We start from the raw sequence: 72,089 nt of genomic DNA, 5'->3' as shown, positions 1-72,089 counted from the left end.
CTAGCAATGGCTGCATCAAATATATCAGGGCAGGTTTACTAATAGTAACAACAGTGGACCATGCTTGCATAATGTGTGAACTGAAGCCTGTGCCCATCAAACTCAGCCTCACAGTGTCCCATTAAATTCATTCTCACTGTCCCACATCAAATGCAGCCTCACTGTCCCATCAAATGCAGCCTCATTGTGTCCCATCAAATGCAGCCTCACTGTGACCCATCAAATGCAGCCTCACTGTGACCCTCAAATGCAGCCCCATGGTGTCCCATCAAATGCAGCCTCACTGTCTCATCAAATTCAGCCTCACTTTGTCCCATCAAATGTAGCCTCACTATGCCCCATCAAATGCAGCCTCACTGTCCCATCAAATGTAGCTGTGTCCCATCAAATGCAGCCTCACTGTCCCATCATATGCAGCCTCACTGTCCCATCAAATGCAGCCTCAGTGTCCCATCAAATGCAGCCTCACTGTGTCCCATCAAATGCAGCTTCAATGTTCCATCAAATGCAGCCTCACTGACTGTTTAATCAAATGCAGCCTTACTGTGTCCGATCAAATGCAGCCTCATTGTGTCCCATCAAATGCAGCCCCATTGTGTCCCATCAAATGCAGCCTCACAGTGTCCTATCAAATTCAGCCTCACTGTCCCATCAAATGCAGCGTCACTGTTTACTATCAAATGCAGCCTCACTGTGTCCAATCAAATGCAGCCTCACTGTTCCATCAAATGCAGCCTCACTGTCCCATCAAATGCAGCCTCAGTGTCCCATCAAATGCAGCCTGTGTCCCATAAAATGCAGCCTCACTGTCTTATCAAATGCCGCCTCAATGTCCCATCAAATACAGACTCACTGTCCCATCAAATGCAGCCTCACTGTCCCATCAAATGCAGCCTGTGTCCCATCAAATGCAGCCTTGCTGTCCTATCAAATGCAGCCTCACTGTGTCCCATCAAATTCAGCCTTACTGTGTTCCATCAAATGCAGCCTGTGTCCCATCAAATGCAGCCTCACTGTGTCCCATCAAAAGCAGCCTCACTGTCCCATCAAATGCAGCCTGTGTCCCATTAAATGCAGCCTCACTGTCCCATCAAATGCAGCCTCTTTGTCCCATCAAATGCAGCTTGTGTCTTATCAAATGCCCCCTCACTGTCAAATCAAATGCAGCCGCCCTGTCCCATCAAATGCAGCCTCTCGGTGTCCCATCAAATGCAGCCTGTGTCCCATCAAATGCAGCCTGTGTCCCATCAAATGCAGCCTCACTGTCCCATCAAATGCAGCCTCATTGTCCCATCAAATGCAGCCTGTGTCTTATCAAATGCAGCCTCATTGTCCCATCAAATGCAGCCTCCCTGTCCCATCAAACCCCCCCGTTCTCCACAGGAGGTCCAGACCGGAACTTACCTTGCTGTGGTGTTCTTTCCTCCTGCTGTGTCTCCTTCAGTGGCACTGGTAGCGGCAGTGGAGGAGTCCGCTCCTCATACTTCCTCCACTCAGGCACAATCAGAGAGAGAAAACCGGAAGTGTCATCTAACTCAGCTGGGTGGAAGCTGTTTGGCTCATTGGACTACACCTCAAGGCGGGGCAAAAGCCCGCAAATGAACTGCTTTGTCTGCAATCTCGTGATTGTATAGAGGTGGCACTTCCCATAGTGCACTGTGTCCAGCGCCCAAACACAGTGCACTTAAGGAACATTTTTCAATTGTTTTTGTGACTGCCTCTCTATGGACGGGTCGCCACTGATTTTACAGGATTTATATAGCGCTCACATTTTGTGCAGCACTTTATAAAAGCTAGGACAATCAGTACAGTTCAAATATAATTCAATACAGGAGGAATCAGAGGCCCCTGTTCGTTAGGGCTTATACTCTAAAAGGGAATGCCAAGTGATATAAAAGGCAACAACTGTGGGGCATGAGCAGAGGGAGAAAATTAAAGTACAGTTGTTAGGTGGAGACAGGGTAGGCTTTTCTGAAGAGAAAAGTTTTTAGAGATCACATAAAAGTGGATAGAGCAGGAGACAGTTGGACAGATTGAAGTAGGGAATTCCAAAGGATGGGAAAGGCTTGGGAGAAGTCTGGGAGGTGAGCATGGGAGGAGACTACAAGGGAACTAAATACCAGAAACTCTTGAAAGGAACAAAGAGAACAATTTGATTGTTATTTTGAGACTAGGTTAGTGATGTAGCTGGGGGCTGAGTTGTGGATGGCTTTTTAAGTTATTGTTAGTATTTTGAATTCAATTCATTGGGTGGGTGGGTGGCAGCCAATTGAGGGATTCAGGGGACAGGTGGTTAGGTGGGCATTAAAAATAAGTTTAACAACCTCGTCTATAGTACCAGGGTTGAATAAGGGGAGTGTTGATTGTACCTGTTTACATGGGATTTTAAGTGGGGGGGGGGGGGATTTCTGTAGAGTGTGGATTTCATCACACATTGAAGTCTTATTTGTTAAGTGATTGACGATCTCCTGGGTAGTGATTGAGTTAGTGGGTGGAAGCAGTGGAGGATGACGTTAAAGGTAGGGAAGAGTTGACGGGTACTGGATGAACAAGTGTTCATGAGTGTGATAAAATAGGTCTACTTAGCAGTGTGAAGGCAATAATTTTATTTTTTGGGGGCAGATTTATATTGCTTAAAAACTTTGTGAGACTTAGTCTTATGCCATAGACAAGAGCACGGCTACATTTTTTGAGACTTCTGGTGTCATCTATTTGCCAGGGATGTAGGGGTCAGGGCCTGATTCTGTGTGTAGTGAGGGGGGCAAGTTCATCCAGGGTGGAGGACAGGGATCTATTGTAGACAGAAGTGGCTAGATTCGGGTGAGATTTTGTCACAGAGGTGGTTCATAGCAGAACATAGAAGAGGAGAGTTGAAGTGGCTGAGGTTTCCACTAGTAATTGTTAGACGGTTGGAAGGAAAGGTGGTAGAAGACAGGAAGAGAGCAAAACTAATAAGTTGGTGAACAAAGAGAGGAAAAGGATTGTTGGAGAGGTTGCACAGGGCGCATAGGTAGGGAAATACAAGGTTGAGGGTGTTGCCATCAGAGTGAGTAAAAGAATGTAGCCATTGCTTCAGGTCAAATAAGGAGGTTAGACTAAAAAATTTAGCAGTAGCAGGAGTGTTAGTATTAACAGAGATGTTGAAGTCATGGAGAATGATTGAATTTCAGAAGAGTGAAAGTAAGGTAGCCAGGCAGAGAAGTCATCAAATGAAAGTTGATACTGGTCCAGGAGGTCAGTAGATCACAGCAATTCTTAAAGAAATTGGAGAAATCAGACATATACAGTGAGCATTAAATGATGAGAGGGACAGAGAGGGAGGAGAATGAAGAACCTGAAAAGTGCTCTGTGGGGGTAGCAGGATTCCCACGCCACCTCCCTTGCATGCATTAGGTCTAGGGGAGTGAGTCCAGAGAAGGCCACCTTGGGAGAGGGAAGCAGGGGAAGCAGCGTTAGATTAACAAAGCCATATTTCAGTGACAGCAAGTAGATAAAAGGAGTTAGTGGCAAAGAGGTAATGAACAGAGGTGAGTTTGTTGCAGACAGAGTGGGCATTCCAGAGGGCACAGGAGAAGGGGAGGCTGTTTTTGGGAAGAAGAGAAATGGAAACTAAATTGTGTAGATTGTGGCTGCTGTCACAGGGTACAGGGTGATGGGTGTGTTGGATATAGCTAAATAAAGGAGGCACAGGGTTTTGGGATATATCTCCATAGGTTAGGAGAAGCAGAAGGATGAGGGAGGTAATATGAGAGTGTGATTTATATGAGGGGATATGCCTCAGCATCCGGGGGGGGGGGGGGGGGGGGTAATTGGCATGTATTAATCAGGGAATCTTGGCTGACATCACAATGTGAACAATGGGATGAGGATTGAGTAAAAAAATAAAAATTCTACTTACTTTGGTTAGTGATGGGTTTATCCAATGGTACTGTGTTATGCAATTTGTTGTATATTATTTGTCAGTCAGACAGTATCCTTTCCCACTCTGATATAAACAATAATAGATACATATATATACACATATACACCTACATATCAATGGATGGGGGGGGGGGGGGGTCTCCTAACACAGCAACGGAAAAACAAGCAAACAGCACAAGACAAAAAAAGACAGAAAAAGTCAGAAAAGACAATTGACACACAAATATAACATATATTGCAAAACCCATTCATGTATGATGTGGCTCCCATCTGTGAAAGACATATAGCACACTATGAAGTTGGTAGGACAGGCAACCAGAAACAGACAATGGGGATGGGCGGCACAAATTTAGGTAAAAAACCTCAAGTGCTATATAGACTATACATGTGAAAAAGAGATGTGCTTATATGTATCTATTGTTGTTTATATCAGAGTGGGAGAGGATACTGTCGTCTATTGGTTAATTGTTTTATAGTATAAGGACACGGGGTGTCACAAGACTATATGTGTTTTATGATAATGTTTTTATATATCTTTTATATTTAGTCTTTATAGAACAACACTTTGTCTTGTTAGAGCGCATATACATTTTTGGTTATTTGTTGCTTTTGTTTATATGTGTGTAGCACTAACCCCAGAAGGAGCTGCTGGTTATTTTTGGGCTTACCGTCACCTTCCGATTCTTCTTGTGGCACGTCTAGGGGATGTCCCGTGGTAGATGACCCAGTAACTTGAGACTGACAATAGATCCAGTTAAATGGATTTTATTTGCGAACTTCAACCATTGAAAGGTCTTTAACTTGGGATCAGAGGGTTAGAAAAGGAAAGGTCAGGTACTCTCAATGTCAAAGTCAAAAACAATGTCAAAATCAAAAACATCACTGCCTTCAGCAGCAGCCCTGGTGCCCATCTTCATCTGGGAAAACTTCAAGCTTCATGAAATGTCGACCCACAATTCACCTCAACTTCTGGAAAGACCTCTGTAACCTTAAGTCTTTGAATATCTCTTTTAAGATTTCCTTGGCCTTTCAACTACTGACTAATGAACAAGCTGAAAGGATAAATCAATCCTTAGAACAATACCCTTATGCCTCAGTTTTTGACCATCATAATGATTATAGTGTCTTCCTGCTTTGGGCAAGGTTTGCTCACAATAACCATGTCAATGCTAGCACTGAGCATTCCCTGTTCTTCATTGTCTATGGCAATTATTCATGTCTTTCTTCACAAATACCTTGCTCCAGGGAGATTCCAGCACTTTGTTCCATGCAGAAGTTCATGAATCAAATTTGGTCCCAAGTTTCAAACTGACTCCAATACTTTACCCTCCAACAAAAGAAATGTGCAGGTCTGCACTGTTGAAGAGAACTACCTCTCCAACCTAGGGATATGGTTCGACTTGCAATCAAAAACTTCCCCATCAAGATTGTCTCCATGGTATACACATTGCATTATATTGGACCATATGTAATCATTGCAAAGATCAAACTTCATCTGCCTCGGCATTTTAATCCACCAAATTCTAATTATTGCCATGTATCTTTTCTCAAACCTCTGACTCTGATTAGATTATCCCTCTGGTCCTGGAGAAATTCTCTCAGTCCACAGCTCTAGCTACTCCCTCTACTGATCCATCTCAAGAATATGTGGTTCACCAAACCATGGATTTCAAGATTTTTCAAAACTCCAATACCTAATTGATAGGAAGGGCTTGGGGCCTGAAGTAATATCATACAACCCCCGGAAAAAAAAATGGAAAATGTTCATTCAATTATTTAATTGTCTAAAAAAAAAAAAACTCATTACATACATGCCTCAAAACTATTTTCTTTAAACATTCCAACCTTCTGGCTTTAAGAAACAGTCAAAAGAATAAAAAAAGAAAGAAAACTGTAGTCAGTTGCAACTGTCTTTGCAGATCAAGCAGATCTACAAAAATAGAAAAAAACAAGGTTACAGTGGGCTAAAGAAACGCAATCATGGACTGTGGATGACTGGATGAAAGTGATATTCAGTGATGAATCACGAATCTGCATTGGGGCAGGGTGATGATGCTGGAACTTTTATTTGGTGCCGTTCCAATAAAATGTATGAAGATGACTGCCTGAAGAAAACATGCACATTCCCACAATCATTGATGATATGGGGTTGCATATCAGGTAAAGGTATGGGGGAGATGACGGTAAATTGTCAATAAATTGGGATTTTAGACACTTTTCTTATTCCATCAATTGAAAAGATGTTTGGTGATGACGACATCAATTTTTTAGGATGTAATCTGATGCAGATGTTTATTTTAGAACTGCAAAGTACATGGTGATTCCATAATATTTTCCTCAGAATTGAGTGATTCCATTTTTTTTTTTTTTGCTTGATTTGCAAAAACAGTTGCAAGTGACTACAGTTTTCTTTCTTTTTTTTTTAACTGTTTCTTAAAGCCAGAAGGTTGCAATGGCAAATGAAAAGAGTTTTGAGGCATGCCTGTAATTATTTTTGTTTACACAATTAAACAATTAAATTAACATTTTCCATGAGTGGTGATTTCATACTATTTGCCAGGCGTTTTAGGTTCTTGACCTTGATGTTTGGTTTAAAATATTTCTGCATCCTACTGAAACAGGGACCAAAAGGGAGGGGGGGGATGATATTGTCACACTCACCTCTGGCACCATGGCCGCTGGCAATTTCTTTTTTTTTTATTCATATTTCATTTACGAAAATTGTTTTAAACCAAAAAACACATATATTATAGAAAAACATGAACATACATTCAGAGCAAACCAAATCCATTAAACAAAAATACCAAAGTAAACTACATTTTAATTATAAAAAGAACATGTTCTTATCTATCCCATCCATCTGGTCCAATCATTTTTTTTACTCTAACATTCCCAAACCTGTAACATCTTCCATATTCTCACCAATTCAGTAGCAAATGAGGTACCTCAAATGATTTTGACAAAATCTTTTGATATCTTTAAAACAGCATTATTTTGTTAAACAAAATTATGGCTATATCTGAGCTATATGTCAGCATTTCTGGATAATCTAATGCCTAAAGCGGGAAAAGGGAATTTGCATGACTCCACCCACCTACCCAAATGAGCCTCTAGTTTTTGGGTTTGTGGCTAGAAGTGAAGACATGTAAATACCTTCTGTTTTAAAAATACAATGCTGTTTCTCACAGTACTTTGGAGATGGGCTTTTCAGTTCTTTTTATTTTATGTTTTATTTTTTTTATTTTTTTTATTTAAATCTGTCATCTCAAATTGCACAAACAAAACCGAACAGCATTTACTTTTTTTTATGTTGTTGCCTAAATTCTCTCCTCTGTACACTCAAAGCAGTGACCTAAGAACACCACAATATCCAACATACGTAAACCTCAGTGAATAGGAGAAGGGTAGTATACCGACTGGAATCATGGTGCCTTCTTCGTTCCCGAATGAAATGGTCCCACAAAAAAAAGCACAGGATACAAGACAACATAGGGCCATCTGTTCATCATGGAGTGAGCTACACACCCTAGCATTATCTATAAGCACAAATTAACCTCGCTGGCGGTGATCCCGAGTCTGGCTCGGGTTGGGATTTTACTATCATAAGCAGTAACCCCGAGCCAGACTCGGGATCGCATCGCTGGATGCAGGGGAGGACACAGGGAGAGTTACTTACCTTGTCCCCTGGATCCAGCTATGTCCTCCGCGCTGTGTGATCGAGCTGTCCTCCGCTCAATTCACACAGTGCCGAATGCCGCCGAGCTCCGTTCCCTGCGACGTTACGGCGCACGGGAGCGGAGATCAGCACCAAATTGAAAAAAGTAATAGTACAAAAAACACACACAGTACTGTAATCTTACAGAAAATACACACCCCCCTTTGTCCCTAGTGGTCTGTGCAGTGCCCTGCATGCACTTTTATATTATAAATACTGTTTTTTCTGCCTGGAATTTGGAGATTGTCCATAGCAACCAGAAAATGTCCCTTTTTCAGTGTTTTAGGATTTGATTACATTATTGAATAATTTTTATTATTCTTTATTATATTATAAACATTATCATACCCGGGATGTCTGCTAGACTATGGTTTGAACATATTTAAGAGAGTTATTCCTAAGAATTACAGGACTACAATATAAAACGCCAAATTTCCATGCAAAATAATTGTACCGCTTTCAGCACCTAAAACCAGAACGAATCATACCGCCGGGGAGGTTAATATTCCCTTATGCGACTTTTTTCTATTTATGCAATGTTGTTTTGTATGTTGCTAAAATTAATAGTTTTATGAGCTGCACAACAAAACTGGAATAGAACATAGAGATTAGTGTTCTTTTGTCATCAGCAGTCTTGCATGTGGAAATATAAACTTTTTTTTTCTTCAGAATATACAAGTAGATTAGATAAGACAGTACGTAAGCTGCTTACAAACATCAATTTTGAGAGATTCAATATTAAGTTTTCTAACACTACAGACTGCAAATCAGAGATTCTTCACATAGACTGTTAGCTTTGTTAACCCCTTTGCTGCCAGTGTTTCTACACAATAAATTTTAGAATGTATTGCAGGTCCTGTGAGGGGTTCAGAGGATTGCGTTAACCTCTGCAATAGCCAAGGTTTCCAAACCTAGCCTAGACATATGCCCATCCCCAGTTACTGGAGAGGTTACAAACAGTCCCCCATAAAAGAAAGGAAAAAACACAAGCACAAAAAAAAAAATAGAACGCCCACATAAAGCATTGAAGTACTACCCTGTTTCCCCTAAAATAAGACCTAGCATGAGTGTCGGTGATGGCTGAAATATAAGCCCTACCCCCCAAATAAACCCCATCCTCTTTCCCCAAAAATAAGCCCTATCCTGAGAATAATACATTCAAGGACTTTAACTAGGGCTTATTTGGGGGGTAGGGCTTATATTGCAGCCATCGTCGACAATCACGCTAGGTCTTATTTTAGGGGAAACAGGGTATGCCCATCAAAATAATCATCATCCTTTTGGAGAATATGGAATGTGAACAAAATAATTTAAAGTAGTATGAAGGAGGATGGTGTAATTTCTTTAAATATCTCAGGTTGAGAGGTTGCAGCTTTTTTTTTACATGCTGTATCCAAATCCAGGTTGGGGCTGTGCATGTGTAGGTGGTGCAGTATAGCACTAACCAAATGGCACTCGGGGAGGTACCAGGACACTGGGTTCTGTGGTCAGCATTAGATTCAGAGGCATCCAGCTTGTCAACCTTGGTACTTAGTACTCCCTCATGACTTGAATGATGTAGGGCATAATGTTGTGCCTCCATGCTACAATACTTCTGAATTCAATCAGTTCATGTTTTTTCAAGCTTTGAGCAAGAGAAATAGTTGTCATATGCATCTATAGATGTACAGAGTGCCTGGTAGTCCTCTTCTGTAATGAAAAGGTTGTTCAGAGACTCATTCACGGATTTGTTTAATTACAATGATGAGCCATGCTACAGATGCATGGAAAGAAGGCCAGTTTAAAGACATCATAATTAAGGTGGCCAACGTGGAGCTCTATTACAGAGCGATACAGTACTACTTAGAATTCAAACCATTGCTTCTCAATGACCTCTTGATGGTGCTGTCCCCAAGGTTGGACTACACCCGTGCAGTCAACTACTTCTCCAAAGTAAAACAGCTCCCTTTTTAGTTCTTTTTATAACTCCTCACCTAAACCTAAATAGTTATACTGAGTCCAGCAAGCCCATACTTTGCATTGATGAGGGTTAAGAGGTCTGAAACAGCTCGATGCACGTTATGAATACTGGCTTTTTAAAATTATGGCTAAATCTGTGCTATGCACCAATGAGAAGATGATGTTGTATCACCCAGTATTTTCAAGGTATTTTAGTTCCTATTGTATTGCCACACTGCAATATTAATGACTGTACTATTTCCCAATTACTTCCATAAAAAATGTAGTGGGGCGATATGAATTCTTACCAATTATACCCAGTTCCCGACTGGCGCACGCTGATGTACGTTGGTAGAATGGCACGGCTGGGCAAATGGGCGTACCTGTATGTCTCTTTGAATTTGCCACCATGCCATCGTGCGTGCTGCTGGCGACGCACGCGCACACTGGCCGGGAGCTCCATGAGTCGGGTCGCAGGTCCCGTTGACTCAATGTCAGCAGGGATACCCGCAATCGTCTCAAGGAGAGGAAGAACGGAGAGATGCTAATGTAAACAAGCATATCCCTGTTCTGCCTAGTGACAGTGTCACTGATCATAGCTCCCTGTGATCGGTCGTTTGTAAACTATTTGGGGATGATAAGGAACATATCCAAGAATTTGCTGATGAAAACAGTATCATTAGCAGTAATCAGCACTGGTTTACAAAAGGTCGTTCTTGCCAAACCAACCTATTAACATTGTATGAGGAAGGAAGCTACCATCTAGACAAAGGTAGGCCGGGGGATGTGGTGTATCTGGATTTTGCAAAAGCATTTGATACAGTTCCCCACAAAAGTTGAATCTACAAGCTGAGGTCTGTAGGCACGTTCTTGGATAGAAAAGGGGCCAAAGGGTTGTGATAAGTATTTACATTATAAGTTTACTTAGAATGGTCTAGAGTGGTTAGTGGGGTACCCTAAGGCTCTGTCCTGGGACCAATTCTGTTTAATTTACTTATAAATGATATAGAGGGTGGGATAAATAGCTTGATCTCAGTGTTTGCTGAGGACACAAAAATACGCAGGGCAATAACAACACAACAGGATATAGAAACTCTGCAAGAGGACCTGAATAAATTAATGTAGTGGGCTTATGTTCTGGAGGGTAGTATCTAAGATAGGTTGACCCTCTGAAAAAAATATCTGTCACAATTTATGTAAAACAATAAACACAAAAAATGTAAAATCATTTCACAGTGAGAACAATAGATGATCAAGCTCAGTATTAAAAAAACAGAAGAAGAGAAGAGAATAAACAAACACCAACACTTAATTCTTCACACAGGACATAAGGAGTAAAAAAAGGAAACCTTGAATTTGTGATTTCTAATATCTGCAAGAGGTAACCTATCTCTACTCTTACCGGTAAAATTTTCCGACAAAATGCTTCTATCGGACATACTCCGATCATGTGTAGCCTACTCCGACGGACAAAGTGCCACGCATGCTCAGATCAAATTCCTAGACCAAAGCTATTGGCTACTAGCCTGAACATAGTCCCGTCGTAACAAAATAACGTCATCACGTTATGTACAATCGAATCTTCCGACAACTTAGTCCGACCGTGTGTATGCAACATCACTTCCGGACCTCTTCCGGAATTAATCCGTCGGAATTACTCAAATCCGACGGATTTGGTTGTCGGAATCTCCAACCGTGTGTACAAGGGCTTAGACTGGAGCTATATTACATATAAAGTTTTGTGTATGCAGGTATTTAGATGCAGTTTAAACACAGACCATGTATAATACACTAGAGAAGGAAATATACTATGGAAGGATAAAAAGCAGAAGAGTTCAGATGATTTATATCTCACACAGAAAACTGTTGGTGGAAAGCAAAGAAAAAGGGAAAAAACTCCCAAATTTCATTAAGAACGTGTTTATAGACAAAATTGAGACATGTATCAAAGAAGAGATGAGACAGAGATAATTCATATTTATGCAAGTACGTGAATGCATTTACATTACATTGTTCATTAAAATGTAATAAAAGAGTCAATAAAAAAAACAAAAACAAATAAAATCAGACAAATGGGTAAAATAATAAAACACAAAAAGGAGAAAACTGGACATGAGCAACCCTGAAAATACCCTCAATTGCGATAAGAGCAATACAGCTAGTCACCTAACTGTCCCAGTGTTTGATTGGACAATAAAGGACCAGGATTGCATTCATAAGCTCACCCTCCAGCTCTTTCCTCCTATCAGTAGGTTCTTTGTCAGCCCATGTAAATACTGTACACTCGATTGGCCCCTAGTACTGCCCCCTCCCTCTCCTAGTCTGAGTTCTACTGAAGGGGTAATTACAGGTGACTGACACCTAACCAATTTTCAAGTCAATGAAATAAACATTTTAGTGAATTAACTGCTATAATTTGATAGTAGCTCAAAGTTTTGAAGCCAAACATTTAGCATGAAAGTCATATAATTAAATTTTTCAGAAGAACGGGTATGCAATGCAATTTTTTTCTCAGGACAGGTTTACTATAACAAGACAAAATGCATTTTCTTTGTGGACTACCCATAACACATTTGAAATAAATCCATATGCGAATGTTACAAAGTTAATGTACTGGAAAGCATACATTGTGTCTCAAGGAGATTTCCAATGAACTAGTTCATTTTGCTGATAAATGTGTTCTGCTCATTCAGCAGAGATCCAAGTAAAAAAATAAAAATAAAAATTTGGAAACAGATATTAACCCTTTAAGAGCAGATGTCTGTCCACCACTTCTAAACACATCTGGGCTGGTGAAATCACACATACACTTTTCACCACTTAAATATACGTCGTTTTTTTGAAGAGGGATACCTCGGTAATGACAGCAGCTGCAGCCTCAACCACGATACCCCTCTTTACAGGAGGCGGTCCTGTGTACTATAATGGTGGTCACCACATCGGGTTCACCGCAAGATCACAGTTATCGGCGGCGGGAGAGGTGTCACCCCCCTCACACCGCTCTCCCACGCCCTCTGCCGCTTACCGGAGCCGAGGCAATCGGGTCCTACCGATGGCTGGGTATGGAGACGAGTGAGGCTAAGATGGCCCCTACTTGTCTCTATACCATAGGAGGGCGGAAGCGACGTAAAAACGTCACTTCCGCCCATACCTCTTAAAGGTCAAAAAATGCAGGCTGTTGGAAGACCACAGCCTCGGGACATATATGTCATCTGCTGCTACTCCCGATCTCTCAGAGTCCTGGACCATATTGTGCTCTCTATTAAATTGACTCCTCAGGTTACTAATTTGGACAGTCATACAATCTGTCCTGGGGTACAAAGCCTTCATCAATTCCAACTGTTTCTCCATCATTGCCTTCCTCTTTATTTTGATATGACCTTGTGCTCCCTATTAAATTCAACATTTTTGTTTTGACAAGTACTTGGCTATGTGTTTTACTTCAAAAAGGACAGTTTGTTTGTTAGTAGGCAGGTACATTTCAAAAATACAATTTCAAATTAACAAGGGACACCAATATAGTTTTATCTTTGAGGTTAAAAAATACAAGATAATAACGGTGTTGTGGCAACTTGACACACAAAATGAAAAAAAATATATTCTAGAGATCACTAGAAAAAAAACAAAAAAAAATTCTGGCAATGACTAGAAAAAAAACCACAAAATAACTATATTATTCTGGAGATCACTAGAAAAAAAAATTATTCTGGAGATTACTAGAAAACAAAAGAAATACGTTTGTCAGAACTCTGTGAATATCAGCAGCAAAGCAACTTCATTGCTATACCATTATAAAGAAGAAGAGAATGAGCTGCATTGAGAAAGTTCATAATTTGCCATGTCTCGAATATGATATCTCCATTACGAGCACCAGTTTTTCAAAACCGAGTGCTTCTGGCTTGTCTTTGATTCCGAGCATGTGTGTTTGTACTTTGAACTTTTGTCCGATGGACTTGTGTACACACAATCGGAAAGTCTGACAACACACATTTGTTGGTGGAAAATTTAAGAACCTGCTAGCCAACATGTATTGGCAGAAAGTCCGACAACAAATGTCCGATGGACCATACACATGGTCGGACTTACCGCCAACAAGCTCACATCCAACATTTCTCGTCGGAAAATCCGATCATGTGTACGCGGCATAAATCTGAAAAACTTGGGTATTTGGCGTTTATATGCATTTTTGAGATGTAAGCTTTTTTTAAAGCAATATTTTTGGATACTGCCATTTTTCGACAGTAAATTCCTACATTTCCCTGTGTGATTTGCTCCTCTTGCTTTCATTGTCTAACCTGTACTGTGTGAAAACAGGAACATTTCCCAATGTCCTTTGCTGCCTCGTTGTCTCAGCTGACTGAACTGTGTGGAAACGGGAAAAGCAGGGGAGTGCATGTTTGTGGCCCCTGCAGAGGCAAAGTGGAATTGTTTCTATAATGTGTTTAGCTCATGTATGTAGTTAGCATGGACAACTGCATATCTGTTCCACCTGCACACGGAAAGTAAAGTTTTTCCAACTAAACAAACGTTTGTCCTGTTGCCAGAAACCTGGAATAAAATATATAATCATCAAAACTTTATGCCATTACAACATAAGTATACCTATGAAAAAATAAAAATAAAAAAAAAGTAAAAAAGCAAAGTGCTACAACAAACGTGGTAAATATTTAAACATTATATTTACAAAAAATATAATTTAGCATATGTTTAAGAATATTAATATTCAATGAGATAAGGAGAATTACATACCTAATTGTTACAAGGAGACGTTCCTGTGGTGAAATGCTCATCCTCATCTGGGTGTCCATGTTACCTAGGCTTGGTGGGGCACCGTGTACATGTTGGCAAAATATCCAGAGGATACAAGACAGGGTATCAAAGGATGGGTTCAGAATCATCATCAATGGCTGCTTCTCTCCTCCAGCTGTCTTTGTCTACTCACTATCCTTAAGCTTTATCAGTTTGATGCATTAAAGGATCCATAATGGAAGCAGCAAGAAAAAGAAAGATAGCTCCTGAACTGTGGGGTAAATGTATGCAGAGACCAAAGTGGACTGTATACGCTTGCCTTCCACACGGGGAAAGGACACTGAAAAAAAACAAATGTATTTTTTTACCTCCAACGTTAAGCATATGTGGATAGTTGATTGCAAGTCCATAAACTAAACACGGATTGACTTGGATTTAGTGGCTCTGGTTCAACAGTGCCTCTCTCTCCTTGTCCCACAGAAAGTTATGAAGGACACAACAGGCCAGTACCTGTTTGATGGCATTTATCAACATTTAGCTGTATGCAGACAGCAGTCCACTTTGCAGTGCAGACACCGGAGGCACATTGAACAACACGGCAGGCACAAACGAGCTGATAATTGAGGATTTTTTGCTTTTGGCTGAGACCGTAGCCACTTTATAGACTCTGCTTAGATTCTGCCAGTACAAAGACCTCACCTGTGTAATAGAAATTTGTAAGCTCTGTATATAATTGTATTCTTTTTTATATGTATTGCACAATGCCCTCACTGTGCACATTGTGCTAATAATGTTTTCAGTACATGTTTTGCATTATTTTGAGTCCTGATTAGAATTAGCCTGCCTATGTAACGCCCCTTGTTACCATAAACGTACAATTGTAATATTAATGTGATACCTACGTAATCATGTGTATAAAAACCTTCAAATGCATCATAATAAAGGAGAACAGTTATTTGGAAAGATGCTGAGCGTATCTTTTGTGTCTGTTCCCTACTGCAGTAGTTATTATTAATTTGGAACCACTAATCAATATGAGGATAGGAGTTGCCTGTCTATAAAATATATATTTCAACTGCTACTATGATCAAGGATAGACTGGGTTCTGTTGTGCAATGTAGTGATGTCCAAAGTCCAACTCTTAAAAGATATTGGCATCACCATGCTGTCGTATGCTCTGACATTCACAGCTATGGAGCATAAGTTGGCATCCGCCAATGGCAGGACACCCACAAAGAAATATCTCTTACAGGTGAAGTATAGAGTTCCGGACTGAGGAGGCTTCTTTACCCTGACATGCTTGCTGTCAAGGGTACCAATGCAATTGGGGAGCTGGGTCTTCTCCTAAAACTCATTTGCTATAGCTTCTCAGATGTCTTTAGTAGGATCAGGCATGACTCCTTCCTTAAACTCCTCCCATAATGCCAAGCAGGTTTTTCTGGTTACCTTGGTCACTGTGGAGATGCCCAGTACAAAAAAGTAGTGTAAGGACACAAATATTTGTCCGGTAGCAAGAAATATATATATAAATAAATTAATCCAAAAAAAAAAGGGTAAATGTCGAAATTATCGACCTTTCAAATAAAGTATACATTTAAACAAAAAAAGGGGTGAAAATCAAATCAACTTTATAAATATAAACTATATAAATAAATAGATAAAAATTATATATCTGTAAATTTTTCATAATAACAAAAATGTAACATACTTGATTGTCACAACCAACCATTCCTATAGTGACACACTCGTTCTCATCTGAATGTCTATTCTTGCCAGCTTTGGTCTGAGCCTCTCCAGCAGGACATCAAATGCAGGAACAGACATCCGCATGAAGTTGTAAATATTTTCTGAATGCATGTGTATTTTGGCATACAAATTGGAAAAGTACCCCAAAGAGAGATGTTGGAATATAATGAGATGCATCCAGAAACAATGATGATGGCTGTTTCTTTCCTCCTCCAGCTCTCTCCTTCCTCTCAGCCACCATAACACAATCAGTAGGATGACCTCATTGATTCTCAGAACAGGATCCATTACAGCAATCAAATACTCACAGATTATCTCAGATGCTCTCTCTCCAACCATAATGACACTGAGAAATGATGATTATAATATGTATTTATGCACTGTGGGAAATTGGGAGTGAAAAATAGAAGAGGGGAGTATTAAAAAAAAACGCTTCTAAACAGTAACGTGCATTAACGCTTGTGTAAAACACGACCAAAAGCATGTTTTTATGATGCTTTCTCCATGCCGCAGGGCTGGCATTGCAGCTCGTTATTTTAAATGCCCTGTGTGCATGAGACCTAACAGTAAATAGATGGCAATGTAAAATGCTATATACATTGTTTGTTTGTGATTGTAAAGTCTAATTTTTTTCTATTAAAATAACAAACATGTTATACTTACCTACTCTGTGTAGTGGTTTTGTACAGGGCAGCCCAGATCCTGCTCTTCTCGGGTCCCTGTGTGTAGCTCCTGGCCCCCTCCTCCTGCTGAGTGCCGCACAGCAAGCAACTTGCTATGGGGGCACCCGAGCCTAGCTGCAGCTCTGTGTATTCATTTAGACATGGAGTTGCCATTCGGCCTCACCCCCTCTCTCTTCTGATTGGCTAACTGAGTTTGATTGACAGCAGTGGGATTCAAATAGCGTAGCTGCTGTGTCTCAGCCAATCAGGAGAGAGACTCCCGGACGGTCAAGGCACTTGTGGGCATTGCTGAATAGAGAGGGGGCTCAGGTAATTATTAGGAGGGGCTGAGGGGGGCTGCTGCACACAGAAGGCTTTTTTATCTTAATGCATAGAATGCATTAGGATAAAAAAAAAACTTTTGCCTTTACTACCGCCTTAAAAAAACCTTTTAGAGGTCACAGACAGCAAATATACTATGCAGATGCATATCAGACACCCTCTAATGCTAACAATAGCAAACTACCTTATCCAAACTTGTTCTAGTACTCACACAAACATACACACAAATGCAAAAGTCTTAAAAGCTCTATTGTTCTGGAATTAATATAGTGCAAACAGTTATCTAATCATATGATCACTTCTCGAAAACATACACTGCCAAGTCAGCCAGATATATTTATCTTCTCTCATTTGACTTCAGAGAAAGATGAGACCTAAGCCTAAGGCATTAGTGGCTTAGGCAGCAGATCCGAAGCAGACATAGCTATAGACACCGAAGGGTTGGTTTAACCTCTCTCTCCTATGTTGAAGTTGCTATTCCTTTTGACATAAATAGACAACTAAAAATAACAATAGAGGCTGCAACAAAAGAAAGACCTAACAAAAGCAATGTTTTGAGACATTTGATATAGAATGCTATATAGGGAAATACCCAGACTTCACTGGTTTTGATGCTGTTAGCAATCTAGAAAGAGTAGCCTTTTCTGCTAAAACATTAAAGAGGAAGTAAAGCCTGATGGTTTACTTCCTCTTTGTTTCCCTGCAAAGGCAAACCATAATGGACTACTATGCATCGCATAGTAGCCCATTATGTTTCACTTACCTGTCACAGGAGCCAGCGATGTCCCAGATTTCCGATCTTCCTTCAGGGGTCAATTTCCTGGCCAGAACCGTATGACATCACTCCCGCACATGCGTGCAGGAGCCGTCAGTCACTGCATGTCCTTTAATGAAAACGGCACGCCGTGACCCTACTAAGCCCTTGTACACACGGTCGGACATTCCAATGGAAAATGTCCGATCGGACAGTGTTGTCGGATAATCCGACCGTGTGTGGGCTCCATCGGACTGTTTCCATCGGAATATCCGACCGACAAAGTTTTAGAGCAGGGCTATAAAATTTTCCGACAACATGATCCAATCGGACTTTGAACGTTTGTAGAGAATTCCGATTGGACAAAGTGCCACGCATGCTCAGATCAAATTCCTAGACCAAAGCTATTGGCTACTAGCCTGAACATAGTCCCATCATAACGAAATAACGTCATCACGTTCTGAACGATCGGATTTTCCGACAACTTTGTCTGACTGTGTGTATGCAACACCAGTTTCGGACAAAATCCGTCGGACAAAATCCAACTGATTTTGTTGTCGGAATGTCCGACCGTGTGTACAAGGGCTAAAGTGTGCATACGCCAAATACATCGGTGCATGCGCAGAAGGAATCCTCGTATGGGGAATTGTAAATACCTCCTAAACCATGTAGGTTTAGGAGATTTTTACAGCATCTATGGGTAAGCCTTACCTGTAAGAGAAAGTGTGTTGTAAGGGTTTATAACCACTTTAAAAGATGTAATCATATAATTTACACACATTAAGCAATATATACCTGCAAAATGCTATCACCCTAAACTAAAAAGTAAAAATTTGCTTTAATTTTCATGTCTCAGTATTTTCAACCACTTCCGGACTGGCTCAAGACGATATACGTCGGCACTTTGAAGACGGGTATCATTGTTATGGCAGCAGCTAGCTACCATAACCCCGATATCCTCTTCTTCATTGAGAAGTCCGGTTTCAGATAAAAGTGATCTCAGGGGCAGATTTGCTGTGAGATCACTTTTATCAGAGGCAGGAGAGGGGACACCCTCCCGCCGCTCTCCGGTGCCCTCCTTCGCTTACTGGAGCCACCGGCAGCGGCGGAGGTGATCAGATCCTTCTCCCTGTTAGGTATGGAGATGAGTGAGGGGAAGATGGCCCCCACCCATCTCCATATCATTGCAGGGTGGAAGTAAGGTCAAAACGTCACTTCTGCCCATAGAGAGATTTTTAAGGGTAAAAGTTTGTCGCCATTCCACAAGCGGGCACAATTTTGAGGCGTGACATGTTGGGTATCAATTTACTCGGTGTAAAATTATCTTTCACAATATAAAAAAATTGGGCTAACTTTACTGTTGTCTTATTTTTTAATGCAAAAAAGTGTATTCTCGGCAATCATCTGGGACACGTCACAGATCCCAGATGATTCCTCAGCCAGTCACAGCGTGCAACGCAGCTTGCGCATGTGCAGTGCGTGCCCGGCTGTGAAGCCACAGCCGGGTGCCCACAATAGTAATGCCGGTGCTGCAAAGAGGGGGGGGGGAAATGAGTGGGGCTTCGTTCCCCCACATCGCTGGACCCTGAGACAGATAAGTGTCTGATTATTAAAAGTCAGCAGCTGCAGTATTTGTAGCTGCTGACTTTAATTTTTTTTTTTTGTAGGAACTCCACTTTTAGTGGTTAAGAGCAAGTATAATGTATTGTCTCATTGATTTGTTCTCACCTGTAGTATATTAAACATTTACTTACAGTAAATGCAGAATGTTGACAGTCAGTTTGCATGGGATTCAAAGACATTACAGTAAGGCTTTGTGGTTAATAAGTAATCCAAAATCTTCCATCTTCCACATCCACCTACATAAACACACTCAAATTGATGGCACTGTTGTAATCTTTTCAGTTAGAAAAAATAACATACAGAATTGTACTACAATATTTTTTTTCAAACCAGCTAAAAGGAAAATTTGTGGTAGTTTGATGTGATTTGACAATAATTGAATCTTGAAGAAACTGGAGTTAGGGCATCCTACTACTTGCTGATTCCACAATACTAATTTTGTAAATTATGTCTATAATACTTTAATAAAGGTAATTGAAACAAAATGTAACATGCTTCAGAGTGCACTAATACTTCCCATAAACATCAAATCAAAAGTCAAAAAATCGCTACATCTACAGGCATCTACAATCCAAGATTAACTTATCTTGCCTTGTAAAGAATAAATTGCTGTAAATATATTTTTTTTAAGCCACTCTGATCTGATCTCCAGTGGGAAAGCTCTGTAGAGGGCACAGTCTACAATGGCTGTTAAATGAATGGGAAGTGATGTCACCCATAGAGTTACTATGGGGCTTCCATTGTTGGCTGCCCCCTCTGCACCGCCTCCAAAGCGAAGCCGCAGCTGAGAGCTTTGCATTTGACTGGACCAGAGTGGCTTCAAAAAAGGTATGTATAGCGATTTCTTCTTTAGAAGGCTAGATAGGTTAGTCTTAGATCGTGGATGCCTGTAGATGTAGCGATTTTAGTGATAGTGGTGGACTGTTCTTCATGGCATGATGTAGTGTTTTTTCCCTGGGCATGAGTGTATTTCAAAAGCAGTATTTTTGTATAATAGTTTAACCAGTTCCCGACCGGCGCACGCCGATGTACGCAGATGTATGTCGGCAGAATGGCACGGGCAGGCAAATATGGGCGTACAGGTATGTCCGTTTTTATATGCCACCCTGAGTCTGGTTGCGGGTCCTGCGGACTTGATCGCCGCGGGGATACCCGCGATCATCTCACAGGGCGGCTGAAAGGGGAGATGCCGTTGTAAACAGCGTCTCCCCGTTCTGCCTAGCAACAAGTGATGCTGATCTCTGCTCCATGTGATTGGAGCAGAGATCAGTGTTCACTAACACAAAGCCCAGCCCCCCCACAGTTAGTAACACGCCCCTAGGAATACTTAACCCCTACACTGCCCCCCTTGGTTAACCCCTTCACTGCCAGTGTAATTTACACAGGAATCACTGCATTTGTATAGCACTGATTGCTGTATAAATGACAATGGTCCCAAAAATGTGTCAAAAATGTCCGATGTGTCCGCATTAATGTCGCAGTCACAATAAAAATCGCTGAACGCTGCCATTACTAGTAAAAAAAAAAATATAAAAAAAATGCCATAAAACTATCCCCTATTTTGTAAACGCTATAACTTTTGCGCAAACCAATCAATTATCGCTTATTGCGATTTTTTTTACCAAAAATATGTAGAAGAATATGTATCGGCCTAAACAGAGGGAAATTTATATATATATATATATATATATATATATATATATATATATATATATATATATTATATGGGGGATATTTATTATAACAAAAAGTAAAAAATAATTCGTTTTTTTCAAAATTTCTATTTTTGTTTATAGTGCAAAAAATAAAAACCGCAGGGGTGATCAAATACCACCAAAAGAAAGCTCTATTTGTGGGAAAAAAAGGACGTCAATTTTGTTTGGGAGCCACGTCGCACGGCCGCGCAATTGTCAGTTAAAGCGACACCGTGCAGAATCGCAAAAAGTGGTGTGGTCTTAAGCCAGCAAAATGGTCCGGTCTGAAAGTGGTTAATCAGCTAATTTCTGAATAAAAGTCATATTTTTTGCTATTTGGTAATGCTAGGGTTAATTCCAGGGATCCATGTGTTTTAGATTATTGAGGAAAAGGTATGTCTTGTTTGCTTGCTCTGTTGCTTAATGTTTGTCTCATACTCCTGAAGAGGGTGCATTGGTGTGCTTTAAATTGTGTTTTATTAAAGATAATTATGTTACATTAGATCACCAAAGCTTTCTACAAGCAATTTCTCTTTTTTTTGTGATTTTAAGCACTAAGTGCTGTGATTGCTTTACCCAGTGATTCTCTGTAGCAAGCCTTTCCTTGTCAGCTCCGTGTTTCATTTGCCAAGTGGATGCACTTAGGGAAAATCTTTTTCTAATACTACTCCAAATGGATATATCTTCTGAAGTACTTAATAAAATTTTCTGGATTGAGGGATCATTGTTTTTAAACAGCTTGAATACCCTAGTGCACAACATTAGAAGACTTGTCTTATGACAGTGTCACTTTAAAACAACATTTAAACATATAAATGGACAAATAAATGAAAAAAGTATTGCGAGAATTGATTAAACATTTTCACTAACAAAAAAACATACACATACATACTGTAACATAATATTTGTCCTGCTATTTAAAAAATATGGGTACCAAATAGAATTTCTTGTCACCAGCATGTTGATTGTATTATGATTTGTTAATTAATTATTCCTGGCTTTTACAAGACATTTTGCACATTTGTGTGCTTGCAATTTAATGGGCAATTACTGAGATGATTCTGCAGCATATCCATTTTACTTTGATTAGAAACTACCATCTGATTTATAAATGAACAATCTTTGTTTTACTGCCTTCTGGTCATTCATAAGTGGAATTATGTGCCGAATAATTCAAACCAACTAATCCTCTTTAATGAAATGGTTTTGCCTCATGATTAACTGTATGCTTCTTAAGAATTTTCACACGGGTTATTTGTTTTCCATCTAATAGGACTCTTCAGAAACATGATTGTTGTTAGATACAACCTCTCTTGGCTACACTTTTGTACAGTACTTTTAAAGTGGTTGTAAACTCTTTACAACCACCTTATACTACAGGCAAGCCTATAATTTGGCTTACCTGTAGCTACTCTGGATATCTCCTAAACCGTCACGCCCCTGTATTTGCCTGTGCTGACATCATCGACGCTTGCGCACTTAAGCACACTGAAGCAACTGCATGTACGTTACTTCAGTTGTACTGTGCCGCTCCGGCCAATCACAGCGTTGGAGGTACGATACCCTGAAGTAACCCCCCTGGAGATATGTCGACCACTAGAGCGGTGAACGAGGACCAGTGCAGGGGCTTCGATCTCAGGTAAGTAATTCATAATGAGTTAGTATGCTATGCATACTAGCTCATTATGCCTTTGTCTTGCTGTTTTTTTTTATTTTTTATTTACAACCACTTTAAGATGTATTACAGATGTGTCAACTAGGTGAAAACAAGATTTGTACTAGGTTTAACCACTTGAGCTCTGAAAGATTTTACCCTTTTTATGACCAGAGCATTTTTTTCTATTTAGCACTGAGCTACTTTCACTGGCAGTTGCGCGGTCATGCAATACTGTACGCAAATTACATTTTTAGCATTTTGTTTTCATACAAAATAGTTTAGGCTTAATTTTGGTGGTATTTGATCAACACTTGGTTTTTCATTTTTTTTTTTTTTACGATATAAATGAAACAAAAGACAGAACGTTTTGAAAAAAAAAATCTGCTACTTTCCGTTATAAAACATATCCAATAAAATTAAGCTTTGTCATAAATTTAGGCCAAAAGTATTCTTCCATAGGTCTTTGGTAAAAAAAAAAAATCCCAATAAGTGTATTTTAATTGGTTTATGTGAAAGTTATAGTGTCTACAAATTATGGTACATATATTTAAAAATTGATCAATTCTGATTGATTCAGTACTGACGGCCTATCTCATTTCCTGAGGACATAAAATGCTATGACAGTGCAAATTACTTTTTGGAAATTAGACAGTCTGAGGCATTTAGAAAAAGGTATGGCGAGTTTTTTGGAGTTGTATTTTTTTGTCATGATTCTTTTGAAATTGAATAACATTTGTTTTTTTTCACAATTTCATTTTTATATACTGTTACTAGTGCAGCACAGTGTTGCGGTGGTGATCAGGGACACTGACTGGTGACAGTATGTAAAAGAAAGAAAAAAAAGAAATTAGGTTGAAATGCATTGGGGGTGAGGTTTGTGCTGACATCATTACACCAGCTGAAGCTAGCAGTGGTGGTTGTTGTGTTTACATGTAATTTATCCTATGTAAGTAGATGCACAAATACTTAGTACAATAAAACTGGAGTATGGAATCCCTGTTTATCCCTTACATGGCTTAACGACGCATAGTTTGGTTACATCACAGTATAAAAGGGAGAGACAAGGCATGTATTATTTTGAAATAAACATTATACTACTTTATATTATCCGAGAGAAAAAAACTACAAGTATTATTCAGTGGATGAGCAGTATTGTATGTATTCAGTTTGGTTAGGTTTAAATATATATGAGAGAGAAAAGGCAGGTTTTTAACTAGGTACAGACTGCCCGCCACAGTTGTACTGTGACAAGTTGGCTCCCCTGCGTGAATCGCCATCATTGTACGTCAGGCGAGTTCGTGTCAATTTGTGTACAGTGGCGTGTGCCCATTCACGAGCGGAGGAGCCAACTAGCAGGTCTGGCGGACTCGATGTTCGCTGGTCACCCGCGATCGCTCCAGAGACAGGCAGAACAGGGATCTGTCAGTGTAAACAAACAGATCCCTGTACTTTCAGGGGAGGAGAGAGAGATCATCTGTTCCTAGTGATTAGGAACAATGATCTGTCTCCTCCTGCAGTCAGCCCAGCCCCCATAGAGTTAGCTACACCTCCCAGGAAACACATTTCACTCCTTCATCACCCCCTAGTGTTAACCCCTTCCCTGCCAGTGACATTTATACAGTAATCAGTGGCTAAATTTAGCTCTAAATGCTGAATAAATGGCAATGGTCCCAAAAAAGTGTCAAAAGTGTCTAATCTTTTTGCCACAATGTCACAGATCACTGCCATTACTAGTAAAAAATTATAAAAATGCCATAAATATATCTCCTATTCTGTAGACGCTTTAATCTTTGTGCAAACCAATCAATATACGCTTATTGCGATTTTTTTACCAAAAAAAGTTATTATATTTATCATAGCAAAAAGTAAAAAATATTGTTTTTCTTTTCAAAATTGTTTCTCTTTTTTGTTTATAGCGGCAACAAATAAAAAATGATTACCATCAAAAGAAAGCTCTATTTGTGGGGAAAAAAAAGGACATACATTTTGTTTGGGAACAGTGCAATTGTCAGTTAAAGTGACGCAGTGCTGAATCGCAAAATATAGCCAGGTCATTAAGGGGGCAAATCTTCCAGTCCTTAAGTGGTTAAATAAACATTAGCGTTCATTATTTGAGGGAAAATAGTGGCAAATATTTCCAGTGGCTGGACAGTAATTAGGCAGCTTGTTTAAGCTGCAATATGGGAGGGAGAGATAAGGCAGTTTTTATCTTCAAATCAACAATAGCATATATTATCTGATACTGAACAAAAACCAAACAGGGGTTAAATGGGCAGAAATTCAGACCTTTGTCCGAATGACTAAATAATTAAAGTTAGGCTGGCCATAGATGATTTTTTTTTCCTTTTGTGATCAGCCAGAATGGATGCATGCAGAAACCTTCCCCACTGCGCTACTGTATTCTGACAGTGTGACGGACCAGCTGACCTAAGTTCAAAGGTCATGCAGTGCATTATGGTCACAAACAATTTGGTTTGGCAAAACTCACTATATATTTGCTGGGATCATAAATGATGGATTTATCTCAAGTTCGTTTGAACAGTGAACTCAAACCGCATCTCGATATATATTATCTCTTGGCAATCATAACGAGTTGCGCTTAAGGACACTACCTACTCAGGTTGCAGCTACAGTGCTCTTAAAATTGTAATATTCAGGACCTGTACACTTCTTCTAAATTTTGTGTAGTAATTACATCTTTAAAAAAAAAATCCTGATTGTTATATAAAATGAAGTGTGCTGGACTTTATTGTTTGTACTATTTACTAGTGATGGCATTCTAAATAAATTTACAAATACCACCCAATTCTTTCCACGAGAACTGCATGAAATATAGACATTCATGTGCCCCAATTATAGATTATTAGAACTGCAGGTTGTCACAAAAGTGCCCACGAAAAGATTAAAAAAAGCATTAAATTACATCATATTATATTTTTTTATATGTTATATATATTTATATATATATTTCATATATTATATTTTTATATATTTTTTTCTTACATCTTAATAGAATTATTATTATTGATGTTTTATTATTATAAATGTTATTCATACAATGAATACATTTACTGTATTATAGTCACGGTGTTAAAACAATATACTGTTTATTTATTTTTTGGCTTGTTAAAAATTCATTCTATTCAGGAATTCAGTGTTTTGTCTCTCTAATAGACTTATTGAAAAGTCTGATTGTGTATTGATTCTTACACTTGTACAATATTAATTGGCCAAAGGGGCCATTTATTTTCCCACAGCTTACATTTACATTTTGATAAATTTGGTAAATTGCATAGGTTTTAAATTATACCCCAGAGTACAATTAAATGTTTGCTCTAAGAAATTTAGACTTCAGGCAAATTCTGCAATATGCTAGAGCATTTTCAATGAAGTCACGTGAGACCACAGCAACAAAAATGCGAAATTCATAACCTTAAGTAGCAAAATTAGAGATATTGGTAACTAGTGCTGATCTTAAAAAAATGAGGAAGGTGCATGCTCGGTAGATTGGACTGTAACATGTTTGGAAACAAAAAACTGCAGCAACAAATAGGATGTTAAATTAGTTTCAAGAGATTGCAGTGGTGCATGAAATTATTTCTTGCTGCAGAGATTCTTCCCTTGTGGAAATGCAGAGATTAAATGGCAGCAAGAGATCATGTGGGATTGCTAAAAGACATTTATATTTTAGAAACTTCAAGGCACATGCAGCATATGTTTTCAGTCCACAAATGAATGAAAGCTTTCCTTGGCTTGTTTTATTAAAAGTTGTATTAATTGATAGTCTGTAAATGTTCTTGTCATTTGCAAAGCTTTACTGAGCAAATATGCAATCTACGATTAAATTAGTAAAAGATATTTAGCAGACTATGCCTTTTGACATAAATAGCAAGCTGTGCTTAGAAGTGTACAATGTGCACAATATGCCTCAAAAATTTTATTATATGATACTAACTATTAAAATGTTGCTGAATTTAAAAGAAAATGTATAAAAGAAGATATAAAAACGGTTTCTGGTGGTCGGCATATGTTATTTTACCAATCTTTTTGGGGCATGAGCTATAAGATTAAGAGTATAGGATTTTTTGCAAAACAGAAAACATGCAAATATATATATATGAGTAAAACTCTTTGTGCGCATCTTCAAAAACTGACAGGGTTCTGATGAATGTAATGTCCATTTGAGGTTAATTCCCAGGCAAATAGCTAACTAGACAGTTAAAATGTGCATTTTTATTGTTTTTCCTAACAAAAGATTTGTCATTATCTACAGCCAGTCTTTTGATTTAAACACATCTGTCACACTGCACAGCCAGGAAGTTCACTCTACTGCTTACTGAATCAGCTTTATTGCTTCTTGATTTAGCTTTATTGCTTCATTGATCACTTCCAGAGGTGATGATACCTATTGCTTTTCAATAAACAGGCTAGAGACAGAAAATTTACATTGAAAGCCACATTGCTGCACAGGGAAATAAATGTGTCACCTGAAGCTGAATCATGTTAAAAAATGAATTGTAAACAGGCCTCCTACTATATTTAGTAATTGTCTACCCACTAAAAGATTTGTAAGTTTAACCTCTCCACACCCGACCTATAGATGAGCAGGAGTGCTGCTATCCTGGGTGAACATCATAAGGTGGGCTACACTCCAGCATGATCTGTCACCTGGACACAGCAGATGACAGATAAGTGTGCCGGGCCAATGACGTTAGCATGTGATCGCTGTGACCATTTGCCATATGGATTCTACCATTCATTGTGTACTATTATGTTGATCTATGTGATTGGTCACATGGTAGAAACAGGGCCAATCACAATGCAACTGTACCACGTGATGTCTGTGGCCAATCACAGCTTCACAATAGTGCACACTAGATGAATGGATCTCATTCATAATAAATGGTTGCTTATAATAGGTATTATCAATGTTATAAGCAATCATAGGGACTAAAAAAGAATCCTGATCACCTCCCCAGAGTAGTCCAGTGTCATTATGGTAACAGTGTACAGCTCTGGTCACAGTATGTAAAAAAAAAAAAAAAAATTGGTAATAAAAAAAGAACAAATTGATAAGAGGGTGTGGCTTGTTGTCACATTGCGGATATGGCTGCACACTGAAGGAGAGGAGGCTGCAGCGGGTATTATCACTGTTCCCTACCTCAAAGAAGTTACCCAAAACCACTCAATGCATTCAATTAACATGAATAGTCAACTGGAGGATCTGGACAATAGGGGAAAATGTAATAACCTGAGGGTGAGAAAAATAACGGAATCTATTACTGCTGAACAGATATCTGTTTACAAAAGTGTTTAATCAGCTTCTAGACAGGCCCCTGGATACAGCTATTGAATTTGTGAGAGCTCATTAAACTTTGCAAGCTAAAGGGCCAGATACTGCTCCACCCAGGGATATCATTTGCTGTTTGCAAAGCTCTCCTTTGAAAGAGGAAATATTATCCAAAGCTCTACAAAATGAGCAAATTACTTTTAATGGGGAAACCATCTTACTATTCCAGCACCTTTCACCTATACCTTTGAACAAAAGGAAGGCACTGCACCCTCTGCTGGACACCTTGAAAGAATAAGGTCTCTCTTACACATGGTGATTCCTGTTTGCTCTGGTTGTCATCATGAATGGCAGGAAGCACGGGAATTGCACACTCCAGAAGATCTTGGAAATTTTGTGAAGGCCTCCAGATTCCACTTGTGGAGTGGTATCAGGAATTCAAACTTGCCCCAATACAACAGAGTCCACCACACTCTCCCAACTTTTCTCCTGAAAAATGTTCTGCAAAGAAGGCAGTTGCACTCCTGATAATAGTCCAAAACCACTATGCATGGGTGAGAATATTTGAACAGAATGACCCTTTATAACCTTTAGCTCTACTGAGTATTAAACATGAGTTATACATTGCCTCCATCTTGGATGTTTTCCTTCTGTTGATCACCCTTAGAACAACTACTTGGCTAAAAGGTGAAGTGAGACTAGTATGAACAGTGGCCAGAATACAGTCATTAGATATCATAGGAACAGGAACCGACTCCATCTTGGAAGTGAAGGAAAACTGTTGCAACAATGCATCAGCCCTTACATTCTTAGTGACGGGTAATAATAAAGCTTGACAGAAAAAGAGACCATCGTGCCCTTCTGGGAGATAAGTGTTTTGCCTCAGGCAAGAATATGAGATTCTTATGGTCAGTCAAGATGAGGACTGGCACAGTGGTACCTTCGAGAAGATGACTCCATTCTTTCAGAGCTAAAATGATAGCTAACAGTTCTCTGTCCCTAATCTCACAATTGCACTCTGCAGGAGACAATTTCCTAGAAAAGTAGCTACAAAGATGCATACCGCTCACAGAGGTGGGACGTTGAGGCAGAAGGGAGTCTACTCCAGTCTCCAATGCATTAACCTCAAGAATGAAGGGTAATGTAGGATCAGGATGTGCCAGTACAGGAGCTGAAACAAAGGCAGCCTTGAGAGACTCAAAGGCTTTAATGGAATCCGGAGACCAATTCTGTGGGTTACCATCCTTTCTGGTCATATCAGTCAGAGGTTTCACCAGAGAAGAGAAGTTCAGAATACATTTCTGATAATAAGAAAAAGTTGTAGCAGACGTAAACCTACGGGTTGAGGCCACTATAGAACTGCAGATAGTTTCTCTGGGTCCATCGAAAAACCAACAGTAAATTACATAACCCAGAAATGTAACCTGTTCATGAAACTCGCACTTCTCTAACTTACAATACAGGTTATTATCTCTCAGCCTCTGTAGCAACGGGAGACAACTGTGGTGGCTCTCTAGGGAATTTGAATATATGAGGATATTGTTGAGATAAACCACAAGACATTGCTGCAACATATCTCGGAGGACATCGTTGATGAATTCCTGAAAACTACAGGAGCTTTGCAATGACCAAATGGCATTACTAGGTATTTGTAATGTCCTGTCTTGGTATTAAATACAGTTTTCCATTTGTTACCCTCCTTGATCCTCTTGAGATTGTATGCCCCTCTCAGATCGAGCTTCATGAAAACCGTTTCTCCCTTGAGACAATCAAATAATTCCATAATCGAGGGGCGTGGCTTGCGCGCTGAAGAAGATGGCTGCTTAAGCCTAGAGCTCTCCACAGCCAGACGTTTAACAGCAAAAAACAGGCAGGTATTTTCATCTAAAAACATACCTAAATACTCTGCAGTACTCCTGGGACAGTAGGGGCAATAATGTCTCACAAAAGAGGACAAGAAAGGGGACCAAAAAAGCTGTCATCATTTACATTTAAACAGAGCAGTGAGCTGACTAAAATCCAAGATGGCGCCGCCCGAACTGTGAGGAAAAATAATAAAACTCACACATACCTTTCTGATAGCCATCCACCTGAAATGGATGAAGAATTATCATCCTCATATTCTAATGGCTCCTCTCAACTATCCCCAACATCTCAGGGACCCGCAAAATCGCGGATGAAGCTGGATTCATCTTGTCAGGCAGCTGATACTGTGAACACAGCTCTGCATAGTGATAATGCTATGTCCTCATTACAGACATCTATAGCTGCTTTCCCAACATCAGGTCAGCCAGTACTAGATACCACAATGAAAGAAATGCTTGTGTCATTACAATCATCTATTATATCTAATCTATCCTCCATGATTCATAAATTCTCTCTTGATATGAAACATATGGATTGTAGACTGCAATACATTGAAAACAAAATGGAGGAATGCACTGAAACAGTGAATGAGCTAGTGGATGCATGTACAGAACAAAAAGATGATTTCATGTGGGTCAAGATTAAATTGGCAGATCTCGAGGACCACTCACGTCGAAACAACATTAAAATGAGAGGAATACCAGAGTCAGTTCTACCTATGGACTTACGTAACTATGCAAATACACTATTTTCTACATTATTGCCAGAATTATCACCGATTGAACTTACAATCGATCGTATTCATAGAATTCCCAAACCAAAACATCTAGAAGAATCAATTCCCAGAGATGTTATTCTGCGAATTCATTTTTATCAAGCTAAAGAGCAAATTCTCTCCAAAGCGAGGGAGCTAACTACTCTGCCACCACCATACTCAGATATACAATTATTCGCCGATCTCTCGCAATTTACACTACAAATGAGAAGACAGCTCAAAACTGTAACAAAGGCATTATCTAATCATAAGATCACATACAAATGGAGACATCCAGCCACTATCTTGACCACTTACCACGGGGAACATTTTGCTATATCTACCATTGAAGATGGCATGCAATTACTCCAAACATGGGGTATTATAGTTGATCTTCCACATAACACTCCTGCCTTGAAGGAAAAACCTAATTTGTTCCACTTTGGACAAAAACGTGAACAAAATAGAATTAAATACAAATGAACTACTCCTGCCTGTTAAAGGCAGTACTGACATATACGGTCTGGTTTGATGCTCAATACCTTACTACTTGAACTTCACCCCCTATCTTGGTCAGCATTCCTTTGAGTGGATTACTGCTGACTCTTGGAAAATATTTTTTTCTTTACTCTTTTATTTTATTTTTTTCTTCTCTCCTTTTTTTTTTTTTTTTAATTAATTAATTTTATTTATTTATTTCTTTTTTTTTCCTCTTGCAATATATATTGCCAAATAACTACTAATAGAGTAATAACTCGTTTTTTCATACGTTTGAAAAAAAAATATATATATATATATACATTGTTGTGTGCATGATTTAATAGTAACTGTGAACTGATCATATAATAAATACTTAGATATTTAAAATTCTCAACAGATGGCACTACACACCGTACAGGATCGCCATCTTTTTTCCAGGCTCATCGCCACTTTGTTGGAGAAAGTGTGGTCAAACCTGTAATCTGTTCCATATGTTGTGGGAATGCCCGAGCCTAACCAGCTTGTGGAATAAAGTTTTCAACCTTATAGCATCTCTCACAGGCGTATTAACGCCCCCAAATCCTGCTCTAGCTATACTGCAGATAGGTATAGAGAAATTTCCCCCAGGTGATAGACCAGTTATTACCCATATCTTGCTGGCAACTAGAAATCTCATCCTACAAAATTGGAAAGACACTTCGGCCATTAATATCTCTGATGTTTATACACTGGTTAATAGAAACCACGCTTTTGAACGCCTGTTAGCCATCAATAACCTAAAATGCCACAAGTTTGATACCATATGGCAAACTTGGTGCAAGAGCTTCAAACCTAGTTAACAGCGTACTATCTTAACGGCCTCAACTTTGGCATAAGCATATTGTATTGACTTAAATTTATTGATAAGCATACAACTCTTCTATACTCTGATGTGTAAGGCATATTGTGTGTAACAATACCTGTTTTCTTGATATTTCTTTTTTTTTTTTTTAAATGTTCAATGTACTTTGATTCAATGCTTGTTAAAAAATTAGAAATCCAATAAAAATGTATTGATTAAAAAAAAAAAAATCCATAATCAACGGAATCGGATGCGCATTCTTAATCGAGAAGCAATTAAGACCCCTATAAATGTAAATGTAAATTAAGACCCCTGTAAATTCGGAAAATAGAAAATCTGAAAATCCAAAAATTAAAAAAAATCCAAAAATTAAAAACTCTAAAATAATAACTAACTAATTAATAATAACTAACTTTTAAATTAAAGGTATTGGAAATTCTTTTCAAATTTGGCTGTTTATGAACGTAAAGAATACAAATTTATCCGAAGTTACAAATTATCGAAATAACGAATGCTGCATCTAAATGAAAGGAACATAACAAATTAATAATATTAAATAATAATAAAAGGTTTTTATAATTATTTATTATTATACATTTTTTACGATCCATTCATTTGGATGCAGCATTCGTTATTTTTGTTACATTCACTAACAGCCAAATTTGAAAGGAAATTCCAATACCTATAATTTAATAGTTAGTAATAGTTATTATTATTAGTTAGTTTGTTATTATTTATGATATTCCCATTTCCATTTCCAAATTTTCAGATTTTCGTTCTCTTGAATTTTCAGATTTTCATTCTTATTTTCGGATTTTCAAATTTTGGAATTTTGGAATTTTAGGAAAAGTTTGTTAACCGATTCCCGGCTGCCTCACGCAGATATACTGTGGCAGAAGGGCACGTACAGGCAGATTAATGTACCTGTATGTTGCCCTTTAACCTCCCTGGCGGTATGATTATTTCAGATTTTAGGTGCTGAAAGTGGTACCATTATTTTGCATGAAAATTTGGCGTTTTATATTGTAGTCCTGTAATTCTTAGGAATAACTCACTTAAATCTGTCCAAACCAGAGTCTAGCAGACATCCTGGGTATGATAAAGTTTGAAAAATGAAATCATAAATTATAATATAATAAATAACTATAAATAATTATACCAAATAATAATATAATAATAATAAAAATGATTCAATAATGTAATCAAATCAAAAACACAGAAATTTGCTCAGTTGCAGAATTGTCACTGTCATTACTTTTCATTATTTGATGACGGATCTCCACACAAATCGATATCGCTCAATTCTGTGAGTGATTATAAATTATTATCACTGTTTTCTAGCGGGTCTAAAACCTCTTTTGATGTAAAGGGACAGTTTTGGTTGCTATGGACAATCTCCAGTTTCCAGGCAGAAAGAACAGTTTTCATAATATAAAACTGCATGTAGGACACTGGACAGACCACTAGGGACAAAGGGGAGGGAAATAATTACATACAGTAATGTAATCTATAAGATTACATTATACTGTATGTATAGTGTGTGTTTTACTTTTTGAATTTGGCGCCGTCGCAACGCTCACAGGAAATGGAGCCTGGCGATCTGATACATCAAGTGGAGGATGAGCAGCTCGCAGTGGGTAAGTAATCTCATCCTGGATCCAGCGATGCGATCCCGAGTCTGTCTTGGAGTTACTGCTAATGGTACTAAATTTTCACCCCGAGCTAGACTCGGGAATACCGCCAGGGGGCTTAAGAGGGGGCTTGCGGGCACGCGCAACGCCGGGAGCTCTGTGACCGTGATCGCGGGTCCCGCAGACTCGATGTCCACGGGCATATCTGCAATCGTCTCACAGTGAGGAAGAACGGGCAGATGCTAATGTAAACAAGCATTTCCCCGTTCTGCCTAAAGACACTGTCACTGATCAGCGCTCCCTGTGATCCGGAGCGGCAATCAGTGAAGTATCACACACAGCCCCCCACAGTTAGAATTACTCCCTAGGACACACTTAACCCCTACAGCACCACCTAGTGGTTAACCCCTTCACTGCCAGTGACATTTTTAAAGTAATCAATGCAATTTTTTAGCATTGGTAGCTGTATTAATGCCAATGGCCCAAAAATGTGTGAAAATTGTTCGACATGTCCACCATAATATTGCAGTCACGATAAAAATCGCTGACCACCGCCATTACTAGTAAAAAAAAAAATATCAATAAAAATGCCATAAAACTATCCCCTATTTTGTAGACGCTATAACTTTTGTGCAAACCGATCAATAAATGTTTATTGCAATTTTTTTTAACCAAAAATATGTAGAAGAATACATATCGGCCTAAATGGAAGAAAAAAATGTTTTTTTATATAAAAAAATTATGTAAAAAATAATGCTTTTTTTTCAAAATTGGCACTATTTTTTTTTTTTATAGCGCAAAAAATAAAAACTGCAGAGGTGTTCAAAGACCACCAAAAGAAAGCTCTATTTTTAGGAAAAAAGATGTCAACTTTGTTGGGGAGCCACGTCGCACGACCACGCAATTGTCAGTTAAAGCGGCGCAGTGCTGAATCGCAAAAAGTGCTCTGGTCAGGAAGGGGGTAAATTCTTCCAGGACAAATACTTCAGAATTAATGAATTTGTCGAATTTTGACGAAAAACTAATTTGGAATGAAACTGATTGCACAGGTTTAGTAAAAATCACACCTTTTAATATAATGGTAAAAATGGTACGAATTGTAAATGTAGTCAAATCATAGCCAGGGTATGGTAGCCAAAGTGGGCAGTCAGAACAACCCAGTAAATCAGGAAGCCAGAGATCAGCGTATTTGGAGGCAGCAGACAGGATCAGGAACAAGAAGGGACGTCAGCCAGTCAAGTCTTCAACAGGAACACAGCAGAGAGTCTCCAGTTAAGTTTGACAAAGGCAAAGGCATGCAAGAAATGAACCAGACAGTTTAAATAGTCAGAAGGGCTGGCTGTAGGCTGGACTGACAAGCAGGAAATGATCACCACTGTGGAATGATGAGCAACTTGAGCAATGAGAAGGGAGTGATGAGAACCCAGCCCTGACAGACACTGGCCTAAATCAAACCCTGATCTACCTATTTTTTCTTTTGTTATTATTATTGTTTTTTTACACAGATTTGTTTTCATTTACATTTTTTCTCCTCAATCAGTGTGCATTTTGCCTTTTTATCCTACCTAAAACATACTGACACCAACTTACACTGATACTAATTTAAAAAAATATTTTTTAATCCTACCTAAAATGCACTGACCCTGACAGATCCTTAACCCTGACCATGACTTTTTTCATCCTATAGCAGGAGAAAAAGATACAATGCACTCAATTCAATGTTATCTACCTCTTTAACCACTTCAGCCCCAGAAGGATTTACCCCCTTCCTGACCAGAGCACTTTTTGCGATACAGCACTGTGTCTCTTTAACTGACAATTGCCTGGTCGTGCAACGTTGCACCCAAACAAAATTTACGTTTTTTTCCCCACAAATAGAGCTTTCTTTTGGTAGTATTTGATCACCTCTGTGTTTTTTATTTTTTGCGCTATAAACAAAAATATATATATATTTTTTACTATAATAAATATCCCAAAAAAATACATTAAAAAAAAAAATTTCTTCCTCAGTTTAGGTCGATATGTATTCTTCTACATTCTTCTACATATTTTTGGTAAAAAAAAAAACAATCACAATAAGCGTAAATTGATTGGTGTGCGCAAAATTTATATTGTCTACAAAATAGGGGATAGATTTATGGCATTTTTATAAGCGATCAGTGCTATAAAAATTAACTGATTACTGTGTAAATAGCACTGGCAGGGAGGGGGTTAAACCCTAGAGGGCGATCAAGGGGTTAACTGTGTTCCCTATCTGCGTTCTAACTGTAGGGGGGATGAACTCATTAGAACATGACAGAGATCACTGCTCCCGATGACAGGGTGCAGTAGATCCCTGTCATGTTGCTAGGCAGAACAGGGACATCTCTCTGTTCTGCCTCTCTGCATCACGATCACGGGCCACCGATAGACATCGAGTCCATAGGACCCATGGGCATGCTCACGCGACGCATGGCAGGCATGTGCCCACTACCCCACGATTTAAAGGGGGCGTAAAGGCCATTTGCACAGCCCTGCCACTGTGCCGACATACATCGTCATGCGCTGGTCGGCAAGCGGTTAAGATCATCAGTAAAATAGCTCATAACGTTTTTCCCAAACAATTTGCAATCCTTAATAAAAAAAAAATGGTCAGAGTAAATAAAACCCAGAGCCAGTTTTTTGACAAGTCCTTTATGTAAAGAAAAGGAATAAATAAATACATTTCCCCTAAAATAAATCCAGCATCAATCAGAATGAAGACCATCCTCCTATCCTCACAAAAAAAGGTCTGCACCCAACGCTAGACTCCCGCCATCTTAGCCCTTGTATACACGGTCGGACATTCCGACGGAAAATGTCAGATCGGACCATGTTGTTGGATAATCTGACTATGTGTGGGCTCCATCGGACTGTTTCCATCAGAATATTCAACGGACAAAGTTTTAGAGCTGGGCTCTAAAACTTTCCGACAACATGATCCGATCGGACTTTGTCCAATTGTGTGTAGAGAATTCCAATCTGACAAAGTGCCACGCATGCTCAGATCAAATTCCTAGACCAAAGCTATTGGCTACTAGCCTGAACGTAGTCCCGTCGTAACGAAATAACGTCGTCACATTATGTACAATCGGATTTTCCGACAACTTTGTCCGACCGTGTGTATGCAACACAAGTTTCGGACAAAATCTGTCGGACAAAATCCGACGGATTTTGTTGTCGGAATGTCCGACCGTGTGTACAAGGGCTTAAAGTTCTACTTCCCACCACCATTAAATAAACTAAGAGGCAGGTCACATACTCTTAGTTTACCAGTGGGTACTGTGCCTTCACTAATCTCAACATGCAGTATCTCACAAAAGTGAATACACCCCTCACATTTTTGTAAATATTTTGTTATAGCTTTTCATGTGACAACACTGAAGAAATTAAATTTTGTAGTACAGCTTGTATAACAGTGTAAATGTGCTGTCCCCTCAAAATAACTCAACACAAAGCCATTAATGTCTAAACCTCGGGTAACAAAGGGGAGTACACCCCTAAGTGAAAATGTCCAAATTTGCCCCGAAGTGTCAATGTTTTGTGTGGCCATATTTATTTTCATTTTTCATTATCAGCTTCTTTAGCAAGGCAGTGGTGGTCTTGGAGGTGTGTTTGGGGCATCATGTTGGAATATTGCCCTGTGGTCCAGTTTCTGAAGGGAGGGGGTCATGCTTTGCTTCAGTATGTCACAGAACATTCATGGTTCCCCCAATGAATTGTAGCTCCCCAGTGCCGGCAGCACTCATGCAGCCCCACACCATTACACTCCCACTACCATCTTTGACTGTAGGCAAGACACACTTGTCTTTGTATTCCTCACCTGGTTTCCACCATACACGCTTGACACCATCTGAACCAAATAAGTTTATCTTAGTCTCATTAGACCACAGGACATGGTCCCAGTAATCCATGCCCTTAGTCCACTTGTCTTTGGCAAACTGTTTGTGGTTTTTCTTGTGCATCATCTCTAGAAGAGGCTTCCTTCTGGGATGACAGCCATGCATACCAATTTGATGCAATGCGTGGCGTATGGTCTGAGACCTGACAGGCTGACCCCTCACCCCTTCAACCTCTGCAGCAATGCTGGCAGCACTCATATGTCTATTTCTCAAAGACAACCTCTGGATATGACGCTGAGCATGTGCACTTAACTTCTTTGGTCGACCATGGCAAGGCCTGTTCTGAGTGGAACCTGTACTGTTAAACTGCTGTATGGTCTTGGCCACCGTGCAGCAGCTCAGTTCCCGGTTATTGCCAATCTTCTTATAGCCTAGGCCATCTTTATGTAGAGCAAAGATTCATTTTTTCAGATTCTCAGAGAGTTCTCTGCCATGAGGTGCCATGTTGAACTCCCAGTGACCAGTATGAGAGAGTGAGAGTGATAACACCAAATTTAACATACCTGCTTCCCATTCATACCTGAGACCTTGCAACACTAATGAGTCACATGACACCGGGGAGGGAAAATAGCTAATTGTGCCCAATTTGGACATTTTCACTTAGAGGTGTACTCACTTTTGTTACCAGCAGTTTAGTCATTAATGGCTGTGTGTTGAGTTATTTTGCGGGGACAGCAAATTTACACTGTACACTCACTATTTTACATTGTAGTAACGTGTCATTTCTTCAGTGTTGTCACATGAAAAGATATAATAAAATATTTACAAAAATTTGACGGATGTACTCAGTTTTGTGTGATACTGTATATGTGAAATATTAAAAAAATATACATACACATCCCAGAAAATATAAATAAAGCTAAAATAGTTCCACAATACACAAAAAAGTGAAAAAATTATATGGTCACTGTGCAACGGAAATCAAATAATTCCAATATCAATATACACATATGAAATAATATTTAAATCCACAACCATGCATGCATAAAGTGAATAAACATAAAATATAAATATATAATGAAGATAAAATAATCATTTAAACATTCCAGTCTGTGGATAACAGTCCTACTATGAAAAAAAAGTCCCAAATTTTCCGACACAATGTGATATCAGAATGTGGTGCCAGCACTCAGAAACCCTCTCCTTACAGATGGACTCCTATAACGTGGTTACAGCTTTATATTTCTGTGACGTCAGATCAATGGCTGTATACAAATGATCCAATGGACTTAATCAGCATGACACCAATAAAGCTTAATTTAAAAATGAAACAATATCCTAGTGTAGACACCCAGCACAAACACTTGTATTAGTATGTGACATCCCACTGATAAAGTCCCACTTCTGTGAGGCTGCATACAGTTTACATCTCCTCAAGCAAATTACAGCCCTATCTGTCCCCCTCTTATATAATAAGTTAGAGTATACTACAAAGTTAAAAGGTATAAGGAGCGGAACTGAGATATTTCTTAAATGTTCAACTCAAGGGGATTAAGGGAGAAATAGGCCCCCAGAACTGAAGAGGTTTAAATGTGTTAAACGATTTAGACCATTACTAAATGCACTTGCAAAAAGTTGCATGTTTTCATCTATTCAGCATATGGTATATTCTTAGGTTGCTGAAGAGACAACAAAATATTATTTCAGAGATTTCCCACAGATCTTTATTTTTACAGTAGTAGGAATTAAGCCTTTGTGTTTATGCTGCATATGATTAGTTCACACGCAAATATTCAAGTAGTCAAGGTAACAAGTGGAAGAAAATTGCATTGCTGAGGGAGTGAATGTGTAAGGTACACAGAAATGTTTCATTGTTGTCCATTTGCTTGCTGCCTACACATTCCCACTCATTCATTGATGCTGTTATAAGAATAAGCCACAATAAATTGACTTTTATAAATAATCAGCAAAAAAAATAGTAACTTCTATCAGGGTAAAGACTAAAGCCTCGTACACATAATCGGACAACAAAACCGTGAAACTTTGTTTGAAGGGTGTTGGCTCTAACTTGTCTTGCATACACACGGTCACACAAATGTTGGCCAACAATTACGAACATAGTGACGTACAAGACGTACGGAGAGCCGATAAAAGGGAAGTTCAATAGTCATGCGCCACACTTTGGGCTCCTTCTGCTAATCTCTTGTTTATCTCGTGTTAGTAGAAGTTTGGTGAGTAAAGATTCGCGCTTTTCAGCCTCATGCTTTTCCATTTGTTTCTGCTTTTCATGTTGTGCTTGTTGGTTCGTATCTGTATTTCAGTGCGTGCTTGTCAGGTCATTTCTGTTTTCCAGTGCGTTCCATTTATAGTTCACTTCTGATTTTCAGTGCATTCTGTCAGTTCGTTCTGAGCAGCCATTTGTTTACTAGCCATGCGGCTTTCCCGACCGAGAGATCGTGCTGTTGTTGGGCTTGATGTTATTGCTTTGACCCAAGTCCAGTCCATGAACAGGGGGAGGAGGAGTTCTTGGACCAAGAATTGGTTGCGTAATCAAGACCAATTCTTTCATATGCCTTTGCTGAGGGAGCTCCAGGAGAATAATACTGATGATTTCAGGAACTATCTCCAGATGATGGACCCCGTATTTCACCATCTATTAGCTTTGCTGTCCCCTTACATTACTAAGCAGGACACCTGCATGCGGCCTGCCCTCTCTCCTGAGCAGAGGCTCGTCCCCACCTCGTCCCCACCTTGCGGTACTTGGCGATGGGGAGAAGTCTCCAGGACCTCAAGTTCATGACTTGGATCTCCCCCAGGCTCTGGGAATCATTATTCCAGAGACCTGTTATGCCAACATTCAAGTCCTTTAACATCACATTCTATGTATTTATAGTAATGTTTGCTAATGTATTGTATTCATTTCTATATTCCATAATTACCATGATTGTAATATGCTGTGAATGTCCTCTTTGTCCTCATGCATGCTGTGAGCCTTTAATTCTCCTTTTTTGTCCATCATGCATATTTTACTTCACTAACCTCCCCAGCATGCTATCCTGGGCCCATACACACCTAGCCTAGTAACTTAACAATGTTTTTTGTCAGCTACATTTTAGTGATTACCCTAAAGACCCCCTAAAATGTGTCCACATGTTATTGTTGGCCTTACATTTAGGCAGTGCAAGAGGCAATTTTTTGAGGGCCCAAACTCATTTGGAACCCTCCCCCCAACTGCTCCCAAGACAATAAAGTCAACTGATACCAATACTCTATCTGCTGACTTTGCCAAACCCATACACACTATACCTACCTCTTTTGTGGTCATATTTATGAATGGATTCACCAAAGCATGTAGTATAGGTGCCTGCCTGAATACTTTCAAATGGTACTGTTTAAAGTATTGTTCTCCTATTATCTTGATAGATAATTGCAGAATGTAAAAATGTGCTTCAATTTGGACAGTGTGTATTCATATTTTTGGATTATGACATTTCTTACCTGTCCGTGGGCTGCCAATAGTGTAAGTAAGGAAGAGCTGACCAAAGTAACACCATTATTTATGCATTCAGCTCTCAATGAAGTGGAGAGGGTTTCCCGTCTAAAACATCTACCCCCACCTCACCATAACATTTTTCCAATGGGCCACCAGAGGGGGTGAGGAATCTGATAAGTTGATACTTATACTTTTGTCTTTAAATACTCATTTCATTAAATGTTATACTTATGTTGGCCAAGAATGTTTATGTCTAATCTGCTTGCAATGTTATGTGCAAAAGTACTATTTTTTTCTGGTTTGACTCCACAGTTTCATTCCAACCCACAGGAATGGCAGACTGTGGCTTCCCAGTTTCTCCACCAGTGGGACTTTCCCAATTGTGGTGGGGCTATCGATGTGACGCATGTAAGGATCATCCCACCACCCAACTCGGAGTCGTACTACTATAATTACAAGGGGTTTAGTAGTATTGTGATGTTGGCCGTGGTGACAGCCAATTATGAGTTCATCTACCTGGACATTGGACATTGAGAAGAACGACTGAATCTTTGACGGAGGAGTGATCGCCCAGATGGAATTTTACCGGCCACCTCCGGAGGAGAATGTTGAAGGGCTCAATTTCATTTTTGTTGTGGATGAGGCCTTTGCTCTAAGGAACATCTCATGAGGCCATTCCCCATGAGGAATATGACCCCAGAGCAGAAGGTTTCAATTTCTTTCTGTCACGTGCCAGAAGAGTGGTAGAGAATGCCTTTGGCATAATGTCAAGCCGGTTCAGGATCTTCCTAACGGCCATGAACCTGGCCGAATATAAACTAAAACACATTGTGTTGAGCTGCTGCATTCTGCACAACTACTTTTGGAAGAATGCAGCCAGGTATCTGGCCTCAGTTGGGATTGAGGCCGACTTTTCTTCGGAACCTGCAGTGATGGCAGTTCTTGAAAGTGGCTGTCCTGGCTTACCCCCCAAAGCGCCCGCAAAGTCAGAGATAAATATGTAGAGTACTTCGTGGGTAGAGGGGCAATTGCTTTACAATAAAATCTTGCAGATGTGCAATAATTTTTTTTATTTAAAATAAAATCATATTTCATTTGAATTACTGTTTGTGTGTCTTATCTGTCTTCTAGGTTCTCAAATGGCCTTTTAATTTTGCCCATTTTCTTCAATAGTGCAAATGTAACTTGAGGTGACAATCTCTTCTTCATCTAACTATTATTTTGTGCTGTGGGTCTGCTACACACACAATGTTATTGTTGTTAATGTATGCAATGCATTAATGATAATAATATTCTGCCTTTTCAACTCCTTGATTAATTGCTTTGAGTCCCTAAAATTGCCTGATTTTGGCACATTTGACAGCAGATTGTCACTGTAACTACACCAACGTAACAAATACACTGGTATTGAGCATTGAAATAAGAAGCCACATATTGTTAAGTATAAAACAATTTACTCCAAGCACATTCACATGTGCATTATAAAAGTTTTTTTTCTCGTTCAAAATTTTTTATTTTATGTTAAAATAAATTACATGTACAGAATATAAGACAAATTATGTGATACCAGAAATAAAAAGTAGACATATTGAAGTACGGATGATACAAAGCAAAGAAGAATTTCAAGATATTCTCGTGGGAATGACAATAAATGGCCTTATATATTTTAGAATTTGAAAACATTCTTATAGCTGAGTTTTAAACATTTTAATCCCAAGAAAATATAAATATGTCTAAAATAAAATATATGATTTTAAAGTTTTGACCATAACTTCTAAAGTATGTTTATAGTAAGTTTTATATAGTAAGGGAAGAACATAAAAGGTATATAGGAGGGGAAGGGGAGGGAATAATTCTCCGGAGGAGGTTTTATATATCATCTAATGTTGTAATTCTATAAAAAATCGTATTCACCATAACAATAAAACTCGGTTGTCAATATTATCTGACGTATAATATTTAATCCAGGGTTTCCATATGATATCAAACTTTGTCATCTGGTTTTTATCTATATATAAAAGTTTTTTGAACAAACCAACATCTTGGTGTATAACATGTATGTTTGACATTAATTTGCCTTTTTTGGGGCTAAAGAGGCATGTTTAAAAACATAACATACACATCCCCAACTCAGAAACTTACAAAGTTCGACAATGCTAAAGTAAAGGCCATATGAGACAATAGTATGTCTAAACTGTGTTGATCTTGATTTCATCAGATGGGGTGATCTCACCCCTCTAAAAGTCAAATTTTAAAAGATACACACAAACTGGGACTCAAAATTTGGATTTCCCTTATGATCCTATGCCTAAAATGTGTGTCTTTTACCTACATTTATTTTGCTAAAGTCCCAAAACACACAGTGTGTCAACATGCGCTATCTCCCATCATGGGATATCAATGCACGTGTTTTGTGGGTGCAACCCCTTTCTCCAAACTAAAGTAGATGAGAGGAAGGGGTTGCACCCCTGAAACACGTCCATTGATCCCCCATGATGAGAGCTAGCACATGTTGACACACTGGATATTATTTCAGAAAGGCCAATCGACTTTGCCCTACAAGTGCACTTGTAGTGCAAAGTGGTTTTACCTTTTTGGCAGAAAATCCAACCACAATTGTCCGATGGAGCATACACACGGTGAGATTTTCTGCCAACAGCCTGACAGCCAACATTTCCCATTGAAAATATCAATAATGTGTATGGGCCTTACAGCTTGCTTCACATTAGAACACACAGCGGCTCACAGCAGGAATCTGGTGCGTCTCCATTCACCATTTCAGGTCTGATTTCAGTCTGAATTTTGGGCTGAATTCGGACCTGAAATGGACCAAAAGATGCACAGGACTCCTGTGCATTTTGCACCTGTAACTGTAAATTGTCATTTACTAAATAAGTAAAAAGTTAGAAGCAATAATTCAAAACAGGTTCAGGGTAGCATAGAACATGCATACACTGTGGCACAATCAGAGTAACACATGGCTGCATTTCTCTAAGTCTCTATGGGAAGCAAACAGTGAGTCTAGCTGAATATTGTGTTCAGCTCAGTATATCAGTTCAGAACACAGCTGCTTGCACTTATACTCAAAAATGGCTTTATTCTCAATAAAGTCTAGAGTTGCTCTGCTAAAACAGGTGAACAGCAGGAAGGGTTGAAGGACAAAAGGGCACCCCATTGTAATTGGAGTACTGTGGTAGCAATTGGAGGATGCTCCTCACAGTATATGACTCAGATGCTTGCATGCCACTTCACCTATAAGCTGCTAAGAGAGGAAGACTAAGAATCTTCCCTAAATGTTTCTAAGAACACAGGGAGTTGTGAGAAATAGAGTTAAAGGGGCATGCAACTGTATCTGAACATGCTAAGTAAATGGACACTTTGCTAAAATGACATGTAAACATAGATTTGCATTATTCACTAAGCCAATAGAACATTTATTTTGCAGATTAAACAAGATTAACATGTTATATTTCCTTTAGTATATAGACCTAAATGAGTCAGTAATGAATACTGGTGTTCATAAATCTGGATCCTGTAGCACATATTTGGGAACTTTTCAACGGTGTTGCCAACCGTCAGTATTTTTACTGGCAACCAGTAAAAAACTGTTAGTTTTCTCCTGCCAGTAAAAGTAAAAGGTTGGCAGTAAAAAATATGGCTGCGACACTCGGCTTGGTCCAGAGCAGGCCGAGACCATCCGAGGGCCTGCTACAGTGTGATCGGTCGGCTCTGGCAGAGTGCTGCCTGAGCGCGTCGTGTGATGTCATGGTTCAATGGAGCCAAATAGAGTGGTCAGAGCCTCGTGTGCGGGTCTGCGGTATGGGAGCAAGGCAGGCTGGGACCAGGACTGTCAGTGCTGCTTAGACTGAAGTGGACTGGAGGGACCACTTGGCTTGGAGAGAGACTGTCACTGTGACTCAGGAGGGGACGTGTTGTGTCAGTGAGGTATCATCATCATCTGTGCTGCTGCGCACTGCTGTCAGTGTCACTGTGAGAGTCAATTTTATGTGTGTGTGCACCCATTCTAATTTCTTGCAATCCTAAGTCCTGTCCCTGAGCCACTTACGTACTATATTGAAAATAAAATAAGAAATATGTTTTTTTGCCTTATCATCTACCTTAAATCATATTGATAATTACATATTGCATTTGTTTGTAGCCTAAATACTCTCATTTGCACTTAAAACTGTAATTTTGTAACTTTTGGAAATGCAAGTAAAAACTTGGCTGTGCCAGTAAATTTTGGGTGTTGTGTCAGTAAATTTAAATCTGGTAGGTTGGCAACACTGCCCTTCAACAATCACAGTGTTAACTTTTCTTTATAGGGTTTCATACTAGCAATAAAACAATTCATAAAATCCATCAAGTAGAAATTGTTTCAATTGTGTCTAAAATACATTCAACTGGCACATGCTACAGAAAAGTGCCAATTGATGCATATGATAGTTTCAAGAAAAGTTGACTGTTTTAATATAAAAAAAAAGCAATGTCTTGAATTCTAAAATGAACATACTTGACAAGCATTGGCTAGTAATCTTCTAGGCCATAGTTTGAACAAAATAAAACATCTCTGCAATTCACAGAAGATAAATGACCTTGTAATCAAATGGTGGTCTTGAGACAGTAAATTATGCAAATACAGTATATTTTACATTTTCTTGGTATAAATTTTGTATAGTGTGAGTGGCAGAACAATAATTACTTCTCATTAGTCAAGCACCGAGACTGAACAGATCCGAGATGAAGAAAGGCAGATGTGTCGAAGGATGCAAGAACTGACATGATGAAAGCTCGTCTATTAAGAAGAAATGTCTACTTGTAATGGGTTTGAAAGTGATGCAAGTGAATTTCTAGTCTGCTTCTACCTGATTGAAGTGCTAGTTTCTTCCATACTTCAGTCACCAGTAAGTCTTTTGAAGCTTTCATAAACCAAATAAATAAATAAATAAATAAAAACACATTTTTTTTTTTTAAGAATGCTTAACTGTGATAGTAAAGCATACTATATCTTTGGCTAAAGATTACTCATAATTTACAGGTATTTTTTATTAAGTATAATAAAAGTAATTCAAAAAAATGTAATATATTTTTAGCTACTAGACATATTTTAATGAGAGAGTTAAGGAAAATCCAATTTGCCATCAAGTTAGTGAACTGGGGATTCTCCAATTAACATCAGAAATTTTATGAAGGCAAGAATCCACAGCTAATGTGATGTCATTGACTTAATAAGGAAATACTATATAACTAGTATTTTACTATAACTTTTGGAAGCCTGGCTTGTACAAATTTTTATATGTTATCAGATGTCATCAGTTGTCATGCTGTATTGAGATATATATATATATATATATATATATATATATATATATATATATATATATATATATATATATATAAATAGAGAGATAGAGAGAGAGAGAGAAAGCTATATATCTATATATCTATATCTATATCTATCTATCTATCTATCTATCTATCTATCTATCTATCTATCTATCTATCTATATATATATATATATATATGTAGCGCTGGCTCCTGATGAGCAGACACTATGGTATTTTCAAAGTAAATTTTCCTGAAACCACAGTTGGGTTTTGGGGATAATTTTCAAAATTTCTGGTTTCAGTACCAGTCTAGCTGGGTTGCACTGGGTTCTCCTTGACCGCAGGTGTCACTGTCACCACCAACAAGAGTGAGAACGCAGTCTAGCTGGGTGTATTGAATGCCACTGTTCTTTCGGAACCAGTCCAGTGGGAGTGTTCTCCTGCTGTGCATTCTGGGAGGTGGTATTTAAGGTACTGACATCACGAGGTCCGGGAGATTATTTTCTGTCTGTTTGGTTCTGGTCCTCCTGACCAGCCCCATGGCCCTCCTGGCCTGGGGTGCGGAACCATACATCCCGAGTCTCGGGCTGGCTGGCCCGAGGCAATGCAACTGCAGGGACAGGCCTGAATGGATTTTGGGGCCTATTGATCCAAAGGTGGTCTGGTGCCATCTCATCTAAGGGAGAGGCCCAGCAACTGGAGAAACCCCAGGGGAGGACTCTTCCGGAGAAGGCAGTGCATAAGGCTGGCTTCTCTGAAGGAGCCTGGAGGCTTAGTTGAAGGACACTACATGGATTTATATTCATACGGTATTGCCGGATTGGCTGAGAGATACTGGTAACGTATGATAGCTCTTTAAATTTGTCTATGTCCCTCAGTAATACTCAAGTCTGTGGCAGTGACTTTCTCAAATATTCTATGCTCAAGTCTGTGGCGGAGACTTTCTCAAATATTCTACGCTCAAGTCTGTGGCAGCGACTTTGCTTAATACCCTACCGGCTGCTAGGCCTAGTGAGAGGAGGTCTATCCGGGGGCTGTAAAATCCAGCTGTGAAACGGTTGCTATTCTCAGGATTTTTCCTATAAGAGACTTTCCATTTTTGCAGTCTTAAGTACCTGAACTTAATCCTAACCCTCTACCCATATCTAAAGACTCTGTTTCTGTTTCAAATAAATAACCCAAAAGAAGATTCAGTGTCAGTTTCCACATTTCTTTGGGCCATCTACCACGGGAACCCCTAGACGGAGAAGCAGTCAAGAAGGTAACAGTAAGACCAATCAAACCAGCAGCTCCTTTGGGGGTCAGTGCTACATGTGGGGGCTCGAGTCCGGGATTTACCATTATCTCTCACAACTAAAAAGGAACTGTCCGTGTGGAATTTATATGGTAGAAGGTTGTGTTTTTTGGACTGCACCATTTCTACAAGGAGTGATTGACGGCCACTGTTGGCGCGTAAACTGTGGGTGGAGTTAGAAAAAGCCTGCGAGTTGCATGACCAGAGAAACCAGTAGGAGGAGTCGAGGAGTCTTGCCTGTTTCTTTTTCCTGCATGAGGCACATCAGTGATACACATATATATATATATATATATATATATATATATATATATATATATATATATATATATATATAGCGGGCAGTCACCTGCGGAGTCCCTCAAGGCTCTCCTTTATCACCCGTTCTCTTCAACATTTACATTCGCCCACTCCTCCAAATCATCAGATGCTCAGATCTCTGCTTCCACTCTTACGCTGACGACACGCAACTTTATTTCCGGATCAATGGAAAAAAAGATCACCAACAACAACTTGAAAACTGCCTCAAATCAATAGAGGACTGGATGACCACTAACTCCCTCCAGCTGAACGAATCAAAGACAGAGCTTCTTATCTTACACCCAAATCATAAGCCCGCAACCAAAACCTCCTGGTCTCCACCAACCGTCTTTGGGCAGACTATCTCCCCAAAGACCAAAGTGAAGAGTCTCTGGGTTATTTTAGACGCACAAATGTCAATGGATGCGCAAATAGGATCTGTAGTTAGTGGATCTCACCATCTGCTACGCATGCTTCGCAGACTCATCCCTTTTATCCCAAAGAATGACAAAGCAGTGGTAGTTGGAGCAATCATTAATTCACGACTGGACTACGCAAACTCGCTTTACTCGGGATTACCACAATATCAACTTGCGCGATTACAACTGATACAAAACACGGCGGCAAGGCTGATAACAGGAAAAAAACCCTGGGAATAAATCTCTCCTTCGCTGAGGAGCTTACATTGGCTAATCGTAAAAAATTGGATCGCGTTCAAGACCCTTTGCCTCACCCACAAATGTGTGCATAGAGAAGATCTGCAATACCTAATGGAGAAAATAAATCATTACACACCAAACCGCAGTCTTCGATCAGCCAACAAAAACCTCCTCCTCGTGCCCAAAGCCCGGTATAAATCCAAGGGTGATCGGAGATTCACTGTCCAAGGGCCTCGGCTATGGAAGAAAATCACCTGGCTTTTAGGAAAAAACTCAAGACCTTCCTCTTTTAGCAGATGATCAAAGCTCGCCACAGCGCCTAGAGGCGATTCAGTTCGCATTGTGCGCTATACAAGTATTTCATTGATTCATATATATATATATATATATATATATATATATATATATATATATATATATGTGAGAAAAGCGGAGAGAAATCTTATGGGAGTTTATTTTTTTTTCTTGAGAAGTGACTATAATGCTGGTTTATATAAATATAAGGGATAATCGATTGAAACGGATACCAAAGGTCAAATATTAATTAAGAGTGTTTTTAACCATATGGATCTGTGGAGTGGGTTTTTTTTCTGAGAAGTGACTATAAAAGTGGTTTATATAAATATATACAAATATAAGGGATACTAGAATCAAGTAGATACCAAAGGTAAAATATTATACTAGGGTGTTTCTAAGCACATGGATTGGTGGGGTGGGTTTTGTTTTTTTTGGTAATTTTAAGGTTATACACAGAAGGTTGTTAATAATAATAGATGTTAATCATTCAGTTCACAGAATGAAATGGCTTAAAGGATAATGTTGGTAATGATTAATAGGGAAAAAAGTCACTATGGACTGGAATATAATATGATTATTTTTGTGATGGCATATAGTAATAATGGAAGACAGACACAGCTAGATTTGACACAAAACAATGGGTTCTATATATCACAAAATACCTTAGTCAATGAATGGAAGGATTATGTTTAATGTTTATATTGGTTAGATATAAATGAGCACACCATGAAAGGTAATAATGAATACAAGGACTAGGGTAACAAGATTACATGGAAATATTGAAAAATAAAGTTACACTAAAGTGTCACGATCGTCCTGGCGTCTCGTTTGCGCACGAGAGACTTACCCATAGAAGTTTGCTGTCAAGGACCCGTCGTGCTCCGTTAACGCGCGCTAGAGCGATCGGACGCACTCGCGTCGCCTTGAACGAACGCACGCGTGCACGTGGGGGCATGAACGGGCGCACGTCCACTCGCGCACGCTGACTCGTCGTGCGACCGTTTGGCGCCCTACAGCCTTCTTAAGGCACTCGCTCCCTTCCACTCGTGCTGACCAGTCTACAGCGCGTTCGGAGATCCTACTACCCTATACCTGTATCTGCTACCTTAGTTCCTGTTACCCGGCTTGACCTTGACCCTGATCCGTTGCTGCCTGCCTACGACCTCCTGCTTGCCTGACTACGCCTCTGCCTCATCCCTCTTGTACCACGTTGACCGCTACCTGCTGACCCGGCTTGTACCCGACTCTGCTGTTCCTACCTACCTGGTTGGATATCCTGTGACTGCTGTACCCCCTGACGTCCGTCTGCCAGCCAGTCTACCACTTGTGCCTGCCTACACCAGTCTCTTGTCTTCAGCTTCTTCTGCTCGCTGTTGGTGTCCTGCTGCCCATCCGGACCAGCATCTACCCGCCAGGCACTTGTGCCCCCTGAACTGTTGAGCTTCTGTTACCATCTCCAGGGGTTCTTTAGCCAGGGGCTACGAGGGGCCGCTTCCTGCATTCCGGGCTCGCCTACTAGGTACGTGACAAAAGGGAGGGGACCAACCAGTTGAGAAAAAAAATGTATCTCCCCCCCCCTTTTTTTTTCTCTCACCTTTCCTTCTTTGCTCCCCCTGTTCTCCACCCTCCTGTCCCTCTTTGCCCTTTTCTATTTTTGGTAATAAATAGAATAATAGTAATACACCCGGATCAGATACACGTTGCATCCCAGGAGAGTCTTTTTAGGGAACTTACAAAGTAAGATAAGACTCAAGAGAGTCAATTTAGGTGAGGTTTGTTTTTGTGGAATGTTAGATAAAAGTGAGGGTGTAAACTACGCTCAAGAGTATTAGGGTTTTTAAAGGGGGTTGTTTTTCCATGTTTCCCACTTTTTTTTATGCGTACTATCAAGATCTGTTCTTTTAATGTTAAAGGGTTAAATAATGCAGCAAAGAGATCACAAATCTTACACTTTTTACATAAACAAGATGTTGGGATCGTCTTCATCCAGGAAACGCATTTCCGTTCAGATCATATCCCAAAAATGCAAAATAGAAACTATCCAACTAGGTTTCATGATACATATACTTACTCAAAATCAAGAGGCGTCTCCATAGCAATACATAAATTAATTCCTCATCAGATTATAGAAAAATGGATAAATAAGGATGGTAGGGCAGTCGTGCTCAAATTAAATATATATGGTAAAAAATATACACTTATCAATATATGTCTGCCAAATATAGACCAGATAAAGATTGTTACCTGATTATTGACAGAACTTATGGATAAGGCTGGAGGGATGACTATAGTGGGGAGCGATTTTAATTTAGTTTTTGATCGCAAAATGGATACTACTTCTCTTTCAGGGTTTCACAGAAACAGAATTTTTTTTTTTTAAAGAGATACTTGAAAAATATCAATTAGTAGATATATGGAGGATACTACATCCAGTAAAGAAGATTTATAGGTTTCATTCAAAAGTCCATAATACATACCACAGGTTAGATAATTTTTTGATAGCTTCACATGTGGTTCCCATGGTTTCCTCCATAGAGATAGGTACTTTTCTGTGGTCGGATCATGCTCCCATTTTTCTTGAAATAGATACGATAAAAAAGCAAATATCCAGGGGTACATGGAAGTTAAATGATAATTTATTGTATGACGAACCATGCACCTCGGAGATACAATTAGCAATAAAGAATTTTATACAGGACCATATAGAGGATAATACGCCATTACCCAATCAATGGGAAACTCTGAAATGCATTGTGAGAGGTTTATTTTTAAAACATGGAGCTAGGTTAAAAAAGCAAAAGGAAATAAAAGAATATTGCTCCAACAACAAATTGCAGTGCTAGAAAAGGAACACAAACAGATCCCCAAAAGAGAGACATTAATGTTATTAACCGAAAAGCGAGCAGAGCTATGTACAATATTAAATGAACAAACATTAAAGATAAGAGATAGAAATCATGTGTTATACTACCAACAGGGCAACAAACCTGGTAAATTACTAGCTAGAGCCCTACTCCAACAAAAGAACACTTCAGCCATAGTTAAAATTAAAACAGAAGCTGGGGACATGACATACCACCCAGAAAATATCCTGAAAGAATTCCACAAGTTTTACTCAAAACTTTATAATATCCCTAATCCAACAACAGAAGGTGATACTGAAATATATCGCGAAAATATAAGGCAATATGCAGAAGATACTGCTCTACCAACTCTAACACAAATAGAAATAGAACAATTAGAAGACGAGTTTTCAGAAATGGAAATTCAGAAAGTAATTGATAAGGTTTCCGTTACATCAGAGGGGGGCGGGGTCACCCATACATCATTGGGGAAGCCAGGCTTCCCCCACTAGCGTCAGCTTATATGACCCCGCCCTCCTCATATAAGAAACATCAGGCTGCCGGGCTCCCCGCAGTGTCTCCGACAGTGGAGACAGAGGAAGCATGAATGGACTGCGCTAGACTGAGAAATCACCCATCGCTGGATCAGATCAGCCATCGCTGGACCCTGGAGAGATGATCATCCATCGCTGGATAGCAAGAGTGGATTACCACCACTGGAATCTTTTATTTATTTTTTTTTTTTAATAAAGGAATTTTTCAAAAGTGTGTTTGTCTTATTTCACTATTTTTTACCCTTTCTTTGTGAAATGGTAGGGTTACATTTGTACCCCTTACCAATTCAAACAGGGGGGGCCGGGATCTGGGGGTCCCCTTGTTAAAGGGGGCTTCCAGATTCTGATAAGCCCCCCCGGCCGCAGACCTCCACAACCACCAGCCAGGGTTGTGGGGATGAGGGGACATGGTGCTTTGAGGGGTCACAGACCCCCAAAGCATCCTCCCAATGTTGAGGGCATGTGGCCTGGTACGGTTCGGGGGGGTTCTCTCTCGTCCCCCCCTCTTTTCCTGTGGCCTGCCAGGTTGCGTGCTCGGATAAAGGGTCTGGTATGGATTTTTAGGGGGACCCCTACGTCAATTTTTTTTTTATTTGACGCGGGGTTCCCCTTAATATCCATACCAGACCTGAAGGGCCTGGTAATTGAATTTGGGGGAACCCTATGCTTTTTTTTTTTTTTATCAATGACTTTCAATGAGTGTTCTCTGTATTATGGGAGCCGACAATTCTTTATAGCCGCGAGTGATTTTTTTTCTGCAGAAATGACACTTTGTGCAGGGACAGTTCTAAGCACGGGAAACATAAGCCCCTTCACAGGCCTACTATAGACACCCCCAGGTACGAAATTTTATAGGAATATTACACTTTTATTGTTTCACTTTAATCATTATTAAAATCAGTGCTCCCGAAAAAACAGCCCTTTTTAAAACTTTTTTTTGCATTGATACATGTCCCCTAGTGCAGGACCCAGGTCCCCAAACACTTTTTAGGACAGTAACTTGCATATTAGCCTTCAAAATTAGCACTTTAGTTTTCTCCCACAGACTTGTACAGGGTGTTACGTGGCTTTTCGAATTTGCTGCAAACTTGTTCACTGTCCGCTGAACAGGCGAACAGGCAATGTTCGAGTCGAACATGAGTTTGACTCGAACTCGAAGCTCATCCCTATTTATTAGATAAACAATATAATTTAGAAAAGTGATTTAAGGTAGAAGAGCAAAGATAAAAGTGTATATATACAGTCTACTCTTTAATTTTTTTCTTTGTTTTTATATATCTTTTTGTACAGTATTGTATGGTTTGTCCTAAATGTAAAAAAAATGATAAAAATGGAATTATAAAAAAAATCACACTCGTTTAATAATAAAAGTAAAAAGAACAGAGCTGACCGTCAAGTCGCTACCGGCTCATAAATCCCCGGGCCCGGACGGTTTACCCTACGAATACTACAAAACGTTTCTGCCCCTTCTGCTTCCTTATTTGAGCAGACTGTTTAATGCGTTTTTGTTAAATACCCCGGTCCCTTCCGATATGCAATGCTCCTTCATCACCCTGATACCCAAGCCCGATAAAGACCCCATTCTCTGTGCCAATTACAGGCCCATTGCACTCCTGAATACAGATCTAAATATCTTTACGAAGCTCCTCTCCCTCCGGCTCAATAGGGTCCTCCCCTCCCTCATCCATAAAGATCAGGTGGGATTTGTCCCTCTTCGCCAAGCCGGCGACAATACCAGAAGGGTCATAGATTTAGTCGACGTGGCGAATAGGGGGGGCACCCCGTCTTTGCTTCTGAGTTTAGATGCGGAAAAGGCATTTGATAGACTGGGGTGGCCCTTCCTGTTCGCTACGTTGCAGCACATGGGGATGAGGGGACCGTTTCTGCGGGCCATACGCCACCTTTATTCCAACCCGTCCTCCCAGGTTAAAAACCCCTTCGCCACATCCTCGGCATTCACGGTATCCAATGGCACGCGCCAGGGCTGCCCCCTATCGCCTTTACTATTTGCTATCTGTGTGGAACCCCTGGCGGCGTCCATTCGGCGGAACCCGGATATCAGGGGCGTCCCGGTTCGGGACAGGGAATTTAAGGTGTCCTTGTTCGCGGACGATGTCATTCTCACCCTGACCTGGCCCAGGATATCCCTGCCTAACCTACATAGGGAGTTGGACCGCTACAGCGCCCTATCGGGCTATAAAATTAATGCATCCAAATCGGAAGCCCTACCGGTAAATATGCCGCCCCAGGAAGCCGAACATCTCCGAACCACCTTTCCGTACCACTGGAAAACCGATTCCCTGAAATACTTGGGGGTTCATATCACCCCGACCTTTGAATCTCTGTATCAGGCAAACTTCCCGCCCCTATATGGAGTTATTAGGCAATTACTTTCCCAATGGCGGAAGCACCAGATCTCCCTCTTTGGTAGGATTGCTTCGGTGAAAATGACGATTCTCCCGAAGCTCCTCTACCTTTTCCAGACCCTTCCTATCCCAGTACCATATCACCACCTGAGAAAATTACAGGCGGACCTGCTTGATTTTACATGGAATTATAAGCGTCATAGAATCCCCCGCTCGGTAATGACAGTCTCTCGCTCGGCCGGGGGACTGGCGTTTCCAGATCTTGTAAAGTACTTCCAGGCAGCTCAGCTCCGGGCAGTGACCTCCTGGTTCACCCAGAGGTCGTACAACAGATGGACGGAAATTGAGAAGCTCTGGATGGCTCCAGTGCATCCTAATAGTATGCTATGGAGCGCCCCAGCGTTGACTCCCCGGACCCAGCTGCTAGGATCTATGTCCCATCTACAGGGCCTATGGCGCAAGCTTACTAAGATCTATGTCTTGTCCTCGGACAAATCGCTCCTGACGTCCTTCCTGTACCACCCTAAGATGCCAGACAGTCTGACGTATGCGATGTCCCACCCCTGGTCGTCCCGGAACCTCTTCCATCTGGGGACCTTAGTGGACCCCAGATCGCGGAGAATGTTGTCTTATGCTGATCTTCAGTCCAAATTCGACCTCCCGAGACAGAGCTTCTACAGCTATCTGCAGATACGGCACTTTGCCCAGACCATATCCTCTGACTTGCGATTCTCCCCTCCCTCCGCTTTTGAGACCATAATCCTAGAGGGCATGGCCCAAAGAGGATTGATATCAGCTATATATAAAATCCTTAATGCACCCCCGTTAGCTTCGGCATGCAGACATGCTTATATGCTCAAGTGGGAGGAACAGCTGGGGGAGGAGCTAACGGATGAGCAATGGCAGACGATATGGTCCCAGGCCTCGAAAAGCTCTCTATGCACGCTCTACAGGGAGAACGCGTACAAAATTTTGTTTTTCTGGTACATGACCCCAGACGTCCTCCACACCATTTACCCTACTACCTCTGACAGATGCTGGAGGTGCTTGACCCACAGGGGCACGTTGTTCCACATTTTCTGGCAATGTCCCCTGGTGGTTCCCTTCTGGGAGGGGGTCCGGCGCCTCTTGTCGGATCTCTTGGACCGGCGGGTGGTCCTGGATCCTAAGACCTTCTTGTTGGGCATCCCTTTCCCTAAATTGACGAAGTCCCGCAAGACATTGTCACGACATATCCTGACAGCGGCGAGATGCCTAATAGCACTACATTGGAAAAGGGTGCTGCCCCCCGCTCTCGGAGCACTCCATGCTAGAGTTCAGGACGTGGAGTTGATGGAGAGGATGACCGCCAGGATACGGGACAGGCTTGAGGCCCATGATGTGGTCTGGAGCCCATGGAACTTACGGGAGCTCCGGAGGTGAAAATGCCGCAGGGACCACACACGGTGACTATACCCCCTACCTTTCCTTACCCCTCCTTCCCCACGTTCCCCTCTCCCTCCCTTTTCTTTTCTCTTCTCTTTATCTCCTTTGCTATTCTCTCTCTCATTCTCCTTACCCCTCTTACTTCCTATCCTTCTCGTCTCTCCTCTTGTTTTTCCTCTCTCTCTACTGCTTGGTATTCCTATATCTCTCTGCCAGTCTCTTTCTCCCTTTTCCTCATGGCTGGTGTTCCTATGTGCCTTGCTGCTCCTTTAGCACACTACTTAGTAGATGCTGCTACTCCTGAGAGGTTAATACTGTTGGTAGCTGTTTATGATTGGGTGCGGGGCTACCCTACTGGACCCTAAGGTGGGCAACGCCACTTGTTGATTAACAGGGTCGGCCCGGTTGTTCGTGGGGGGCCCCCCCAGGGCTGGCAGTCGCCGGCCCTGGGGGGCCTACTGGAACAGGCCACTGGCTGGGTGGTCCCTGCAGCCCTCTTTTCTCTGTTCTAACTGTTCTACTATGTTGTAGTAATGCATGACGTGTAATGCACTCTTTGAATATAAATAAATATGTTATTTGGAAAAAAAAAAAAAGTAAAAAGAACAAACGTAGTCAAAGCATAGCCCAATTTAAGTAACCGGAAAGGATAGTCAGCCAAGCCAGAAGTCAGGGATCAAAGTAGTGGAAAAGAAAGCAGGATTCAGAGCCAGAAGATCTCAGACCTTACACAGCGGAGCCAAGTGTATCCAAATTCAGCCACGTTGGATCTAGCAATTGGGAGACAGAGTTAGGAAGGCTCATCAAGGGGTCTCACCACTATTATTTGAAACCTTGTGGAAGCAAGGGGAACCTGGGGCAAACTCCAGGTATACTAGAACATTTGAAATCTCACAGAATTTAAGGATAGAATCCTCTGCTCCTGGCTGCAAAGATTAAGGTGTCTGCAAGTAATATAAGATATGGGATTGAGCAGTAGTCAAGTCTTGGTCAGGTCCTCAATTCTTGAGATCTAGTGACCGCCGCACATCTGGGGGAACCAATTCCAAAAGGCCAGTACAGATCGTTCTTTCTCCTTAAAACTTGCAGTGCAACTAGTGTTGGAAAGGTTGTCCCACTCCTCCAATCTTCTGAACAAGACTACCCCAATAGGTTCAGTGACAATAAAGAAGTATTTCTTAAGGATATCACATCTGGGAGTATTATTTCAGAGATCCAAGCGCCAAGCGGTAGACTACCATATTGCTAAAATAATCAAACAAAATATCTCTGGTTTCTTCCTCTCCAGCACCAGACGAGGGTATGCATCCTTACTTCTGGGTCAAGACATCACCCTTCCGGGATGTCCTAACTGGAATGTCTGCCTCACCACAAGCTGGAGTAATGGACTCTATGTGGAATAAATACATGGAAGTGGCCCTTCTCTAGAAGGTCAGACAGTGCCCTCTTCAGGCCTGGCAGTATCAGAAGAAGACTTTTCATTGTTCACTAGGAAAATTGCATTATCAATCAGAGTAGCCTAAGGGGCTTGTAGGACAAAAAGGAATTCATCAATCTAGTGCAGAGCTCACTTCAGATGGGTGACGTGCTCATGGGCAAAATTCAGAGTTCCAGAATTTTACAGGATACAAACCAGGTTCATATACTACAAACCATTTTTTGCCTATTGCAAAGTCAATTAAGCAACATTGGAAGCTTCAGTTCTGTTGATTCAAACACTTCAGCATCGCCCTCCCTTGGTTTTTTCGGCGTGCTACATCACATTTGTGTATGTTGTCATGCGTGTGTCAGGAGAACGGAAAATTGTATACTTACCTAATGGTAATTTTTCTTTCCTGATGCAAAGCAGGACAGCATACAGGTCCCTCCCTTGTGGGTTTCACATTTGAGTATAGTTACAAGAATGCCGCCTGGGGGGAGGCGACTCATTTATATATAGTATAACCAGTCCTGACTGGGCGAGGGGCAGAGCCTATCCCATTCATGTATGCTGTCATGCTTTGCATCAGGAAAGGAAAATTACCATCAGGTGAGTATACAATTTTCATTTTTTTTTTGCTATTTTATTTCCCCACGAACGTGGAGTTACTCTTTAAGTTTGAAAAAGGTTTCCTCTCCATGCCCCATCACAATTTCCTGAAGGAACTTACCCAAACCTGAACCCCAGGCATTCAGCCCATATCTATACTACAAGTACTTACATAGATGGACAAAAAAAAAGCAGTAAGTATGAGGGAACATAGATATAAAGAATATGGATAATACAGATGTATTGTTTCATTAAAGCCTTGAATAAAAGAAAAACAATAAGCAGTGAATGTACTTGATTCAAGCAAATAGGCAGCTTTCTATATTTAAAATATGGAAATTTTCTCTGTATCTAATTGGATGTTTAAAGTACAAACTGGTGTTTTTGGCTTTGCTAGTAAAACTCTCCCCAAATGAATATTTTTGATAGGCTACAGCTTCTCAAGGTACCTGAAACTTTTGGGTTAACACTGATTAACTTATTTTTAGAGAGACTTTACACATTTGTGCATTGAGTCTATTTGAGAAGAGTCCTACATTGTGTAAGTCTGCTCATATCACTGCTGCTCCCAGCAGATTCCTGTCTACTTCAAAAGAACAACTGAACTTCACACAGTTGGCAGTGTCAGTACAAGAAGCAATGAATCACAGCATACACTAGCTGATTTTATAATGCACCTGCAAGAGCCTCAGACATTCTTTCATCATATACAGCGCAGAACAAAAATTGATGGGTAAATCATAGCATCAGGCATTTAATTGCACTGGGTATATGTAATACACATGGCATGGATATAGATGAAAACTGTACTACATAATGGCATTTCACCTACAAAGTAAAAAAACATGATCATGAAAAATATTGTGTTCTGAAATCTTTAATTTACATGCCAGAGTGCCCTCAGGTTTGAATCTCTGCTATAACGTTGACCCTTTTTCTCAACAGGGTTCGTTTTTGTTTTTTTTTTTGTTTTTTTTAGCAATTCTTATTTAATTTTGTTGTTTGTTTTTTGTTTTTTTTTGCGATACACATTTAGCATTTTTTTTCCATTTTTCTATTTTTTTTTTTTATATATTTCTATTGATCTTTTTAAACTGTGTGGTTTCTTATACTGATCTGTGTTTTCCTTTTCTTTCTCAGTGATTCATGTTATATTTCTTGCTTGTTATCACTTCCTGAGAAACATGCACCTGCTGCGGTGTTCTCGTTTACCTTCAATTAGTGACATCATCTAATTAGTGGGGGTTACATGCATTATGCTTTTTTTTATTTTATTTTTTGCACTATTTATATGTTGTATTTTTCTATGGTAACTGTGCTGTGAACAAGGCTAAGTGCAGAAATGCGTCAGCTGTCACATTTTAATGGTCATGTTATAATAAAAGATTACAGAAGAATTTTCAGAGTTGCTGGCATTTCATTTTTTATCCTGAAAACTGTATGCATCTAATTGATGTTATGTTTTCAGTCCTTGCATTTCATTCCTTGCAATTAATAATATTTTTACAAATATTTTTCATTCCTTGCATTTTCATTCCTTGCACTTATTAATATTTTTACTACATTTACATACTAACTAAGCTGTCCAGCAAAAGTGACAGTAACAGGGTTGAGACAAACTATAACAATACCAGAAGTGTTTAAGCAGTGACATAGCTGCCTGCGGGTAGAACCACAGTGAAACCTAACTGACAAGAGAGCAAATATCATAGAGTCACTTGGCAGTGGGGTTGGTATTTATCTTTAATTTATTTTCTTATTTTTTATAGTGTAGTTATATAACATTTCACACACGTGGCCACATTCTGCAAGAGTGGTTGTGATAGGCAACTATTAGAAAGTAGAAATTCTATTTAGATCCTGACCTATTCACAACCATGATTGTTTTCTAGATAGCTGCAAAGAACTGATGAACATTTCCTCTTCTTAAAAGGTTTTAATTCTGTTTCACTGATCAGACTGTTCCTATCCTCTTTTTTTCTATCCTTTTTATTAAGAGATGAAAATGCATTCTTAGCTTCTCACTATATTTGATTAGCTACAGTTGTATATGTATGTACAGCAGTGTAGCCCAACTAAAAGAAATAGCTGCATCTGATACATGAATGAGCTGCAATTACTTAGAGTTGAAACATTTTTTTTTTCTCTTTCTCTTTCAAATGCCAGCCATCGGAAAGTTTTGCCTTAACTAACGAAGAGATCATCGAAGGATGAATTAAACTCATTTTGAAGTAAAATTAGAAGTGCAGCCCCAGAGCACAGTAAAATAACTCAAGCATTAAATGAGCACTTACATATTTACAGCAGTGAGGACTAAAAATATGTCATTTGTCACTTGCTGTATGTCTGCTGCCCTGAGTTTAATGTCACTTACAGGGAAATATTAAACACACCAAAAAAAAAAATGTGTTTGCAAGTCTTCCAGATGAGACAGAGATTAACGAAGAAGGTCAGTGAAAGATTGAAGCTGTTTCTTGTACAGTAGAAACGTTCCCCGCTTAAACATTTATGAAGAGTGGCTAATGAAATTGCATTAAGTGCATTATTAAATCTTTACGCTAGTGAACAAGATAAAAATAAAAATAAAAAATCCAAAGCTGATTAACATCTTCTGAGCTAAATGAAACTGAGTTTTTTTTTCACCTAAATATAGACAAAGTTAGGCAGTAGGGGCCTGCAAACTGGGATAACTTTCCAGACATTAATCTCTTTATTATATTGAGGGGCCTGCAAACTGGGATAACTTTCCAGACATTAATCTCTTTATTATATTGTGTGTTGTCAGCATTTCCACTGTATATATTAATGTTTATATGGCTCCCTGTTGTATAAGTGTATACAGTATATCAGGCTTATAGTACTTCTAGCTAGATGCGCAGTAGACTACTGTAAAACAACCAAGTCCTAATCTTACAATAATTCATTATACTGACTATGGATAGGCCAAACGTAACCAGGTTCAGTACAATGAAGGTTTGGCCAACATTTCCCAAGTTTGGATCTTGAATCAATAGAAGCTGAAGCATAGAAATCAGTAATGGCCATTTTCTTAGCTAATAGACAAGGGCTTATCAAACAAAAAGCATGGAGAACTGTGCAGTGGTCTAGAAGACATGTACCAATAAAAAAATGAAAATTAATCATTTAGTAGGGAGAGGATCTTTTTAGATGGCTTAAGGGACAACATAAAAAAAAAAAATATAAAAACAAGAAACCTTCACATTACATGATTAAGAGATGCCTTAAAGCAGTACATGGTTTCACTGAATATTTAGATCCTCATGACAGGGATATTGGCTTGCATACACCAGCAGAGACCCAAAATAATTTTCTTCCACAAATAAGTATTTATTAGGTATTTTTTTCAAAGAGAGTATTTTTTTGGTGCTGCAACAATAGACCATAGCTGAGTAGTGGAAGTAGCAAGGACAATATAGCTAAAATCTATCACAATGTACTGCACATATTTTGAGAAAACAAATTAAGCTAACGCCATTGTTTGTAATTTTGTAGGGACTCTTTAATGACTGGCATAGTACAACCGGATTGGCATAGGGCCAATGTGGTACCTATATTTAAAAAGTCTTTATCAAAGTCTTTACCAAATAACTATAGACCTGTTAGTTTATCTTCTTTAGTTGGGAAGATACTGAAGAGTTTAATAAAATACCACATAGATTAGTTGTTGCTAGAAAAATATGTTTTAAGCAAAAGTCAGCATGGATTCATGAAGACAGAAGTTGTCAGACAAATATATTTTTATGAGGAGGTGAAAAAACATTGGACAGGGGGGTGACTGTGGACATGGTATACTTAGATTTTGCAAAAATATTTGACATTGTCCTCCACACATGGCTAATGTGTAAGGTAAAGTCTACAGGCCTGGAAAAATCAGTTTGTAAATGGATATAAAACTGGCTAAAACACCATATTCAAAGCGTATTGATTAATGATTCTTACTCTGGATGGTCTAGAGTTGTTAGTGCTGAACCCCAAGGTCCAGTGTTGGGACTCTTGCTTTTTAATATATTTATAAATTATATAGGGTCTGGGATTAAAAGTATCATTTCAATCTTTACAGATGACACCAAGCTATGAAGTGGAATAACGTCCTTACAGGATGTCTCCAACTTACAGGCCAACCTCAATGCTCTGTTTACTTGGGCAGCTGCGTGGAAAATTAGGTTTAATTTTGATAAATGTAAAGATAGGCACTTGGGGGCTAAAAATATGCATGCATCATACATAATAGGGGGAGTACAACTGGAGGAATCAATGGATGTGAAATATCTGGTTGTTCTGGCAGATCATAAGCTTAAAATGATTGTAAAGTCTCATTGGTTTTTAAAATGAAAAATAACAAAACACCCTCCTCTTCTCAGGTCCCTCTTCAGTGCTCCTGGCCTCTCTCTCCCGCTGAGTGCCCCCATAGCAAGCAGCCTCATAGCATGACCTCATAGCATGATCCTGTTAAGGCTTTTAAACCCCCCCCCCCCCTTTTACATTACACTTACAATAAAACAATTAAAAACCAGCATTAGAGTATATATAAGATGCTCAGCCACATGATCTCTCTCACGGATCCTTCAAAATTCTGTCAGTGGTGATTCCACTGTAGATTTCGTAGCTGCTGGCAGTCACACAAGCCATATGGTCATGCTCAGACGCATTTCTTCATTCCGTCTTCATCAATAGGCATGGCCACACAACCTGGCTTTGTATATTTATAAGAAATTGAAAATAAAAAAAAAATGAAAGACCCGCAGCATATCAAAAAAGGGATAAAAGAACTGGAGGAAAATAAAAAAGTTGTGATAATGCCAGCTGATAAAGGGGGGGCTATTGTAGTGCTCTCAAAAAAGTACTACAATAGTGAACTTTTAGGACAATTGAAGGATGCTGATACCTAATATTAAATTAAAAGGAAATCTTACTAGGGCTTATAAGAGTGAATTACAAGAATTAATACAAAGGAGGAGTAGTAAGGATATACTAACCATGAAGGAAGAAAAATATCTAATTCCAGAAACTTGTTGAGTACCATTAATTTATACGGTATCTAAAATTCACAAGGACCAAGAAAAACCCCAAGGGAGACCAATAATTAATGGAATACAATCAATGCAAGATTGGGAGAATATGTAGGTACATTTATGCCCCGTACACACGAGAGGACTTATGTCCGACAGACTTTCAAAGGAGTTCCGCCGGAGTTCCGACTGAGTTCTGACAGACTTTTCGGCCGAACGGACTTGGCCACACACGATCACACTAAACTCAGACGGATTCGAACGTGATGACGTACGACCCGACTCGAATAAGGAAGTTCATAGCCAGTAGCCAATAGCTGCCCTAGCGTCGGTTTTAGTCCGTCGGAGTAGCATACACACGAGCGGATTTTTCGAAGGGGACCGGGTCCGGCGGAGTTCCGTCGGGAAAATTTGAAGCATGCTTCATTTCTAAAGTCCGTTGCAGCCCACACACGATCGGATAGTCTGACGGACTCGGTCTGACGGACTTTGGATGTTGAAAAGTCCGCTCGTGTGTACGGGGCATAATACAACCGCTCGAATAACATACACACTCCTATTTAAGGGATACTAAACATATAATTCAAATATTGAATGTTGCTGAAATCAAACCACAACAAAAACATGTGATTGCTACAGCGGATGTATATATACGATTATAAATCACAAAGAACCCATTCAGGCCTCTAGATGGACTATGGATAAATTTAGTAACCTTATCTCGAAACAGAAAAGATTTGTTTTAAGGTGTTTGGCCTTTGGATTACAGCACAATTATTTTTGGTTTAATTCTGATTACTACAGACAGCTGAATGGGATCGGGATGGGAGCAAGCCTAGCCAATATTTTTCTATGGCAAAATGGGAAGATGAAGAAATTTACCACTCCTATGCAGCTGGTGATGTACAAAAGATTTATAGATGACTGTATCTTAATCTGGAATGGTGACCAGAATAGCTTGATTACATTTTTTGAGAAGTTAAACACCAACCAAAAAAATATTAAATTATCGTATGAGATCCAGGAAAACACCATTAATTTCCTGGATTTGGAATATTGGATAGAGGAGTATAGCTCCCATGGTTCTGAGAAACAGGATCTCCCAATCTATGGATAGTGTAGGACCCACTAATCATGGGGAACTTTGTCGCAGTAAGGCCGCGTACACACGGGTGGACTGTCTGCCCAACTTAGTCCGCTGAACAGTGTTTCAGCGGACAATCCGCTCGTGTGTGGGCTTCAGCTGACTTTTTCAGTGGACAGTCTGACGAACAAAGTCTTACGGAATTTCCGTAAGACAGTCTGTTCAAACTTGGTTTTGTCCGTCCAAACTTGGTTTCAGTGGACAGTCCGCTCGTGTGTAGGCAAGTTGGACGGACTAAGTATGGCGCATGCTCAGAAAGGGTTTACACGGCCGAAGGTTGCATTGCAGTGTATAGGACGTCGTTTTTCTAGTCCCGTCGTACGTGCTGTACACGTCATCACGCACGCTTTCAGCAGACTGTCTGCTCATCGTGTGTGGTCAAGTCCGTTCATGCTAATTTTGAACGGACTGTCTGTCGGATTGTCTGCCGAACTTAGTTGGGCAGACAATCCGCCCGTGTGTACGCGGCCTAAGTGGGCTTAAGCACCATATAGCAATATGGTCTGACCAAATCCCCATATTTTTTGATAATGTTTTTTGAAAATGTTGCGGTGGTTTTAAAAAGCCTTGCTGGAGGTAAATGTTAGTTTTGCATGTGTGCGCTGTAATATTTTTGTTCTGTTGTATGGTCTTATGGCAGCACCATCTTTATGCATTTTTTTTTAGGGTGTGCCCCCAAATATCTTGTTTGTCGACGTACAGGTACGGCACCTCACCCAGGAGAGCCAACCTGCCACAGTATAGCTGCAAAGGCTGCTCCGGCATCAGTTAAAGTGGAGGTCCACCCTAAAGTGGACCTTCCGCTCATCGGAACCCTCCCCCCCTCCGGCGCCACAATTGGCACCTTTCAGGGGGGAGGGGGGTGCAGATACCTGTACAGTACAGGTATCTGCACCCACTTCCGGGATAGCTCTCTGCGGAAAGGGGCGTAGATTACGCCCCTTTCCGCAAGTACCCGCCCCTTTCTGCAAGTGCCCCGCTGCCTGCTGGGAAACACACAGATCCCAGAGGCAGCGGGGACCGTCCTTATTGCACAGCGCGACTCGCGCATGCGCAGTAGGGAACCGGGAAATGAAGCCGAAAGGCTCCATTTCCTGATTCCCATACCCAAGATGGTGGTGGCAGCACTCGAGAGACGATCTAGAGATCGGCTTCGGGTGCCGACATCGCGGGCGCGCTGGACAGGTAAGTGTCACTATTTTAAAAGTGAGCAGCTGCAGTATTTGTAGCTGCTGGCTTTTAAAAAAAAAAAAACGCGGAGTCCCGGTGGACTCCCGCTTTAAGGACCTTTGATTGAGCCAAAAAATCTGAATCATGGATACATTACTTTTACTGTATTCACCTTATTGCCCAAAAACTACTTTTTCATGTTGATTTTTCTTACATGCTTATGTATATCGATATACACTTTGAATTTATTAATGTTTTTTTTTTATTGAACATTTTAAATTTGCATTTAAATATTAGTCTCTTTATCAGTTAATGGTATATTTGTAAGATTATTAATATAAATGAATTTGTCTCCCTTCTTTTTTTGCTGGACTCTATGTCCTGTCCTGCACCCTTTGAAACAAACAGGAAGACTGGGGGTTGGAACTTTAAATGAAGCAGGCAGGTGTAAAACTTTTAAATTTATTGGAAATCAGTGATAAGTTACATGAGGGTAATCATGAGTACACAAAGAAAACCAATATATTTAATTCAGTGAATAAACATAAAGCAATGATAATTAATCACCAATAATACAAATCACATATTACAGGTGATCATTAAATAGGTAAAACATATAGCTGGCATAAAAAACATGGCATATAATAGCTCTATGCATTTTGTGAATTCATCCACTCTTCAGGAGCATGCCAATGGAAAGCTGAATGCTGCAATTAAAAAGAATATCTGTAAGGTCTGACCCTGTCACAGAAGAAGATTAAAATTAAAGTAAAGGTAATCTTGCCTACGATAAACTCCCCAAAACCACTCTTAAGAGTACTTACATTGTCTGATTTATGCAGTAGCAATGTGCCAACGTGAGTCAGAAAACCCCTAGGGGTATCACTGGTGGGAGCTGAGGTGGTTATGGCAGACCGGGACTCAACAGAGACGGTTTCTAGGGAAGGAAATTCCAAAAGATAATGGTCAAAAAGACTATGAATGCTGGGAACAAAAGTGAGATCATAAAATTGGAAACTCATATTATTATGTGGTACAACGGGTCCTAAACTTGGTAAAGGATAGAGTAATGAGATGCCTAATGAGTGTATAGGTAAGGTTAGGTTAGTGAGAGTAGAAAGTAAAGATAAAGAGGTGAGGCACATACTGTAGAACATTGAGGCTATTAAGAAACCATATTAACCAAAGAAATTAGGTAAGATAGAATGAAAGTGCGGCATAAATCATTGGTGAAAAAGTGAGCTCAAATTACCTAACAAACAGATGGCTGATAAAGATGAAAAGAATTAGGATTGTCTACTATCTTATTTAATATTTGCTATCAGTGAGATTCCCCAATCATCCACAAGGTTCTCTCCTTTTTAGCTACTGTATGGGAGGCACCTATGGGGGCTATTAGACATTGACAGGGAAACGTGGGAGAGTAAGAGTTCCCTGCAAAGAAGTGTGATTAAACATGTGGCACAAATGCAAGACAGAATGGTGCAAATAATGCTTGCTGCAAAGGAATAAGCCCAGTTGGCTCAGCAAAGGATTTACAATCGTGGGGCCCAAGTCCATTCTTTTTCACCTGGTGATAGGGTGTTGGTCCACATGCTCAAAGGTAAATTCCTAGCCAAATGGCAGGGTCCTTATCAAGTTTTGGAAAAAAATGGGTGATGTGAATTATAAAATTAGCCAACCAGGAAGACAGAAACCTGAGCAGGTATATCATGTGAATTTGCTAAAACCATGGAAGGATAGGGAATCCTTGGTCACTAAGACTACCCCACTTTCCACTTTGCCTAACTTGGTAATCCCTGAGGCCGGGATAGCGTAGACTCTGTCCAAAACTCAGCAACAGAAAGCTAGAGAATTTGTGCTCTGCAATAAAGAGACATTTTCAGAATTGCCAGGTTGAGTGTCTGGGATTGAACAAGACATTATCACCCCACCAAGGGTCAAGTTGAATTCCAATTCCAGAAGCCCAGCGAGAGGCAACTCACCAAGAAGTAAAGAAGTCAAAAAATGCTTGAGCTGGGGGTTAAAGAAGAGTCAAATAGTGATTGGTCCAGTCCTATTGTGTTCGTGCCCAAATCAGATGGAAATTGCTGGTTTTGTAATGACTTTTACCACTTGAATAAGATCACTAAGTTTGACCCCTATCCCAAGCCATGCACAAACAAACTGATTGATCACCTAGGGACAACCTGTATATGACAATGTTGGATCTGACCAAAGGGTATTGGCAGATTCCACTCTTGGAATCGGTCAAGGAAAAGAATTGCATGTGTAACTACAAAGGGGTCTTTCTAGGATTGGAGGATGCCTTTTGGGTTGCAGAATGCTCTGGCCACATTTCAACTGGTGATGGATAAGACCCTTTTGCCCCACCGAGCCTATACTGCTGTGTACCTAGATGATGTGATCATCCATAGTGAGGGTTTGGTCTCACATTTACCAAAGGTTCAGGCCGTGTTCGATTCTACCTGGAGATCCGAGTTTACAGCCAATCCCAAAAATGTTACATTGGGCTAGAGGAGGCCAAGTATCTGGGATATACCATTGGGGAGGTAAATTAAAGCCTCAGGTAAACAAAATTGAGGCTATTCAAAGTTGGTCACATCCCACAAACAAGAAACAGGTTTGAGAATTTTTAGGAATCTCTTGCTATTATAGTTGCTTTATTCCTCAGGTTTTAACCACTTGAGGTCCGGCCCATAGCCGAATGATGGCTACAGCGCGGACCTCAATTTCCGGGAGGCCGTCATAGGAAGTCCTCCCCTGTGCATGCTCCCTGCATGCTGTGATCACAGAGTCACAGAGTCTCGGCTGATCACCGATCCTAGTAAAGTCCTGGCCCCTTACCATGTGATCAGCTGTCAGCCAATGACAGCTGATCACATGATGTAAACAAAAGCTCGGTGATCTTTTTCTTTTCTCCTCACGCTGACGGCGTGAGGTTTAAGTGCCCAGTAAGCAAGTGGTTAAAGAGAAGAACAACCTGTAATTTTATGTTTAACGATAAAATGGACTTTAGAATTCTCTTGGGTAGACAATTTGAACTGGAAAGTGGATGGCAAGTGGATGACACAAAACAAAGAGACCAATAGGAGGGTGAATAGGTGGTTCCTGGCCCTTAAAGAATTTAATTTTACAGTGAAACCAGTGTTAATTTTGGCAGCAAATTTCGATTTAGGAAGACTCAAATGTACTCTTTATTTTAACTCCCCAAACGTCTTTTCTTTCTCTCAGGAATCAGCTGTTCAAATTCTCCCGTTCACAATCTCCACTCCACCCAATGTGTCCCTCACAGATAGGGGGTTGATCTCCAAGATTATTCAGCTGTTCCTCCACTTCAAGGGACTCATGTATCACGTAATCAAAAACACAGCTGATATAGTGCTCTCTGCTATAAAACTTTTATTTAAAAACCCGCTAAAAGAGGACACTTGCTAGACATAAAAACAAAATTTGCTTGTTACATGTATTGAGAGTGTCAGCTCGCTCACCCCGTTACAGGCTCAGATCCTCTCCTCTGCACATGTATCGACCTCTGAATAGTCTTCCTCAGCAGATAGGGGAGGATACCTCACCCGAGCCTTTTAATATCCTGTCATTGCTATGGTAAGCTCTCAGGCTTAATATTAAAATAAAATATTTATAAAGTTTATATTTTATTAATTGATTATTCTCTATTTATCCTATAAGTTTCCACTTTGACCTTAATATTTACTATTCACCTTATATTTACCTAGCTTTAAATTCCTCAAACTTTCTTAGGGTGACCCCCTTTGTTAAGGAGGAGATATAAGGCCTCAAATATGTCCTTTGAAGAAATGGTGGAGATGGTGGACATCTTAAAGAGGACAGACTATGATGGGAAGTATGGACCGCACAGAAACCCTAATATGACAAAAAGGCCAAGATCATGGCTAAAGTTGTGAGAAGTCTGCACAGGACTTTTGGGGTATGACAATCCAAGGAGCAATTGAGGAAATGCTGGTCAGACCTTAAATTAAGGGAGCAAGATCAGTATTAAAAGATCAGGAAAGTGCTGCAAAAAGGTAAGTATTTGTTGTGTGTTCCTATTATTATTATTATTATTATTACTTTTGTGCTGGTACGTGTGTTGTTCTTTACTGTTGTAAAGTTTAAAATGCCACAGGATTCGCTTTTTTTTAAACATTGTTCAACCACTAATACAACGTTTTTGGCAGATGCAGGTTAACTACATTTGTTCATGCCTATTTTGATTAAAATAAGTTTATTACATTGTTGTCTAGATGTGTTTGAAACTATAATGAAATGACAACTTGATTTAGTGTAAAGAGAAGAAACTCAGCAGCTGTTTACACATCTGGACGCAGGATCACTAGTGTGTGATACCATAACAACCTTGTTATGGTGTCCCACGCAGGTGCTCCAGTGGATACTAGGGGTCTCTCCATGTGTGAAACTTGCACAAAACAAGTAAGTATTCCAGCTTTTGAAAGTGAAAAAAATCATGTCTTAAGCTTGGAACTCTGTCAAAAACAACAATTGGACGACACTTCCAAGTAATGTTTCATATTACTGTTTCTAGCCTAACATATCTGTCTGCTAAGTTTACCTTTTTTGTATTCAGATAGGGGAGAAAAGAATAGGGACATCTGAGGACACCAGTAACCCCACATCAAATGAAGAAAGGGAACTCGCCACACAACATGAGAATGTGGATGCAGAGGTTCAGAAAGTGCTGGGTGAAGTGGTTGAAATGGTGTCGACGACTGGTCATTGTCTGAGACCACAGCTTCAGGTAATAGATGGATGTCTGCATATTTATAATACATGGTGTGTTTTTTTTTTTTATTTAAAGGTGATGTGGATGTTATGGAAGAAGAAACTTACTTCAGCAGGGCACAAATACTCATCAGTGAGATCATGGTGTGCAATTGTGATTTGGAAAAGGTGAAGCAAAACATCCATGATGTTCAAAAAAGACTTAGGAACATCATTGATAATTTAGGCAAAATCTAAACCAAAAAAAGGTTAAATTTGTTGTTATGTTGTACATGTTTTTACAGTTTTAAATGAATTGCAAAACCAAATTTTGAAGATGCACACAGTGTGTCAACATGTGCTATCTGCCATCATGGGATATTAACATGCGCATTTTGTGGGTGCAACCCCTTCCTCCAAACTAAAGTAGATGAGAGCAAGGAGTTGCACCCCGAAAAACCTCCATTGATCCCCCATGATGGGAGCTAGCACATGTTGACACACTGGGGCTTATTTCAAAAAGGCAAAACCACTTTGCCATACAAGTGCAATGCAAGTGCACTTGTAGGGAAAAGGGGATTGTCCTTTCTGAAATAAGCCCCAGTGTGTCAACATGTGCTAGCTCCCATCATGGGGAATCAACGGACGTTTTTCAGGGTGCAACCCTTTCCTCTCACCTATCTTTATTTTGGAGGAAGGGGTTGCACCCACAAAATGCGCATGTTGATATCCCATGACGGCAGATAGCACATGTTGACATGTTGTGTGCATCTTCAAAATTTGGTTTTGGAATTCATGACCACCCTTATGGTAATTCCTCTTTCAGCAGCAAAATATAAAATATAAAAAAAAAAAAAAAAAAAGTCTGCACAAAAATACAAGTTAGATTTTAGGCATCCTCTGCAACAAAAAGGTCATGTTTGGTGAGAGCATGCAGAAGAGTAAATTTGGTAGACTTGGAGTTCTTGAAGATGATCTGTACGGTACAGGATGTGCCCAAGAATGTAAGCAAAGAACTAGTCACCAGCATGACCTACAGACTCCCTGCAGCTCAACAAAAAGTTTTAGTAGCAAAGAACACCTGCCTATAAAAGTTTTATCTGAAACTTCAACAGCACAACATAAACATAGGGGAACAGTACAGAGTAGGGAGCATCATAGTTTTTTTTTTTTTGCAAAAAGTTTTCTGTCTTTGTGAATACATAATGTGGTTATTTTATGTGGACTTTTATATACAAAATTGCTTTGCTGGCACTCACTGTAAGCCTTCCAACAAAGAAGAAAACATATTGAGTTCTCTACATAACTTTCATTTAATGCTTCCTGGTAAGCTGTGATTAGATGGAGTGGTAAGAATTTTACATTCACATCATTACTGCACATCACTGGTAAATAACAAATCTAGAAAGGAGAAAGAAAGAACAGCCATCTGTCCCTCTAAACAGTTATCTCCACACCATCTGCCTTTATATACGGAGAAATGTTAAGTGATTATCCTTAATATCTGACTGAAAGGAGTCCATTGTGGAGAAGGGAGAGTTAACAAATGTGGGTCATTGCTCTTTTCATACAAAAACACAGAATTTATATTATTGTTATGACATGTCAGTCCTGAGAACATGTGTACTTAAGCAATTGGTTAGGTTGATTGAATGAACACCAGGAACAAATGCAGGTGATTAAAATACAAATAAGGAAAGACATAAATGAAAAGATAAAAATATATGTAGGACCGCAGGCAAATCGCAGGATTACTGACAAAAATTCAAATATACAAGTCTCATGTGAAGCTGAAAGCAGATGCATGTTATTTATGACTAACCTAGGGCAGGTTTTCCTCTTTCTTCCTCAAAAATGAGACTTATTTATTGTACCAGTACTTGTATCGGTAGAG

Source organism: Lithobates pipiens, unplaced genomic scaffold, assembly GCF_037356315.1.
Source record: "Lithobates pipiens isolate NorthernLeopardFrog02 unplaced genomic scaffold, aLitPip1_a1.2 Scaffold_1, whole genome shotgun sequence".
Lineage (NCBI taxonomy): Eukaryota > Metazoa > Chordata > Amphibia > Anura > Ranidae > Lithobates > Lithobates pipiens.
The sequence above is the reverse complement of the archived record's forward strand: the minus strand, read 5'-3'. Positions refer to the sequence as shown.